The 65,455-nt window shown below is 61.3% G+C and overlaps 6 protein-coding genes across 8 annotated transcripts in view; 2 read left to right on the forward strand and 4 right to left on the reverse strand.

The window, feature by feature from the left end:
- Nucleotides 1-3,833, reverse strand: part of LOC104340655 (LIM homeobox transcription factor 1-alpha) — a 25,925-nt gene extending 22,092 nt beyond the window's left edge. The window contains exons 1-2 of the mRNA XM_086478889.1: nt 3,638-3,833; nt 3,119-3,196 (exon numbers count right to left, since the gene is read on the reverse strand). Coding sequence (XP_086335015.1) covers nt 3,119-3,196; nt 3,638-3,833 — 274 coding nt within the window. The remainder of the gene's footprint in view (nt 1-3,118; nt 3,197-3,637) is intronic.
- Nucleotides 3,834-5,741: 1,908 nt separating this feature from the next.
- Nucleotides 5,742-8,676, reverse strand: LOC104353873 (hepatic lectin-like). Its single transcript, XM_009960601.1, has 6 exons — nt 8,634-8,676; nt 7,591-7,698; nt 7,190-7,264; nt 6,662-6,813; nt 6,158-6,270; nt 5,742-5,877 (listed from the first exon to the last, which is right to left on the reverse strand). The coding sequence occupies exons 1-6, from the start codon at nt 8,674-8,676 to the stop codon at nt 5,742-5,744; spliced, it is 627 nt and encodes a 208-aa protein (XP_009958903.1).
- A 2,204-nt stretch (nt 8,677-10,880) lies between these two features.
- On the reverse strand, nt 10,881-13,596 carry FBXL12 (F-box and leucine rich repeat protein 12). The gene is made up of 3 exons (XM_086478892.1): nt 13,496-13,596; nt 13,323-13,395; nt 10,881-12,516 (listed from the first exon to the last, which is right to left on the reverse strand). Exons 1-3 carry the CDS (start codon nt 13,594-13,596, stop codon nt 11,740-11,742), a joined length of 951 nt encoding a protein of 316 aa, XP_086335018.1. The 3' UTR covers nt 10,881-11,739.
- A 70-nt stretch (nt 13,597-13,666) lies between these two features.
- Nucleotides 13,667-14,611, forward strand: UBL5 (ubiquitin like 5). Its single transcript, XM_086478899.1, has 5 exons — nt 13,667-13,724; nt 13,899-13,960; nt 14,055-14,138; nt 14,257-14,294; nt 14,400-14,611. The coding sequence occupies exons 2-5, from the start codon at nt 13,905-13,907 to the stop codon at nt 14,441-14,443; spliced, it is 222 nt and encodes a 73-aa protein (XP_086335025.1). The 5' UTR covers nt 13,667-13,724; nt 13,899-13,904; the 3' UTR covers nt 14,444-14,611.
- Nucleotides 14,612-14,952: 341 nt separating this feature from the next.
- PIN1 (peptidylprolyl cis/trans isomerase, NIMA-interacting 1) lies at nt 14,953-27,171 on the forward strand. The gene is made up of 4 exons (XM_086478898.1): nt 14,953-15,020; nt 16,695-16,895; nt 23,234-23,344; nt 26,541-27,171. Exons 1-4 carry the CDS (start codon nt 14,963-14,965, stop codon nt 26,648-26,650), a joined length of 480 nt encoding a protein of 159 aa, XP_086335024.1. The 5' UTR covers nt 14,953-14,962; the 3' UTR covers nt 26,651-27,171.
- A 27,218-nt stretch (nt 27,172-54,389) lies between these two features.
- Nucleotides 54,390-65,455, reverse strand: part of OLFM2 (olfactomedin 2) — an 11,429-nt gene continuing 363 nt past the window's right edge. The window contains exons 2-7 of one of the 3 annotated variants that reach the window (XM_086478885.1): nt 62,772-62,812; nt 60,599-60,736; nt 59,314-59,469; nt 57,156-57,375; nt 56,478-56,584; nt 54,390-55,067 (exon numbers count right to left, since the gene is read on the reverse strand). In XM_086478885.1, coding sequence (XP_086335011.1) covers nt 54,390-55,067; nt 56,478-56,584; nt 57,156-57,375; nt 59,314-59,469; nt 60,599-60,736; nt 62,772-62,812 — 1,340 coding nt within the window. Of the gene's footprint in view, nt 55,068-56,477; nt 56,585-57,155; nt 57,376-59,313; nt 59,470-60,598; nt 60,749-62,771; nt 62,813-65,455 lie in introns of all 3 variants that reach the window. The other 2 variants (XM_086478886.1, XM_086478884.1) reach the window with 2 other exon arrangements.

Here is a 65,455-nt window from a genome sequence, read left to right on the forward strand (position 1 = left end):
GCGAAGAGCTGCTTAAAAAGGCTTCAGAGCTTCGGGATTTTTTTTCCTCCCCAGTGTTATCAACAGGGAAATCTATGGCCGCTCTTCAAAGGCTTCGTCATGATAACTTCAAGGTAAAGGAGGGAGTAATAAATACACTATCTGGTGCGCCGGAGCTGGGCTGCCGGCTCAGCCAGGCAGCGGCACCCTCTCCCATGTCCACAGCCTCCACCCTGCCAAGCTCCTTGGCTTTTACGAGCGCTTCTCTCTGTCCTCCCCAGCTCCTCGATGCTTTTATCCTCCTGTAACCTTGTGGATCCCGGGCTGCCACCTGCCCAAGTCCCCTCGAAGGGTTTTGGGGGGTGATGGCGTCCCATGGATCAAGCTTGAGGCTGCCAAGGGCAACCAGGGTCTTCTGCTGCACCTCGGAGGAACGCGGGGTTGAGGGGGAACGCTAAGCCCAGCTCTAATTTGGGCGCTGACCCAGGGTGAGGAGTCAAAGCCAACCAGCAGCGGTGGCGAACGGCAGGAGACGCGTCCCGGTGGAGAGCCGTGCGCCTCTGTGCGAGGCCGGGAGACCCAGGGGAGCCCCCGACCCAGCAGCACCTCCAGCAAAAGGGGATCTTCTTCTCCAGGAGACCTTCCCAGCCCTGCAGATCGCCCATCCCAGGCTCTGGGAAGCCGCCCTTACGCCTGACCACACTCCTCTGCTGGTGAAGATCCTGGCCAGGAGCCTGAATCGGCCCATCAGCCACTCGCTTCCCAGCTCCTGGGACCCAGCAGGCTCAAACGGGCGGTGGGAGGACGGAGGAGTGGGGCGTGGAGCAGGCAGGACCCCCGCACTGGAGGCCAGACACAGGCAGCCAGAAAGTATCCGCGAGCAGGAGGCTTTTCTGAACACTTTTTCCAGCTGTTTTTTAGCTACAGGCGCTTTCCCGGAGTCCTGGAGTCACGTGCAGCCGCGGCGAACGCTCTCTGCCGGGAAGGGCGCTGCTGTCGTGGCACCGGCGCAGGGGGCGCTGCTTGCGGGGAGCGAACTGGGCTCGTTTGGGCTTTCTGTGCGCTCAGAAATGGGGGTGTCTGGTGCGAAGGCAGCTTCTGCCCCCGCTTCATGGCGGCGCTTGGGTTTGGGTCCTGCGCCTCCAGCATCCCAGACGGCGTCGCAGCCAGCGGACGCGTGCCGGGGCGATGCCGGCCGTCGCGGCGAGCCGAGGCCTTGGCGGCTCCCAGGCTCGGCGCAGCTCGTGAATTAAGCGTTGGGACCCAGAAACCGGGTGACAGCATCAGCTGGAGGGGGCCAGACCCTGCGAGCCCTCCCGCGGATCAGGCTCCTCCAGCGGATCAGGAGTGGAAATGAGGATTTTAGCCCAAGAAGAGGAGAAATAAAGGTCGGCCGTGCCGCTGGCGGTGCCGGAGCAGCAGCTCAAGAGCTGTAGCGGTGCAGCTCTGTGACGCCGGGAGGGCAGCGTGGCTGGCCAAGGCAACGAGCAGCCACGTCCCAGGGGCTGCGGGCACGTGCAGAAGGTTTCCGTGGATATTTATCCCACATCGAGCCTCCACTTGTCACTTTTTCCTCCGTTATTAACTCCTGGAGGCAAATGTTTTCACCCTTCTCGACTTTGACCCCACGGGCTGCGTGTCACCACAAGACCAGCCAAACCTCCAGTGGGTTGGAGGCACCTGGGGCTAAAAATCCCCACCTCCTCTTTAATTTAGGGGGAAAAAACCCAGGGAATAATCTATGAGGAAATTAGTCCGAGAGCAGTTAGTTAAATCACCAGGGAGCTCCGGGAATGTGGGATCAGTCTAAAAGGGAGAGACACAAAATTTCAGCACGGGATGTTTGTCCCTCCCTCTCGCTCAGCGAACAGGCAGGAGGATTCCAGGGATTCAGGGGAGGTGGGAGGCAGCAGAATCCTGCCTGCCCGTGCGGGGGCTTGGGATGGACGGGCAGGGCCTGGAGCAGAGGTTACTGCCCGGCAGTGTCACACCTGAGCCCTGCTCGGCACCAGGCCACGAAGACGGTGGTGCCGTAACACAACGGGGGGGGATGAGCGAGCGATGCCGAGCTCCAGGGGAAAGAGGGGATGCGAAAAATCCCGGGAAAAGCATCAGCTTGCCTGAATCCCCCCGCAGCCAGCCTGGGAGAGAGAGGCAAAACTGAAAGTAAAGGAGATTCTGCCTTACGCTGCCCTGAAGGCATCGGGTTCATGGAAACGCCACACTTCGGACCCGCAAATGCGTTAACGAAGCGCCATCCCACCCCACCGGCTCTCTGAGAAGGGGCAAAGGGACGACGAGGGGGACACGACACCCCCCCCCCCCCCCCCCCCCCGAGCCCGGTGGAGGGGAGGCAGCTCCCGGGTGCCTCATCCCGGTGTTATCCAAAATTAACCCCCCGCATCCAGGCCCTCCCACGGCACGGGAGCTCCCCACTGGGTCTCGGGGGCAGATACCCCTGCCGGAATTCCAAAATTTGGGTCGGCCAAGGCAGCTCTCGCCCGCGGCTGGGCTGGCTGAGCGCCCCGCAGCCGGGCCCTGCAGGGGATGCTCCCCACGAACCAGCGGAGGACCGGGATAAACGGAGGCTGCCAAGGGGCTTGATCCAGGAGGCCGGGGCAGAGGAGGGACGGATGCTGCGGCGTCCCTGTCCCTCCCGGGCTCGGTGCCTTGTGCCTCGCTACACGCCGGTGCTCTCCGCCGATGAGGACCCCCTCAGCCCACGGCGCCGCAGCGGCTTCGGGGTGGCGTGTCGCTGCGTGCCAACACCTCGCCGTGGCTTTCGCCGCTTCGACATCGGCAAACCCCAGAGCCAGGCTGAGCGAGGGGGGTGCTCCCTCTCCCCCGGTCACCCCAAGGATCCGGCCCGGGGGCAATCTCCTTCCCCAGCGCGGAATAAACAGCCGCAGAGGAGCCGGGAATGTCACCGGCGGCAGAGGGGATCGGGCGGTTGGGGGAAAACGGGCAGCAGCGCAGGCTGGGCCGCCTGGTCCCGCTCCAACTTACGGACAGCCCGAGACCCCCGGGGGAGGATGAGGATGGGGAAGGCAGCCACGGATGCTGCCTGAGCAGCCCGGGCTGGGGGTGCTGAGGGTCTCCCCGGTACGTAGCCCCCGCGCCCGGTCTCTCCGGTACTCACCGAAGCCCAGGACCGGCGTTGCCTGCTGCAGGCAGGACGGAGCCTCTTCCGTCTTCATGCCGGCGGCCAGCGCGGGGGCTGCGGGCGGAGAGGAGCGTTAAGGACCGGGACCGGTCGCCCCCGCGGTGGTTCGGGGCTGCCCGGTGTTTTTCCGCATCTCGGCGCTCCGGTTAACGAACGGCAACGAAATCGCGGCAGCGGCGGCTGCCACCCGTCCCGCTCGTCCCGCTCCCGTTGGGGGGAAGACCGACCTTGCCCCCGGCATCCCCGGAGCCCGCACCGGGGGCTGCCCCGGGGGATGCGGCCGCGGTGCTTCCACCCCCCCGCCCCGTCCCGTCCTGTCGGGACACGGTGGCCCGACGGGTCCCTCCGCTGCCGGTGCCGCTGCCGGTGTCGGTGGCGCTCACGGACGGGACGCACATCCCGTGTCGCCCCTCGCCCCCGCTGCCCGGGGCATCCTCGCCCTCTCGGTTACCGGTATCGCATCCCCGCCCGCCCCGTCCAAGCGCGGGCACTTACCGGGGCAACGATACCGGCAGCGGTACCGGCAGCGGTACCGGCAGGGAGGGGAAGGGAGAGGAGCGGAGCGGGGCGCGACCGTGCGCGGGGCAGAGCGCGCAGCCCCCGCCCGTGTCCGCGCCCGCGCCCGTGAGCGCCGCCGCCCCCCGCCTCCCCCGGGAGCGCGCCTGAGCCGGGAGCGCGCCGGGGGCCCCATCAAGGCGGGGGGACACCCCCCCCCCCACACACACACACCCCGGTCCGGACCCCCCGGGTCCCCACCCCCCCGGCAGAGCCCGGTGCGCCCAAGAGGCGATACCGACGGCGCCGCCCGGCAGCGGGTGTCGCGGCAGAGGCAGCGCTTGTCACGACAGGGGCTGTCGCAGGCGTGGGGGGAGGCTCCGCGGGGTCCGGACCGTGGAGGGGCGGGGGGTGGGGGGAGGCTCCGTGCCTCCGGTGCCGTTAATCCGCTCACCGCGGGGCCGCCGAGCTCTGTCACGACAGCCGTGTCGCCGACAGGGCCGGCGGAGGAACGTCCTCCCGCCGTCGGGGCCGCCGTGGGGCGGGGGTCGGCGGGGGGCCGGGGCTCCGCGGGGTCGATGTCCGTGACCCTCCTGCGGCTCCTCGAACGAATCCGCCGCGGGCATCGTCCAGGGAACCGGGGGGAACCGGGGCCGGGGCTGCCCGATGCCGACCGCGACGAGCGGCGGGGCCGGAGCTCCGGGCACCGGGCAGGACCTCGGGGCTGCAGCCGGGTGGGGGCCCCGGGGGGCGGCGGGTGCGCTGAGTCCTGCCCCCCGGCCCCGGCCCCGAGCTGCCGTCGGATGGGGGGGAACGGCCGGGCCCCCCCGGTACCGGGGGGCTGCGAGCGGCTCCCACCCGCTCCCTGCAGCGCACACGCACCTTCAGTGTGCAGGCACACGCGTGTGCACACCCGCTCCCTGCAGTGCTCACACACTCGCATGCATCACACGCACACCTTGCGGTGTGCCTGCACACACCTGTGCACACCCCCTCTCCCTGCAGCGCACACGCACCTTCAGTGTGCACGCACACGCGTGTGCACACCCGCTCCCTGCAGTGCTCACACACTCACATGCATCACACGCACACCTTGCGGTGTGCCTGCACACACCTGTGCACACCCCCTCTCCCTGCAGTGCACACGCACCTTCAGTGTGCACGCACATGCGAGTGCACACATGCGCCTTGCAGTGCACACATGCACCTTGCAGCGTGCAAGCACACGTGTGTGAACACCCACTCCCTGCAGTGCACACATGCACCTTCAGTGTGCACACACACGCGTGTGGGAGCTCCAGGTTCCCCGATCTGGCCCAAAATGAGCTTTTTTTTTTTTTGGTGGAAGGATGGAAAACGGGGGAGGGGGCCCGATCCCTGCAGGGTGCTGGAGCCCAAGGACCCTGTTGGTGACCAAAGTGACGCGGAGCTGAACCGTGATCGAGTTTTGTGATACAGCAAACGAGTACCAGGGAATTTTGTCACGTGGAATCCAAATTGAAATAACAAGAAAAAAGGGAAAAGTTAGGAAAATGACATTTTTTTCCCTCGGTAGAGAAGCCGAACCTCATTTCCGCCTCTGAAACCCCGTTCACTGGTGTCCCACAGCTGCCTGACTCGATCCAAACCCCTTCAGGGGCAGGGAGGCTCACAGCGGAGGCACCAAACCCTCTCGGTCGTGGCTCAGCTCCACTCCAGCCTCCCCTCCCCGATGCTACCGCAGGAGGTGCCGCCATCCCGCTCCCGGGATGCTGCGTCGGGCAGAAAATCCCACTTTCTGTCCCGTTCAGCCCCCGCCTGCTCCCGGCGGTGCTGCTGACCCGCACGACGTCCGTCTGCAGCCCCGGTTCACCCCCACCCCTTCACACCAGAGAAGCTTCGTTAACCAGAGCAATAACCGTCCTTTATTAGGTGAGCTCCCCATGGAGAGCCCGGATTCCTGCTTCTATTGCTTGGGACCATCAAGATCCGTCCCTGCTCTTCCTCGGGACAGCGCGGTGGAGAGGAAGAGGAGGGAGCGGGCGCTCGGACAGTATAAATTAAAAAGAAAAAGGAACGTTGGCGGTGCCGGAGCATCGGACGGTGCCTCCGCCCGTGGCTTTGCTCAGTTGGGCAGAGGCTTTTCGCAGACGTAGTAGCACTCGTAGGTGCAGTAGACGTCGTTCCACTTCCCAGAGATCCAGACGTGGGCACAGTCTTCGTTGCTGCCGCTGTTGTTGGGCTCTCCCTCCTTCCAAAATCTGGGCAGAGAAGGATCGAGCTGAGAGAAGGCAGCAGGGGCAGGAGCCGCTTTCCCCGGGGCTGGGAGCAGGGCAGGGATTAGCTAAACCTGTCTGGTTTCAGATGGGTTTGGATGCTAATTCTTGCCTCGGCTGCTGTGGTAGACCTCGTGCGAGGGTCCATCCCGGGGCAGGGGGAAGAAGGCCGGTTTGGTGGCCGAAACAGGGGTGCGCAGGCAGGGCGGCTGCCTGCCGGTTTGGGGTGACGGGCGCAAACGCCGCAGAGCGGGCCGGCACTCACGTGAAGGTGGTTTTATAGTCGGTGCCGTCGATCCATTCCCATTCCCCTTCCGAATTCTCGTCCGTGAGCCCGATCCAGAAACGCTCATTCCTTGTCCTGAACATGACAAAATTCTGCAGCGGGGAGAGGGATCAGGAGGGAAAAGCACCAGGAAACGGCTCCTCGGGCCGGCAAGCTCGGGGCAACCTCCGCGCCGCGGAGGAGCCGGCGAGCTTCGACTCCGCGCTTGGGTGCTTAGGAGCAGGATGGGTGCCGGCGCTGCGCCCAGGCACCCCGCACACACGCGAGGGAAGCCCTGGATCAGGCAGCGGGCGGGCAGAGCGGGTTCTGCCTGCTCTCTGCTGGCTGATGCAAAGGATAACAGCACCAGCTCTCGCCTGCCCGGAGAGGCTGGGGTGTGCAGGATGGCAGCAGGGAGGAACCCGGGCAGGGGGGTCCGGGGAAGGACGGGGCCACGGGCAGGATTTGGGCCAGGCTGGGCTTTCCTCGAGCTGGGGGCTTTACCTGCTTGGCGTAGCTGTTGATGACGGCCAACTGCGAGTGCATCTCTTCGCACTGAGCCTTCGCCTTGTACCAGCTCGTTCTCGTTAGGGAGAAGTAGTAACATTTTCCATCAAAGTATTCCCATTCCCTGGATCCCGGTCCGCAGGGAAACACTGTGAAAAGAAGGATGGCAGGGAAGTCCGGGCAGCCGAGCTGGTCCTCGCTGGGCTCATCCCAGCAAGAGAGTTTTCCCAGCAGCAAACTGGTACAGGCACCGTGGCACGGCCCCGAAGCTTGGGGTACGTCGGATTGCCGCGAAAGCAGCAACCGGCACCCGAAAAAGCCTCTACCATCAGGAAAAATTGTGGATTTTTTTTTTTCTACAATATAAAAAGCGTTTGCTGCTGGCAGAGCAGCAAAGCCAGAAGGGGAGGGATGCCCTGCGCCGCCTTAACGAAGCAATCCGGAGCAGGAACACTTCGGGGACAACGCAGGGAAAGTTCAGGAGGGAATAAAAGCTGGTGGGGTCGGGCAGCAGCCAGGACTTACAGAGAAAATCCCTGCCGGAGAAGTTCTGTTTCCTTTCCACGTGCACCTCGTTGAGTTTAGAAGAAATGGCTGAAACTATCGAGAGAGAGAGGGAGGGATGCTGCGTTACCAGCCGTGTTGCTACCCACGCGCCGACTGCCTGCAAGCACCTCACCCCGGCGCAGCGAAAGACGTGTTTTACTTTTCCAGCAGCCTACGGGGCAAAGAAATCCCAGGAAATTTAAAATACTGGCTTGGATCAGCCGGAGACGGTAGCGTGGACGGCAGCAGTTCCTACAGGGGACACTCTGCCCTGTGGAATTAGGACCTCCAGAGCCCTCCGGCACTCGAGTGTGCGCTTAGACCTCGTGTAGCTCTTGGTCCTACCAGCCTAATTAATTAGTCCAAAGCTGTCCCAGTACCTCTGGAGAGGGACACAGCAAACAGGGTGATGATCAGCAAGAAGGAGAGGGCCAGCAGCAAGTACACCGTGAAGAAGGATCTCAGCCTCTGCTGGAAGAAGTTTCTGTCTTTAAAACAAAACAAGAGAGATGTGAAAACATTCAGATCGCTGGGATTTTTTCGTGGCTCCTCCGGTTCCGTTTATAGAAGGGTTAATAAATAACCCGGAATAGTTAACTATTTGCTACAGAAGCCAAAATTTCGGTGATAATTCCTGTTCAGGCCCACCTGGGGGGCTGAAAATACCCCCAACCAGACGCTGGCACACGGGGCATTGCGTTAGCACTGGGGTGGCCTTGCTAAAGGAGAGGGCGGGTGGTCGCGGGCACCACGTAAGCACGATAAAAGAAGTGATGGGCTCGCACCATGTATTTTGGGCTACAACATGGGTTTACACCCTCCTGGCTGTCTAGTAACTCTTTTCAAAAGGGAAATCGTTCCCCAAGTGACAGCCCGCGGTCTGGAGGGCTCTTTGCTGTCCCCAGCTGGCACCGGGTGCCCTTCTCGGAGGGGCTGAACCTTGGAAACACCGTTGGCTTCCAAGGTTCAACCTCGGGAGGTTGGCGAGGGCGCTGGGCCGCTCGCTTTGGGGAGCTCGGCTCGGGGAAGCTCCAGGAAGAGCCTGGGATTGCTCTGGTCCGGGACACCTCCAAGGCCGAACGCTCCCAGGTGTCGCCGGTTGGGCACCAGCAGCTTCACCACCCCAACAGACCTTCACCGTGGTGACAGCCCGCACCTGCAGCAAAGCCCTTCTCCCCTCGCCTTCACCTGAGCCTCCACCCCAGGGCCAAGCTCTGGGTGGGGCTCCCCATCCCGACCGCTCGACCCCGTTAGAGCTGATGAGCCGAGCTGCCTGAGGAGAGGAGGAAGGAGAAGAGGGGCCTTCCTCCTCCTCAGAAACCCAGCATGTTGGTGGAGAAAGCCCGTGCCACAAGATACGGTCTCGTTACCCTCTTTGCTCCTCGAGGTGGTGGGTTGAAGGGCTGCCGTGGCTGGAGTTTACCTCTGAAAACGTGCAGGTCGTCGTGAAGACGTTCCTCATCCATCCTGGTGAGCTCTGGCTGGGAGCGGGGGGGGGGGGGATGAAGCTGAGGACCAAGTAAGCAGAAGCTTTTTCACCAGGATTTCTGGAAGAGGGAACTTGGGATACCTCTGGGGATGTTCAGCCCGAGGGTTATAATTTAACCAGCGCTTTTCGGGGCTGTGTCCTATTGGTTTGTCCTCTCAAAATAGCAGCTTGGATTGGGTCCACTTCCAATAACTCAGCTGTCCGGAGGTTTTTTTCCTCCAGCCCTTTCTATTCGTAACTCTCTCCATCCCTTTGGAGTTCAAAAAAAAAAGGGTAAATTCTCAAGTTTCTGAAGGTTTTTCCTCCAAGCGTAAGCGAAGGAGCAGGCTGCTTTGGGCACAGGCGGGTCTGGGAAACGGGAAACGGCCTTTGGTTTGGAAACCAAAGCTGGAGGCCCCAGCAGTGCCGCAGCACAGGCGCTCGCCCAAGAAAACAGATCAGATCTGGGTCTGATAAAGCCCCTGCGTGAGCACAGATCTACGTGCGACGGCGGCGTAGGAGCAGCTGATTAAGCGTCGATATCAATCGATAAACCCAGAAAGTTTAGGACCTCTCTGAGTTTTCTGTTCGCTTTGGTGGTTGTTGGGTTTTGCTCCTCTCAGCCCTGACGGGACACCGAGAGCTGCTGCGTGCCCGGGCTTTCCTGAGGGGTTCTTTTTATTCTGGATTGTTAAAAAGGTTGGGCTTTGGCATGATGTGCGTACAGACGGCTGGAAGGTGGGGTTGGGGGAAGAACCGTTCGAGGTAAAGGTTGAGGAAAGACGAAAAGGGAGATGAACGGAGTAGAACCCCCCTGATTTTGGGAATGAGAAGCGATAAGGGGCTACAACAGCCCTCCAAGAGCCTCAGTAGCCGTGAGAGGAGGGCGAGCGGCTGGTCTACCGGGGCAGAAACAGACCAGAGGATTCCCGAGGCCCTTTCAGTCCTTTCCTCCTACAATTCCCCCGTGGGCATCCGATGTTCACAGCCCCCCCTCCTGCTCCCGACCCTCTTCGCGCCACGCGAACTCGTAACTGCTGTTCCGCGTCTCGCAGTGACGCGCGCTGGGGAGGTGACGGGAAAACCGGCAAGTCGGGAAAACCGGCGGAGGTGGAATCGCGGTGTCGGGAGCGCCGGGCTCGCCCACACCGCGCTGCCAACACGGAGAGAACGTTCAGGCTCTCGGCCGCCTCGAGCTGCGCCGTGACTGACTTAACGGGGTTTTACTGGGTTTAATTTTCCCTTTGGCCGCTTTAACCTTCGCTCCCCGAGCCCAGAGAGCGCTTCCAGTTTCAATAACGCTAATTGCTCCGGCGTCAACCTCCGGGCCTGGGGCGGGCGCGTCGCGGCGGTTATCGCGCCGGCAGCCTTGGGCTGCTCTCCAGAGCCGAGCTTTGGGGCGTTCTGCCGTTGTTTATTTGCCCCGAAATGACACCGAAATTGTGCGGAGGAAGGGAAAGGAGGCCAGGGCACCGAGACCGGCTCCGAGCGAGGCGGGAGGATTTCGTCACGGGGGGGAGGGGGTCACTGCCCCCCGGGTCTGGCCGGGAGCGAGCGGCCGATGGCACAAGGCGAAGGGAGGGCAGGGGGTGCGCGGGGGGAAGCGGCCGTACCCCGCACCCCGCGGCAGAGCCCGGCAAAGGCGCAGCTGAGGCGTGAACCCTCCTGCTGTGCGGCCCAGGAGGATGCTTCTGGCCTAAGGGAGGGGGGGGAAAAACCCACCAGTGAGCAACTGGGGGAAGCACCGGTTCAGATCCCGGTGGGTGCGGGTCAGGGAGGACGTGAGCAAGGCAGGAGGATCCCTCGGGGAGGGGATGGGGGGGGGTAAGAGGATGCAGGACGTGGGGGCGTTTCGAGCCCTTGGTAATTCCACGGGTTTCCCTGCCCTGAGGGAAAAGCCTCGCTAGGAGCGAGGGGCTGATTAAATTGGGAGAGCAACCGAGGGGTCGCCCCGCGGGACGCCGGGGCCAGGCCCGGGCTGACCCGCTCGTCCCTTCACCCCAGAGCGGCTCCGCGGCTGCCAGCGCCCCAGGACGCCGCTCGGCGTCAACGCCTGCCCCGACTTCTTCATTCCAGCAAAGGCGGGAGCTCGGATCCGCCCCCGCGGCACAAGGAAACGTACAACAAAAGCGGGTTTATTCACCAAATACAGTATTTGATTTGAAAACATCTGGTTTTATTTACTAAATACAGTATCGACTCAGGGACCCAAGAGCAGCAACGGTGAGCGTCGGTCACCCGGCGTCACAGCGCGGCGGGAGGAGGGGGAGGGGGAGAACGTGGACAACAAAAGGCGACGCGGAAACGCGGCAGCTCCCAGCAAACCCCGGAGGTAACGGCAGCCCCTGGCAACGCCCGAGAGCGCGGGCCAGGCCTTTCGTCCTGGGGACCAGGCATTTGGGAAGCCCAAAACCTTCCTGAAGAGTCACCCGAGGAGCTGAACTGGGAGGAAAGCAGAAGCAAGGCGCCATCCCGGCCCCGCTGTCCGGGCGGGATCGCCTGAGCTCTTCCCACTGCAGCTCCGGTGCGTGTCGCTGAGCGACTTCTTCCCCGGCGGAGCTGGGAGGGCAGGGGCAGGGTTAAGCAATCCCAGTTAGACATTAACTGGAAGCCTGGGGTTTGGGCTGCCAAATTTATTTTTTTTTCCAGCAGCAGGAGGGGTTTGGGCTGCCGGGTCTTGGGTTTTCCAGCAGCAGGAGGGGTTTGGGGCTGCCGGGTCTTGGGTTTTCCAGCAGCAGGAGGGCGCCTCACTCCAGTTCCGCGCCCGCTAAGCTGCCCCTCGACGTGTCGCAGCAGAGGAGCAGGCGGAGGTTAAACTCGCGCCCTCAGCCAGTCGTGGGTCAACTCATCCCAAAAGCCGCGCGCTCCCCGGCCTTCCCACTCCCCTGATGCACTGAAAAGTGGGGGGATCCTACCAAAACCCACTCCAAGGTCCTGACAAACCATTTCACGCGACGACACACTTCTGAGATTCTGTCCCAAAAATACGTACAAGAAAAACAGGCTCTACCCAAAAAGAGGCACTTTGGGTGTGGTAACGATCGGCAACAGCCCGGCTGCCTCAGGCCGTGGGGGGAGGAGCGTGTGAAAAGCTACAGTGGGGCAAACTCGCCCGAATTTGATCTATTCCTTCGTCATCCAGGCGAGCCCCGCTCAGCCGGAGGTTCCTCAGCCGGGGCAGCGCCTGGCCCAAAGCCACAACGGCACCGGGGGAAACCGTCCCACCGAGATCGAGGCACAGCGTCTCCAGGCGCCGCAGGGCCGTGAGAGCCGCCAGCCCCGCGTCCGTCACGGCGGGAGCGTCGCCGAGCTCCAGGAACCGGAGCCGCTGGGCGTGGCGGCCGAGGCCGCCCAGGGCGGCGTCGCCGAGGGGGCAGCGGCAGAGCACGAGGCGCTCCAGGTGCCGCAGGTGCGGAGCCGCGCGCTGGAGCCCCGTGTCGGTGAGGCGGTAGGTGCCGGCGAGGCTCAGCGCCCGCAGGCGGCTCCGGGAGGAGACGCCGAGCAAGTGGCGGTCGGAAAAAGCCGGGACGTTGTGGAGGACGAGGTGCTGGAGCCCGGGCAGGGCGGCGCTGCCGAACCAGGCGGCGGGGATTTCGCAGTGGCTCAGCTCCAGCGCGGTGAGGGACGGGGGGAGGCTCTCGTAGGGGATGGGGCGGAGGTTCAGCTCGGCCAGGCAGAGGCGGCGGAGCTGGGGGCAGCGCTTCGCCAGGGCGGCCAGCAGCGGCGCGGAGAGGAGGGGCTGCTCGCGGCCGGAGAGGAGCGCGCCCCGCAGCCGCAGCGTCCGCAGGCTGCCGGGGAAACGCTGCCGCAGGAGGTGCCACAGGGTCCGCAGGGTGATCTGGGGGGGGGGACACAAAAGCAAAGGGCCTGTCCCCCGGGGGTACCCCTGCCTGCAGCGAGGGGATCCCCCACCTGCCTCTTCCAGCCTCCTGCCTGCCGTGGGGTGACCCCCAGTCTCTCCGCCGGGCCCCTGCCCGCGGTGGGATGATGCCCTCCCCCTCCCCTGATCCCCCTCCCACAGTGGGGGGACTCCTGCTTCCTCCCTCCCAGCCCCCTGTCCGCAGTGGGGTGATTTCCCCCCATCTCCCCCAGTCCCCCTCCCACACTGGGGTGATTTCCCCCCATCTCCCCCAGTCCCCCTCCCACACTGGGGCGATTTCCCCTCATGTCCCCCAGCCCCCTGCCTGCAGTGGGGTGATTTCCCCCCCCATCTCCCCCAATCTCCCTCCCACGGTGGAACGATTTCTGCCCCCCCCCCCCCCCCCCCCCATCTCCCCCTGCCTCCTGTAGGGTAACGGCCCCTCCCCCCCCAATTCCCTGCCCACAGTGGGGTGATTGCTGCTCCCTCCCCCCCTCCCCAGCCCCCTACCTGCAGTGGGGTGATTTCCCCCCCATCTCCCCCAGCCCTCTGTTCACTGTGGGGTAAAGCCCCCCCCCCCCCAATCCCCTGCCCACAGTGGGGGGACTCCTGATTCCTCCCTCCCAGCCCCCTGCCCGCAGTGGGGTGATTTCCCCCCCCCCCCCCATCTCCCCCAGATCCCTGTGGGGTGACGCTCCCCCCCCCCCCCAATCCCCTGCCCGCAGTGGGGTGACCCCCCCCCCGCCAGGCCGATCCCCTCCCCGCTCCCCCGGTGCGGCCCGTACCCGGTGCGGGCTCAGATCCACGTGTGTCCAGACCGCCCGGTCCAGCGCCAGCCGCTGCCACCGCCGGCAGACCCTGCGCGGAGGCGGGGGGCGGTCAGCGCCGGGGCCCGGGCGGGGAGGCGGGAGGCGGCCGGTGCCGAGGCCCATCCCGGTGCCGGTCCCGGGGGTCCCACCTGGCCGCCCGCAGCCGGTCCCGTAACGGCAGCAGCGCCAGGACCCGCAACAGCACCGAGTCGGGCAGCGCCGACACCTCCGGGCTCTTCCCCTCCGCCATCTTGGCCGCCTCACAACAACGAGGCGGGTGTCGCGCGCGCCTCACTTCCGCTTCCGCCCCCCCCCCCCAGCTCCCGGTACTTCCGGTTCCGGCGCGGGAGCGGCTGCGGCGGAGTGACGCAGAGCTCGGTGCGTACCGGGGGGCTCGGGGGGGGGGGGCTCCGGTGGGGTCGGGACCTCCCTATTTAACTCTCTTCCTCACCGCCACCCCCCCCCGGTGCCTCTTCGCTCCCTCCCCCTCCCGTAACGCCCGGTGCCCCGTCCCGTGTGTGTCCCCCGCCGTTAACCGGTCTCCCCCCTCAGGCAACGATGATCGAAGTCGTCTGCAACGACCGTCTGGGCAAGAAAGTGCGGGTAAAATGCAAGTATCCGCGGGAACCGGAGGGGGTGGGTGGCCCGGGAGGGGGTGGGGGGGAGTCCTCCCGGTTCCCCCCCCGTTTTCCTTAACGGCTCCGCTAGTACCGAGGATTCCATCCGCGACCTGAAGAAGCTGATCGCGGCGCAGACCGGGACTCGCTGGGATAAAATCGTGCTCAAGAAGTGGTGAGTGGAGCCGGGGGGTGGGAGCAGACCGGGAGGGGCCGTGGGAAACCCCCGCCGCCATCCCGGGGCGCTGGAGGCGGCACCGGACACCTGACAGTTGTGTTTTCCGTCCCCGCAGGTACACCATCTTCAAGGATCACGTCACGCTGGGCGACTGTATCCTCCTGCGGGCGGGTGTTTTACGGTGTTAACCGGGGGGGGGGGGGGGGTGGGCGGGCGGGGAAGCTGCGGATCGCTCCGTTCCTGAACTCCATCCTCCAGATGAGATCCATGATGGCATGAACCTGGAGCTCTACTACCAGTAGCGGCTGCCCTCCCGGTTCCTCCCGGTGCTCTCATCTCCATGGGACCCCTCCCAATCCCCGTTCCCGCCCCCCTCCCCGGTAGGGCCGAGCTGGAGCCATGTTGAGGCTCTGAACCTGCTGTAGTTGCCCCGGAGTGTTGAAGTGGTTTATAATAAACGTGTCTCTCGAGTTTCTGGTTGCTGTGTGGCTCTGGGTGGGGGCATACGGGGCACCGGGAGCCGCGGAACCGGGGAGAAACGCCGCGGGGTGGCGCTCCGACGTCTTTTGTCCATCCGCGGCCACCGTCTGCCCCTGCATTCCTGCCACCGCTTCCGGGTTCAATGCGGCCTCCCGCCCGCAAGCCAATCGGCGCCAGAAGGGCGGGCGCTTCCACCAATGGCAACGCGAGGTGGTGAAGCTGGCTTTTCCCTCGGGCCAATGGGGGTAGGGAAGGGGTGGGTTCGGCCCGCCCCTTCCCCGCGCCAAGGGGGCCGGGCCGGGCCGGGCGCTGGGCGGTGCGGGAGGCGCAGCCGAGGGAAGATGGCGGAGGAGGAGAAGCTGCCCGCGGGCTGGGAGAAGCGCATGAGCCGCAGCTCCGGTACGGGCAGCGGCGCCGGGAGCGAAGGGGCTGGGGGGTGCCCGCTCCCGGGGAGGCGCGTTGGGCCTCTCGGGCCACCGGGGACCCGGCTTAGGCCGCGGCGGGGGGGTGCGGCCCGGTGGGCCCTGCCTGAGCCTCGGCGGGGTCTGAGGAGCTGTGAGGGGGGCCCGGGGCATGGGGGCGGCGGGGAGTGGAGAGCTGGGCTTGGGGCGGGCCTGGGAGCCGGGGTGGGGGGGGTCTGCGGGGCGCCTGGCTCCGGGGCCGCCGTGCCCGAGGGGGCGTCGTGCGCCTTGGGGGGGAGGGGGTTGGCCTTGGCGGGGGGCGAAGCGGTTCCTGCGACCGCGGGTCGTGCGGAGGTACGGGGCCGGGGTCGCTCCGTCTGGGGTAAGCGGTGGAGGGAAGCGGGGCAGAGCCCGGCAGAAGCCCCTCGGTAAAAAGGGGCGGGTTCGAGCGCGGCGGGGCGCTTTGCCCTCGGTGGGGCTGCGGTGGCTCGGGGAGGGTCAGGACGGCGCTTGCGGCAGCGCTTTGTCCTTTGCGGCGGGAGCTTGTCCGCGCTTAGGGGCTCCAAATGAGCTTTCGAGCTCCGAATGCCTCCTAGGAGGTCGCGTTCTTCGGCTTGGCTGCTCAGCTCGTCCGTTCGAGGTGGAGGCGATGAGGCCGGGAGGGAAGAGGGGTCCGTGTGAACGCTTCTTTGCCAGAACTGCTGCGGTTGAAGCACCCCGGAGGGGAGGGCTGGCTGGAGTTCGCAGGTCGAGGCTGTTGGGTTGGGATTGCAGCCGGGAACTTGGCGCTTTTGCTCCTCGGTCGTGGCTTCCCGCCGTGCAGCTCTGCTGTGGCGTAGCCCTTGTCCTTGGGTTGCTGGGCTTTTTTCTCGAGTTTAGTGTGCTCTTCGCTTCAGTGGGGAGCTGCGGGATGAATGACTTGCTAGAAGAGGGCAGAAATCATCTGGGTCAGCGCTGTGAGTTATCGCAGGTAAACGCACGCGTGGCTCTGAGCGCTGGAGGGCCTTTGAGCGGCGGAATTACCTGGCTCGAATGCTGGATGTGTCAAGAGGTGACTTCACAGGAGCTTCATTTTTCCGCTACCTGGGGATATCTTGTGCAGGAAGGCCTTATTTTCTGGTGGAAAAAGGTGATTTTTCGGCAGGAAAAGTCTCTGCATTGGAAAGATGTGACCTTTGCTAGCAGTAACTCACCGGGTTTGCTGCGGGATGTGCCGAACAGAGAGGCTTTACCTGACCCCCGGGCCAGAAAGCCGCGCAGCCTGCCTTCCCCAGCAGCAGCACGGTGCTGCCGGGGGGTGTTTGTGGTTCTGACTGTCTCAGTGGGTGTTTTGTCGCTGATCTGAGGGAGGGTCGTGAATTGGGACGGCAGCCGGAGCCCGCTGGCGCTTCGGCTCAAGGGGCTTGTGTAGGAAATGACGTGGAGTTGTAAAATCTCGTTCCCTGCCTCGTGTCTTTGAGCTGATCGTGTGGCCGTGGGCGAGCCCTCGCAGAAACCCAGTCGTCTTTTTCCTGCGGGGTCAAGAAGCTGGTTCTTGGGGGTCGGGAACTGGTTCTTGGGGGTCGGGAACTGGTTCTTGGGGGTCGGGAACTGGTTCTTGGGGTCAAGAAGCTGCTGGTGGGGGGCTGCCGGGAGCTTGTTTTTTAACCCCAGCCCCCCTCTCTGCCCGCAGGCCGTGTTTATTACTTCAACCACATCACAAATGCCAGCCAGTGGGAACGGCCCAGCGGGAGCGGGAAGAACGGCCAGGGGGAGCCCAGCAAAGTGCGGTGTTCGCATCTCCTGGTGAAACACAACCAGTCCAGAAGACCCTCGTCGTGGAGGCAGGAAAAGATCACGCGGACCAAAGATGAGGCACTGGAGCTTATCAATGGCAAGTAAATGCAGGAGAGAGAGGGAGAATATGATGCTGTTGAAGGGGAAAAGTAATTTTGAGGCTAGAATCGGCCCCCGAGCCGAGTGCTTCGGGGTGTCGTGAACGTGCTAAAGCCAAGTTCTTTAAGCCAAGTGGTTTGAACATGGACTTGCGTGTGGCCCGGCCCCTCGGAGAACCAACCGTGCTGTGATCAAATGACGTGAAGCTAGGTCCCAGCCCCTCTGTCTTCCCCTTTGTGGGTTTGGGTTTTTTTTTTTTGTAATGTTATTTCAGAGGTTTGTTTGTATTTTCTTTGTAAATGTGTATTTTTCTATTAAAAAAATAAAATGATTTCAAGCTGAAACAAATGTTCTTTAAACATTTCTTTTTATTTAATGTCACTTGACTCCTTGCCCCCGTAGCAACTTAGAGTGAGTTCTGATTAACCTCTGCTTGAAATGGAGTGGCTTGTAGGGGGCCGTCGGCCTTGCAGGAGGCTGCACGGGGGGCCTGGTCGGCTCGGGCTTTTCCCCAAGTGTTCTGGCGTGTGGTCTGGCGTAGGAGCGAGGGCGCCGCGTGGCTCCCGCCGTGGGTGCCATGGAGCTTCTGGCAGGCGGGTTGACTCGATGTCGTGTTTCTGCAGCGGGTTGCTGAGCTTACGGGAGCGAGTGCAAAGCCCGGCTGTTAACACCGGCTTTTTCCACTTAGGAGCGGGAATGTGGGGGCTCGGGGTGAGGGGGAACTCGGTCCTGATGGTGAACCGGTGAAACCGAGGCCGTGGGCAGCTTGGTCTCTTCTGGCAGCGAGGTTGCGGAGCGGCGCTGGGCCTGGCTTATCTCTCAGGGCCGCCGCGGCGAGCGAGGGCGGGAGGGAGGGGGGGAAGGGGGGGAGGGTGTTTTGGCTCTTGCCTTCATCCCAACCAACCCCACATCGAAGGACTTTCTTGTTTGAAAGCTCCGGGAGGGGAAATTTCTTTGCTAAATAACGAGAAGCAGCGAGGCAGTGACCAGCAGGTGGTATCTGCTCCCCGCCTCGTGGAAGGGGAGGTGGAATTCACTGGCACAGATGGGGAGTGGTTTTTTTTAGGGAGCCGTCTGCTTCGGGGTAGGGCGGCTGAGAAAGTGTGACCGGGGGCGAGGAAGCGGGATGCGCGCCAGGCGAGGAGATCTGTGCCGAGGCGGTGGAGACTGGGGTAGGGATGAAAAGATGGAAGTATTTCAGCCGGGCTGCAAATGCTCTCTCTGTCTTCCCTTTCTTTTTTTTTTGTTTTTTTGATTTGAAGAATAAAACTATTCCAGAGCCATCTCGGGGAGTGACGTTCGTTAGAGGCCAGCGCGGCGCTTTCTGCCGACCGGGGGTTAAACGCTGCCCGATGCTGGCGGGTTTTAAGCAGCCGTGGGTGAACCCGGTCTTTGTGAGAGGGCACCACTTGCGTTCTTAGGAAGGAAAGGCTTGTCTCGGAAGAGGTGTTTGAGGGGCTTGTGGCCCAGCAGGTGTGTTGTTGCGTAGGCTGGTTGTCGTTGGGTCCTGAGGAACGTCACTTGGACTCCGCAGTTGTCGTCGCTCTTCCTCTGGGTGCTTTTCCGTGAGAGGCCACGGTTCGTTGCTGCCTGGTGAGGTGAGGGGAAGAAAGAGCTTGGGCTTCCCTGGGCTGAAAGAAGGAGGCTCAGCCTGGCGGCCCCAGAGCCTTCTCCCTCTCGAGTAGCGCTCGTTTTGCCATCTCTCTGTGGTGCCCGAAGAGGAAGGAGCCGTGATTAACCCTTAGGTCTCGCAGATGCCCTGCTTGTTCGTTAGGGAGTTCATTCCTGTGATGGGAGCGTCGTTGTCAGGAAAACCCCAACCCTCACCCACCTTCCTGCCCGCCTTGGTCCCCACTAGATGCTGTTCCTGGGAAGGTCGTAGGGGACATCAGCTGACGGTGAATTATTTGATGGTGGCTTCTTGCAGGTGGCTGGGGTTTACGTTCCTGGAACAGCTGAAACTCACGGGGAGGGTGGGCGGCTCGGCTCCGCCACGGCCCCCGGACGCCGGGCACCGGCCGACCCCTGACCAGACGTTCTGTGCCTGGCGGGGCGTCGCCTACCTGGGTCTCTGGGGAGGAATTTGGTTGACAGGCCCGGTACCGCACATTTTCGTGTGTTTTGTTTGGAGACGGGTCGTGCCTCAGGTCTCCCTCCGACCCCGGCTCTGGTGTCAGCGCGTTACGCAATAAAAATCCGAGAGCGAGATTTGATGAGGGAGCGCTCGGCCCCCGCGGGAGACGGGACGAGCCTGAAGGGAAGTGCTTTCCGTAGGCGAGCTTGACGGACGTCGGACCGCCCGTTTGGTGTCTGTTCCGCCGTAACAAGGGCGGAGAGCCAGAGCTGGAGGGGCGCGTCGTCCGCGGGTGGTGGTTGATCCGCGCAGGGCTGGTGGAGGCGTAGCTCCCCCCTCCCCCCCCGGAGGGCTTGGCTCGCCGGGCGCTTTCCCGATAGGTGCTGACACCGCAGGGCACGTGGGACTAGGGAGAAACTTCAGGCTTGAGCCTGACCCCGACATTAAAGGCAGGGAAACCTGTCGGTCCCCTCTGCCGGCTTTATCAAGCGCCGTTTAAGAGGCAGTTTGGGTCCTGGTGGAATTTGCTGGGAAGGTTATTTCAGACCATCTCTGCTCTGGTGTGTAGATCCCCAGTTTCCAGCTAAATGTGATCGGTTTCTATCCGGCGTTTCTTGCATTGGTGTTGTTTAATTACTTAATTAAATTTAATTTCTTCCTGCTGCTGACCTCTCAGTGGATTCAGCGAGCCCTGCTCTTCACCAGCCTGTTTTTGCGCGCTGAGCCAACCAGGCTTTTACTTTCTGGTAATGTAGGTCATCCCTTCTGCTGTTTCTACTCTTAGCCCTCCTTTGCACTTCAGTTTTGATTAATCTTTCTGGAGCGTGGGTTCATCGTGCTGCGCCATGTTCCAGGCTCGCTCTCGGCTGTGCCTTCTCCTGTGGCGTTTACCGCCGCCCTGCTCTCTGCTGAGGATACCGCCACTTTCGGCGCTGGGTTTCTCGCTTTTAAAGTCCCTTCTGCCCGTTTCGGAGCTCTTTGGGGTCCCGCGTTTGCCTCCCCCCTCTTCCCGGACGGAGCTCCCTGCAGGCCGCGGGGGTGTCTGGGGGTTTTGTGGCGCCCGTCAATGCGCCGGCGGGTTCGCTCGGGGTCGTTGGGGCGCGCTTGGTCGTTCAGGTCGCGTTTGATATTCGGGTCCTCCTTTCTGCTGACGGTGCTTCCCCACCCTCCGGCTTGTGGCTTGCAGGTTTCGGTAGCTCACCCCGGTTTCTCGTTGCAGAATCAGCTAGGATTCATCCCAAAGTTCACTCCCGGAAAGCTGCTTGTCCCCAGCGCTCTCCGTGTCGGCACCATCCATTGCTGCTCTCTCAAAAGAGCGAGGGTCTCGCTCTTTTTGCTCTAATCTCCCGTTATTCAACTTCACTTACGCCTGGAGGTTCTTAGGGGTAGTTTGTTAAAACCTGGACAGTACCTAATCTGCATAATTGGTTCCAAACGGCTGGGGCAAAGGCTCATTAATCCCCCTTCACAGAGGCAGAGTTTAGAGACGAGGTGCAGGTGCCTTGTTCTGGGAGAGGTGGCTCGAAACAACCGCCTCAGCCTTGGGCTTTCGCCAGGAACCCCCTCGCCTGATGAACGGGCAGCTTTAGCGCTCAGGCCGGTCGCTGGCGTGAAATGAGGAGGCTTTAATAACGAAATTCTGTTTCAGTGTGAAGTGGACTGGTTTGCCCCGCACGCTCCCGGAACGCCTTCCCGCTGGGAACCTGCCGGTGTCACCGGGGCGGGCGGTTTGGGATAGAACTGTAAACCCTCGGACCCTTAATTTGGGTGCTTTGTTACTTTAACATCAGCATAGACCTTAAAGCTGCGATTCCTGGCGCTTCTGGGTGTGAAGTGTGACGGGTGCTTGCTGGGGATTGGCAGCTCTGGGCAATCAGATCCGTTTTTATGGTGCAAATAGGTATTTTTAGGATAAACCCTGGTTTGTCAGCAAGTAGGCTGTGTATGCTCCAGCAGCTTAGTTTAATGGGATGAGCCAGTTTCTGCCCTATAACGCGGGTGCTGTGAGCGGTCTTCTCCCCGGATAAATAATCCTTTTTCTCTTTTTAATGCAGGATAAGTAGCTGTTGCCTTAAGTTTTGTGGGGTTTGAGGCTTTACAGTGGGCTCTCTCCACCTGTACGTGCGCGCCCCAGGGCTCAGCGTGCGTAGCCTCCCGGGGGGACCAAGCGCTGGCGTGTGCTGCTAAAGCAGTTACGCGCTCGAGGCGTTAAGAGAACCTTTGAACGCTGTTTGGGACATCTGTTGAACAAGAATGAAATCCTAAAAGCAGAGGAAATCCATCTCCTATTCCCGTATTTATTTATGTTTTGGGAGCTTTCCCTCCTGGTCCGTCGGCAGCCCCAGCTGTCCTGAGCGCCTTGCTGAACGCCGGGGATTTCGGGTGCTGATTTAAAGGGACGACTGAATCGGGGAGGGAAAACGGGCTGTGGGGTAGAAGACTGGTCTGAAGACTTAAAATCCCTTCGTGTCGGTCTTGCTAGCGTGAAAGTGCGGTAAAGGAGTTCGCTCAAAAATGGGTCGCCTGCTTTTTCGGTTGCTGCTGGATGTGTCAGCTCCTAAGGTGCAACCCCCGATCTCTCATTAAGGAGGGTTTTCTTACCTGCCCCAGCCCTCACAGGCACTTCCTCAGGTGTGGGCAAGTACAGAGCGTTAAACCGAGCTGGAAAATACCGATTTCCTCATCCTTTTGCACCAGAAACCGCCCTCTGCCTTTGGTGAGAGCATCCCGCCAACTAAGAAGCCTGGCTCTTGAATTACGCCCCTGATCCTTTTTCAGGGAGGGATCCTCCCACTGCTTGTGGCCAGAATAAACTCTGCTCAGCCCAATTTTATTTCATTTTGTTTTATTAGGGGTTTTTCTGGCAAAATGCAGACTCTTTGTACGTGCAGGCTGCGGGGCTTCCGTGGGAGTGACCTGAAATAGGAAGTTTAGTATCAAAACCAGGGGACTTCATAGCTTCGAGGGGGGGAAACGTTTCTTTTTCCTCTTGATTTTTCCCGTTGAAGAAATCAGCTGCTTCTCAGTATTTCTTTTTGAAGGCTGCTTGGGTCTGAAATGGAAGACAGTCGGGCTTTGCCGACTCCTTCAAACGCTGCTTCTGGAAAGAGGGGTTTAAAAATCGAGTGAATCTCTAGTGTGGACTAAGTTTGGCCGGATTTCACCCGGTACGGAGAGTCGCTTGGGGCTGGAAGCTGGAGCGGCAGTTTGGGGCTGTCCCTCTGCCCTGCAGGGCCTGTGTAGCTGGATCCCTCCGGGAGATGCTCCCCTGCGGAAAATACGCGGATGAACGGCTTTTGCGATGCAGTCGAGTCTTAACCGATGGCTTGCGCTCCCCGGCGCAGGGGGCTTTGGGAGGGGGGCAGGTTAACGGGCAGCCAGACCTACAGCAGGTGGAGCTTTCGCAGCCTTCGAGTCCAGCTTACCCCCCGGTCCTGCGCAGAAACCGGCCCTAAATTGCGTTTTGGGGAGGGGGAGGGGGGCTGCGCGTGGGACCAGGGATGGCGTGGGGTTTGGGTGAGCGGTTAGGCGCCTTTCCTGAGGGAGCCGAAGCCGCTTGGGTCGCGTGAAGCCGCGCGGGACTCTCGTCGCCTCGCAAGCCCGCGGCCGGCTGCCTGGCGCGGTGGTCGGGGCCGTGTCGGTGGCGCTTGTGCTTCGCTCGCTGCCAGGAGCGATCAGCCCCTGTAATTAGTGGCGCCACGATCACGTTATCAAGCTGTTGGCTGGAAGATCCGATCAGTCTCCTGGGTTTTCTCGTTCGGAGCTAACGGGGGGCTCTGGGCCGGGGAGATTCGGAGCAGCGGGGCCGGGCTCTCGGTTAAGACTACGAATATTTCGTAACTGACCTTTTAAAAAGCCGTCTTGACAAATAATTCACTCCTTGGGGATACTTCACGCTCGGTCTTCCCGCGAGGTGAGCCCTTCTGAAATCAAAAGCTCATCTATTTTCCAACCCAGTAATAAATTCCCGTGCTTCAGGGCAGGCGGAATCAACTTTTTTTTATTTAATAGAAGCTTAAATAGAAACGGACCGCGGCGCAAAGATGGAAACGTGCCTGGAAAACCGAAACAGCCTCGAGACAAGCGCTTTTGGGGTGTTGGGAGTGTTTAGTTCTGGCTCAGGAGGTTTGAAAGCCTCGCTTCGCGGGCGTGGCCGCGTGTGCCCTTCTCGCTGTGGGGTGTGAAGCTTGAGGTGAGGTTTTTGGGGTGGTGTTTTCGCCCGTTTTTCCTTCCCCTGACTGAATTCCTCTCTGCATTCACAGGCTACATCCAGAAGATAAAATCGGGAGAAGAGGATTTTGAATCTCTCGCTTCCCAGTTCAGCGACTGCAGCTCGGCGAAGGCGGGAGGCGACCTGGGCGCGTTTGGGAGAGGTGAGTCGAGCTCAGCCTGGCAGCGTGAGCGCCGGAGCGAGATTACAGGCTCGATGCTGATCTTCGTGGCGGGGGGTGGGGTTTAATCGCGCGCCCCGCTGCTGCGGGAGCGAACGTGAAAATGGATTGATGTGCGAGGCGGCCTGCTGGGCAGGAGATGTGGTTTGATGCCTGGAAGTTAAACCAGTTAGGAAGGCAGCCCTGACGTTAGGCTGGGCAGAGAGGAGATGATGCGCGAACGCCCGTCGTGAAATTGGCTTTTCCCTGTGGAAAAGGGTTTTCCAGCCACGCTGAGTGACAATCCAGTCGCGCGGCGTAATGAGCCGTGAGGGAGGAAGGAGTGGGTAAGCCTGGCAGATGAGCGAGTTGGCATCCGACGAGGGGGCTCTCAGCGAGTCGTGGAAATCAGAACAAGTCGCAGCCCACCGGGATAACGTGGTTGGTGGGAGATTTTTGTGGCAGGATTGTCGATCGGTGCCGGCAAAAAGCTCGTGGATGCTCCCTCGTTGATGAGATTCGCTGGTGTGGGAGGAAGGGTCTTTGGGCTGGGACGGTGCAGGGGTGAAACCTCCTTTGCTTTGTCTTACGAAAGCCTTTTGCGGTCGTTTCCACTAGGAGGGAAGTACAGGGCCACGGTGTCAGGAGCGCAGCTGCAGCGTTCGAAGGACAAACCGAAAGCTCCTTATAGCGAGGGCGTCCGTGCCTGCTCGGTTTGAAGAGGGTCGGGAAAGGGAGCGGGAGGGCCACGTGCGGAGGCGTGAGCTGCGCCCCAGAGCCGCAGGGACTTGCAGCGATCCCAGAGGAAGGTCTGTCCGAGCTGCCCACGGCGAGCGGCGCCCGGCCGCCTGTCCCTCGAACGGAGGTGGCTTTCCAGGGCTCGCGCACTGAAGCATCCGGAACGTGGTCTCGGGCTCGTACCCGGCAGCGAGGTTACAGATTTGGGGTGGGGTTTTTTCCCCCCAAAATACTGGGTTTAGTCACCATTCCTCTTTAGGGTGCAGCGTTGCAACAGTTCCTTCCTTTCACACAGGCTAGACAGCGATGTTTTATGGATTTGTATAGATGTATATCTGTATTCTGTTCTGGAGATAGATATCTATATTCTGACATTCTACACGAATTTTAGATATATCTGTACGAATTTTAGATATAGAATAGCTACAATTCGTACAGACATAGAGTAGCTACAATTCGTACAGACATAGAGTAGCTACAATTCGTACAGACATAGAGTAGCTACAATTCGTACAGACATAATGAAGCATTAATCCCAGGGCGCTGGGTCTGCTCTGGTGGGCTCAGTGGAAACTCAGCTCGTTGAGCTCTTTGGAGGGGTACAGAAGGAGATTCATTCGGGTGGGGTTTGGCTTTGTGTTTTTTTTTCTGGCTGCACCAAAACGTAAAGAGACGTTGCAGGAGGCAGTTTCCACTAGATGGCATTGGAACCATGCCTGGTGGCAAACCCCTGCGCTGTCGCTCCATCCCCCTCTCTGCCTCTGTTTCTCCTTTTTTTTTTTTTTTTTTTTTTTTCTTTTTTTACTGGGCTGAAAATGTAATTTGTTAGAACTTGGAGCGCTGGTTACTTCGGAGGTGAAGTTATTAAGACGTTCCCATTTGTCTTCCTGAAACCCTTCAAATAAGTCGTGTTTCTGCTCGAGGAAGGCCACTGTGGTGAGGCAGGGGGGCTGTTCCCTCATCTGAAGTAAAGATTTCAGGTCCTAGTGGAAAATAACCGAAAAAAATCCGGGTGACGAGGCAGGTCTGCCTGACAGTGAATGACACTGGCTTTGTAACTGGAGCTTGGGAGCCAGGCAAGCTGCTTCCCTCGCCAAGCAATGAATCTCAGTGCTGGAAGGAGAGAGGGGAAACTGGAAAGCCGCATGCGTCGGGTCGCTTCGGTAGTAAAACACTTGTTGGGAAGGGAAAATACCGAGCGGAAGCTGTTGCTAATCCCGAAAGGGAGGGATGGAGCATCTTCCGTGGCATCGGACTGCCTTTGCTAGAGAGAGGGGGCACGGGTGGATGGAGGTCCTGAAGTAAAACACAAATTCCGGAGCTGCCGCTGGGCTGGGCGCGACGCCCCGGGGCCTTGCGGTCTTCGAAGGTTTCGGGAAGCTTTCGTTTGCGAGGAGCTTAGCGCGTGGCTGCGGCGTGTGCTGATCGTCCCGCTGGCAGGCTGCCTGCCAGCTCCCTGCGGCCCTCTCCTGCCGCGCAGGCCGGAGCTCCAGCACCGCCTTGAAGCTTGGAGAGGAGGGTCAGGAACTTGCAGGAGACGGGTGTTGCGTTTTCGGCGGGGCGCTGGCCCGTACGGCTCCTCGAGCGACTCGAGGCAAGCGTGGTCAGCGCTGGGAGCAGAGAGGAGAGGTTCCCTCTGTGCCTGGGGGGCTGTCGCCTCCTGGCCTTCCCCCGCCGGCTTCTTGTCCTTCTGCCGAGCGCCCCGGTGAGGCTTTGGCCTGTTGGTGACGGTAAAACCTCGGTATTTCGGTGAGGGGGGGGGGGCGGTTTCTCCGCTCTGACTTCTGTCACAGGAAACTGCCCCAAAATGCTGTCCCCTCCGTTGCAGCAGGCTGGGGTCTCTCCGCTTGGCTTGAATGATTCTGGCCCAGCCCTTGCGCTGCTCGTCCCTTCTCCACCCCCCACCCCGCGGCGCTGCGGCGGGTCCGCTCGTGAGTCCCCGTGCGGGGTCGTTCCTCGGAGCACCTCTGGCTTTCCCGAGCCTGGCTTGCTGAATCCCGGGGAGCTGGAGCCTGCAGAGCCGTTCTTATCTAGGTCATGACATTATCCACGTGTGCCTTGTAAATTATTTAGCGCAGCTTGTCATGCACACCGCATCCCTTCCCCCTGCGTACCTGGAGGGCACACGGGCCTGGAAGTCGAACAGCGAGGCTGCAGAACAGATTTCCTCCGCCTTTGGGGCCCGCAGCTCTCCGAGCAGCTTTCCTTGCTGCAGTGCTGGCTGGAGGAGCTGAACAAACCCCCCTGTTTGAAAAAGAAAAAGTCTGTGTACATGGATGTGTGAATGAGTTGTTTTGAGTCATCTTCTGGGAGCAGATGAAAACAAACACCCCCTGCAAGTTATTAATTGGTGACTTTGTTGTTTGCCTGGAAGCTGTCTTCGTTTGAGGCTTGCTTGCTCAGAAAGATCTTCCATTCGTTGCTGAGCTTAATTGAACTTTCTGGTGTCTGCTCTCTGCAGGTCAGATGCAGAAACCTTTTGAAGATGCCTCATTTGCGCTGAGGGCTGGTGAGATGAGCGGACCAGTTTTCACAGAATCAGGGATCCACATCATCCTACGCACAGAGTGAAGTGCCTTGGTGACACGTAGAAAGGAAAGGGCGAGGGGAAGAAAGGAAAAAAACAAACAAACAAACAAACAAAACCTACTCCAACCCTGCACTCTCCCCAATGAACTTCATATCCAGTTGAAAACAAAACAAAACAAAAAAAACAACCAAAAAAAAAAAGCGCTCATTTCATATCTCAGTCTCTTCTGTGGCACCTGACACGATGTTTTTCACCTGCAGAGATGCATGGTTAGCCAAGGGTGAGAACACAGTCCCAGTAAGACAGTAGCATCTTTCATAAGCAGAGCGAATGTTAAACCCCAACATTTCTGGCATGCCACAGCTGCTTGAGTTCTGTCGACGTGGCTCCTGAGCCGAGGAGTTGTCCATGCTCACGGTCACACATCAGTGCTTCCCACCCCCACCCCGTTAGAGGCGCAGAGTATTTATTGCGGCGCTGCCGCCGGCGAAGCTGACTCGGGAACCCCGGTGCTGGGGCGGAACGGACTGGACTCCCCCACCCTCCGCGTGTTTGTCGAAGCCCCGCGGGGTCGGCCCGGGCGGCGCTGGCTCTGCAGCCCAGCCCGCGGGCCTGGAGAAGGGCTTTGCCAAAGCTGCTCCCGAATTCGCCGCGAGCCACCGAGCGCTGAGCCAGCTTAGCGGGGGGCGCCCGACCCCGGGGGTCCGTCCGTGGCGCCCCTTCACGCAGCTCTCGGCGGGGATCGCCCCCCCTCCCGTCCCGTCCCGTCCCGCGGTGGCGCCGGGAGCTCTCGCCGCTCCGGCCGTCGCTTTGGCTCTCAAACTTGAAGATGCCTCGTGGTTCTGAAGGCAAGCGAGGGGCGGGCGGGCAGGGGTTGCCCCGAGGGGACGGTCGGTGGCCCGGCGGGACGGTCGGTGGCCCGGCGGGACGGTCGGTGGCCCGGCGGGACGGTCGGTGGCCCGCCGGCGCTGCGGAGCGGTCCGTAGGGCACCGCGCGCCGCCCACGCCAGCCTGAAGCCGCTCCATTGCTCAGACGCGGCAGTGCCATGCGGTAGGGCGGGCTGGATTGTGCGTTTTCGGGTTTTAGCTAGAAGGCTGTTTATTTTTCTCGAGCTCCTCTCAATCCACTTGTGGTTTCAGCACTGTAAAGCCGTTGTTTTCCAGTTTCACTGCATTGCTTATGTTTAGCGAAATAAAAACGGGGGGAGGGGGGAAATACCCCAGCTTTGGTCCAATGCAAACCAGCTGTATAGTTCCAGTTCTCTTAAGCAGAAAATAAAGCCCTCTCCAATTAAACCTTTCAAGAGCTCTGGTATTGATTATTTCTCCTCCTTTTGCCTGTAGAGATCTCGTTGCTGCTATTAGAACAAACAAAAACCTCCGCAATATGTGCTGAGTTGGCTCTCGCTGTTGGTTTGGGATTTTTTTAATCCTAAAATGGAAACGTGGCTTGCATGGTACGAAGAAAAAACTTCTCCAGATTTGCCTGAAGTCCTGAGCTGATGTTCTTTCGTCTCTTTTTGTCGCTGGGTTCTCCTGCTTTGCGTCGAGCCGGTGTCTCGTTCCCTAAGAACTGTTTAAACCCTGGTACAAGGTGTTGCTTCGGATAAGGTGAAACCAGGGCTTCTGGTGCAAGGTAATAACCTTCCTCCCTCTCCTGCAGAGCTGTGGTACGACATCGGCGGTTCCCGAGAGCGGCTCCTCGGGGCGTTGGGTTGGTTTTTTGCTAAAAACGCCCATCTTGGAGCTGGGGAAAGGCGACATCTCCTACGTGCTCTCCCCAGTTACCGTGAGCACCAAACACCTGGGTGTCTCTTGCGGTTCTGCTTTTACCCTTGCTGGTTATGCTGGGGAGATGGAAGGCTCTTGCGGATGGGATAAAAGTTGGTTTCCATAGCTACGCATCGATTTAAAAAATAAATAAATAAATAAATAAAAATGCAGGCTAGCCAGCTGAGGGTGACAAGCAGGTGAGAACTTCAAAAAGGAAAAATGACCTCGGGTACCTGTGTGGTATCGTGACAGCAGGAGCGAAGGTAAACCGAGGCGAGCAGAGATGTCAGCTCCGTTGGGAAATGCGGGAATACAAGCGGAGCAGCGGCAGCCGAGTGTCCTTCTGCGGCTGCAGCTCTTTGGCTTTCCTGCTGCAGCCGGGTGGTCCCGGCGGCGGGTTCAGACCTTCGTCAGAAGGTGGGGAGCAGGGTGGGGGTCGCCTCTGACCCCAAGAGAGAAGGTGGGGAACTTTGGGGCGGGGGGGGGGGGGGGTTAAGATGTTCCCAGGGGTTTTGTGCTCCAGGCAGCGGGTTGGAAATGGGTGAAGGCCTCGCAGCGGCGAGCTGTGGGGCTGCGGGAGAGGGGGCCGCCTTCCCAAAAGCGCCTGCCGAGGGCTGGGGATGCTCTTGGGGAGGTTCGCGGCCGCTGAAAGCGCCGTGGAGCGCGGCGCTGGGGCTCGGTGCTGCCCGTTGGGGTCCAAGCAGCCGCGCAGGGACGGAGAAGCGCCCTCGGGCTGCGCTGCTGGGCTTGCTGGAGGTGGGAGCTGCGTGGCGAGCAGGCTTGGTGGCCCTCGGGTCTCGGCGTCGCTGTGGACCGGCCGTATCCAGCGCTGTGCCGTGCCGAGGGGAGCGGTTCCGTGGCGCTGGGCGGGGGCGTATCGTGCTGCTGCGGCCCTTCCATTTCCCAGCAGCGAGGCGCGGCCGAAACGCTCGGCAGCGCGAGGGTGGGAGCTTCTCCCGAGGCTCCGCTCGCAGCTTTGGGTGTCGGTCGCCGCAGGGTTTGGGTTCAGCTCTGCTCAGGACCCAGCACGTCGTCCTGGGCCCTGTTGATCTCTTCGCAGAGGCCGTGGCCTGTGAGCTGCTTTGGTCTCCTGCCCTTCCCGCGGGGATCAAGCGCCTCTCGCTGCCCTCAGCGAGCGGCTGCGATGTAGCAACCTGATGCGGCGTGCCGACGTGGCCTGGATTCGGGTCCCTTCCCGGTACCGTTCCCGGGTGAGTCACGGAGCAGCATGGCTCCGTCCAGCCCCGTTCCTGCGGGGGACCCTGGCTCGCTACGCCGGGCGAGTGTCAGCCCTTGGACTCGGTCGCTGGAGCGGTGACACTAACAGTAACCGCTTCTGACTGCGTCGTGTTTGAAGCCTTCACTTCTCCAGAAGGATCATTTAAGGGATTTCTTCTGGTTGCTCTCCAGGGCCTGAGGAAGAGGCTGTCGCATCCCAGGAGATGAGGAGCCCGGTTGGAGTCTGGCGCCGTGGCAGGAGGAGGATGCTTTTCTCCACCTCTCTCAGCCCGCGGTTGTGCGGTAGGGAGGGGGCCGAAGGCAAGAGGCGGGCAGGGAAGGGGTAGCCGCCCCCGCCCCCGCTCGTGCTCCTACCCCAAACCCAGGCTCAAGGCTTCTCTTCTGCCCTGCCAAATCCGCCGTGCGTTACGCCGCGCTGCGGGAGATTGCGTCCATCTCTGCCAAGCGCCGGTAGGAACGGAGGGCGGCCGGGCTCCGGGCTCCCGTCCTCGGGCTGGCGACGCAGCGGCTCCCCCACTTCCAGCCCTGGAGAGGAGCTTGGGGAGGGAACGGGAGCTGGGTCAGAGTCCCGTGAGAAATGCACCTCTCCCACCTGACGGAGGGGTATCTGCGGGGTGTAGGGGAGACGGGGAAGCTCAGCCCGCTCTTCAGCGGCTGCGGTGAAGGTGCCGGGCCCCGACGCGGAAAGACGAGCGGTTCTTGTGCTCGGAAGCACACGGAGGATGCTCACGGTTGGCTTTTCTGCCCCCAAAGAAATCACAAGATCTTTTATTTTTTTTTTTTAGCAGGGGAAGAAAAGCTTCCTGGGAGCGGTGAGTGATATTCCGGTGAACAGACCAAGGTCTTGATGGGATTGAATTGGTCAGGCTGGGACGAGGTTCTGGTGGTGGTCGCAGGAAGGGAGAGGAGGTTGAAGTAGCTCCCGTTGGATGTTGTTCCGCCCTGACCTGTCAGTTTTTTACAAAGCCTTTGCAGAAGTTGCGTTTTCTGGAGGATACAATAGGAATTATCCACAACCTGCTCAAGGAAGTGTCTTTACGAGGCCAGGGGGGGTGGGCAGGTGATCTCAGCGGGGAGACCAGGACTGAGGCCAAGAGGAGGGAACCATGAGCAGGGCTGAGCCGAGGCGGGGATGTGCTGCTGCTCCCCGCTCCGCTCTTCCCAGCTGCCTGTCCTCCATCCCCGCAAAGGCTCGGAGAAGCAGCAGTCGCGCGGCTGAGGGTCCGTCCCCCTTCCCGGGGGTCTCCGTGGGCCACAGCAGCAGGATCCCTGGGTCCCATCCGCGCCTCGGGAGCTTTGTGATGGTCTCTTTGGTCCGGATGGATCCCAGCCAGTCCCTCGCCCGTGGATGTGCTCTGGGGATTGCTTTGGTGTCTCCGTGCCAAAGAGCGGCCACCCCAGCACCGCCCTGGGAGCATCCGTGACTTTTCTCTTCCACGGCCGGGCTACGCTGCCGTTTGTTTGCGGGCACAGGCTCTCCACCTTCCACGGGATACGTGACAGTTCTCCAGGCGTCAGGAACTGGGATCCAGAAGGGCGCACGGACGCACCGGGGCGGGTTTGTTGAACGCTGCCGTTTCTACCTGTCAGAAAGCCGGGGAGCGCTCTCGGCTCTGCTGGCGAAGGCCATTATTTTTCTGGGCTCCACCTAATCCCCGTTACTGAGTTTCTTGATCCTTCAGATCCTTCTCCCCGGGGAAGTCACAAGCGCAGCAAAATCCCGTTGGCGCAGCCCTACCTTGGCACCGCGGAAGCCCGCTCCCCCCCCCGCCGTGTCGCTCTGCGTTCAATTAACATTCACGCGAAGTTTCCGAACTAATCCCTTCTTTTAAGAGCGCTGCTTGCTCTCTCCTGGCATCCAGCGCTTTTATCCCTTGCCCTGACGGAGGCGATGGCACAGGGGGACTTTTGGGGGAGGCAAAGGTTGGCTCGGAGAGCTGGAGCCTGCGCCGCCGGGGCCTGCTGGTGGGACGGACGCCTGCGTAAACGGGCGTCTCCGCGCTTTTCCGCGCGCCGTGGCTGTGGCAGGTGAAGGAACACGTTGCTCGGGTTGCCAGTATTCCAGGAAGGAGCGATATCCCTCGTGGAGACGTTTGCAGTCGTCGGCTTGGAGGGTGCCTGGACCTCTAGATGTAGCTCTTGAGCTGTTGTACGAAGATGGAACCAGACGCATCTCCCCAACCCCCCGCTCCGCGCTCCCTGCAGGGCCATTTTGTGCGAGCTGCCTCTCCGCATGGCATCTGCCCAGGGACTGTCTTTTGCGTCCAATAGTTCTGCAAACATAACCTTAATTGGATCATCAACTGGATCTAATTTGCTGAGTTTTCCCCCCTCCCCGTGTTTTCATTACGGGTCTGGGCAAGCGAGCGGCGTGCACGCCACTGCCAGCTGCGGGAGAGCTGCCGGCAGCTTCCAAGGACGACGCTGGAGCATTTAGCTCGGCTGTAATGAACTTTCCTGCTAATTATTTTTAGGCACTCCCAGCTTAAATAAGAGCCATCGTTCCCTGCCACGGCCTGGCTGGAAGGGGCCGGGCTGCTGCGTCTCTGCGGTGCAGGACCGAGCGTGCCTGGGTGCAGCCTGGAGGGTTTGGGAGGGAAGCGATGGTTCGTGCGAGGCTCTTCCTCGGAGAGGAGAGCGGGAAAACGAGGGCGGATTTCTTTATTTTCATGTTTTTTCCTCCTGTATTGTGGCACAAAGTGCTTTTACTGAGCCTGGATGGGCTTGGAGGGGGCCAGCCTGTTTGCAAACTCCTGCTGCAGGGCGAGGAGCTGTGCTGGCGAGGCAGAGGTGCCGCTGGGAAGCCCCCCGCGTGGCTGGGGCTGGTGGGCGTTTGTGAGCTGCTGGGTTTGCCTTGAACCCCCCCCCAGGCTCCCGGTGGGTGCTGCACCCCTGCGGGCACGAGCCCAGCAGCGCCTTACAGCTCCTGTGGGCTGCAGCGCCCACCGCGTGGCCGCCCCGGGAGGCGGTGGAGCGGTTTGCTTTGCTGAGATGGCTCTGCAATGCAGACCCTCGTGGCCACGGCCACGGAAGGTCCCTTCCCAGCTGGGCTCGTGGCTTTGCTCTTCTTTTCTTTTCCCCCAGTTCCGCCCCGCTTTCAGCGGGGTGCCTTAGCGAGCTGCCTCGTCGTGTCTCGGGGATGTTTGTCTCGATGCTGCAGCTTTACCCCCACCACAAATCACCCGCGGCGAGGGCTGTGCCGGGTGCTTTCCCTTCTTCTGCCACGGTGAATTATTGGAGAGCAAGCAGGTCGCAGGAGCTCCCGTGTGCCTGGAGACCAAAGCAGGGAAGAGGAATTTTGGCTTGGCAATACAGCCGGGGCCAAATTCCTCCCGGCATCGGCCACCTCTGACCTTTGCCCACCTGAGCAGCGGGGCCGGCACCTGAGCAGGGACCCTGGGGCGCTGCGTGCCTGCCGGCCGCTCTGTAATAGAGGGGGGAGCATGATTTATTCGTGTTCACCAGCACCGGCTGGTATTTAAGTCGTTATTTCCATGCAAGGTCTCAAAGAACGTTTAAGTGTGACACAGACTCTGGTGGCCTTCGCTTCGGCTGCGCGAGGTCTCCTTGTCCCCCTGTCGCTGCTCCTGCTTTTCCCTCTTCATCTGGAGACTCGGGCATGTCCAGCTCGTGGGTTGGCAGTCCTTGTCCTGCCAGCAGCCCCCACGGGTGATTAGAATAAAATGCCTTTTCTTCTTCCTGGGTCACAAAACTTGCCAACTTTGCCTTTAAATGTTGGGGTTTAGTATTATTATTTTAAAGCAGCTGCTTTTCAGTCCCGAATGCATCACAGCCGCCTTCTGCTTCCAATGGGACACGAGTCGGGAAATACCGATGAGTGCTCCTTACCCTGATTCTTCTGAGCCAGCCTCCTACCTCTGCTCCCAGTTGCTTTAATGGTGGAAGAAGGAAGGGCAGCGGGCGTACGGCTTCCGCGGGCTCTGTGCTGCTCCCAGCCAGGCTCGAATCTCGCCTGATGGGGACGGCTTCCATCTCCAGCCCTTCTCCTGCCATCAAGCCCCAACTCCACACCAGTGGGGGCTGTTGCCGAAGGGGAGAGATGCTGGGACGGGTCTGTCCGGCTGCCGGTGCTGGTAAATCCCGTGGCAGTGCCGACGTGAAGCCTGCTGCCGCTGGGCAGCTCTTGGTGCCCATCCGAGGGTTGGGGTTTTTTCCCTGGTGTTGGAAAATAGGCTCCCAGGTAGGGCGGGACCCAGTGCTTGTGCTGGGATGGAGCGGGATGGAGGGGGAAGGCAGTGGGATGGAGGAGAGAGGCGCTGGGGTGGAGGGGAGGTGCTGGGATGGAGGGGGGAGGCGCTGGGATGGAGGAGAGAGGTGCTGGGATGGAGGGGGAGGGCACTGGGATGGAGAGGAGGTGCTGGAATGGAGGAGAGAGGCGCTGGGATGGACGAGAGGCGCTGGGGTGGAGGGGAGAGGCGCTGGGGTGGAGGAGGAAGGTGCTGGGATGGAGGAGAGAGGCGCTGGGATGGAGGGGGAAGGTGCTGGGATGGAGGAGGGAGGCGCTGGGATGGAGGGGGAAGGCGCTGGGATGGAGGAGGGAGGCGCTGGGATGGAGGAGGAAGGCACTGGGATGGAGGAGAGAGGCGCTGGGATGGACGAGAGGCGCTGGGGTGGAGGGAGAAGGTGCTGGGGTGGAGGGGGAAGGCGCTGGGGTGGCGGAGAGGCCGGGAAAGCTGCTCACGTTGGTTCGGTGTAGAAGGGCAAGTGCCGCCTGGCTCCCACGCTGGGTTCCTCGGAGCAGACCCAGCGCGCCGGGCTGCTCGTGCCGGAGCGGAGGCAGGACTCGGGTACCTGAGTTCCACCTCCTCCTTTCAAAAGGTGGATGCTGTCCTGAAGGTTTGGCTTCCGTGCAGGCACAGGCACCAGCTGGGCTCTGCTGGTCCCTGTCCCTGGTGGGACCTGCTCCCAGTTCCCTCCTGGAAGCGAACCAGCCGTGGCAGGCGAAGCATCAGCGGGGAAGCAGCCCTCGGATGCAGGACCAGCTTGGAGGTGTCTGGGAAAGGAGCTGCCTGCTGCTCTTCTCCTCCGCAGCACGGAGCGATACGGAGTCATTCATGACGGATGACTTACAAATTTTTCCAGCTTCCAGCAGATTTTTCCTGGTGCGTTGTTTGCTTATTTTTCCTAACTCTTAAAGCACCGACTGTAATGATTAATTACCGCTTGCTCTGCACATTAACACTTCCTCATCAGCCCCAGCGAGTTGACAAGAGCGATGGGAGCTGCAGACCGTCCGGAGTCAGAGCTCAGCCCGTTTTGCTTTTCACTGAGCCAATTAGTGCCTGGTTTTATGGTTTTCAGTTGGCCCATTAAACCTGCTGCCTTCAAACAAATGTTTCAAAATCCACAGCAATGGAAAAACACACTGGGAAGGAACCTTCTCTTTTGGTTTTGGGGGGGGGGTGGGGGGGGGAGTTTGGAGACTTCTTCTGCCTGTCTGCCTGCTGTGGCAGCCTTCTGCGAGGGGTCCCCGCGTCTCTGAGTCCGGTAGAGAAAGGCCAGGGTGAGGTGCAAGGAGTGGAAGCTTAAGCAAGAGAAATGTGATGTAGAGAGGGTTTGCACGGGGTGCCGGACCAGTTAGTAAGGGGTGTGCCCCAGTCTGGCGTTAGACAAACTGGGACCAGAAGTAAGGGGTGAATATTTTTTTATTTTTAAATTATTTTTTTAACTCGTAGGAGTAACGAACCTTAGAACCAGCCGGCCGAAAGGCAAGGTGGGTTTTCCGTGCCTTAGCAGCGGTGTCTTTCCTCCTCCAACAGCCATCCTAGCCCAGCCGGTGGCTGTCGGTGAGGCTGGCTGGGTAATTGCGCTGGGGCTGGGCTGGAGCAGCGAGATGTGATGGCAACCGCCGGCTTTGAAGTCCGTGAAACCGCCCGGAGGCTTGTACCCCGCTGACCCTCCGGGAGATAAATGAGGAGCCGCTCTGCGAGGAGCCGTTTAAACCTTCTGCTTCTCATCCCTTAGAGATGAGCGGCGGGAGCTTTCCCGCAGCCGCTTGCGCTCCAGAAAACCCGGGCTGGTGGGCTGGGTTTTTCCTGGCGTGGATCAGCAGCGCCTGGATGAGGAACGGGGCCGTTGGAGCAGGGCTTTCTGCCTAGACGCGCTCCGTGGCTCTCATCCCGGGGGTGTTTGCATCCGCTGCTCCTTCGCTGGTTGGAAATCCATTGCTCCCCCGTTTTCCCCCCCAAAGTGACCTGCAAGTGATGCTTTAGACAGCTCAGAGTTGCGCCAGCGGGGTTGGGTTGGGTTGGGTTGGGTTGGGTTGGGTTGGGTTGACACGCTGGGCGGATCGGACACGTGGGAGGTGCTCGGCCGCTCGGGAGGTTTGGGTTGCGTTTGCGGTCCCCGGTGCCAGCCCCACGCCGCCCCGCGTCTCTCTGGGTGTTCAGCCCTGCCCTCCGGCTGCTCTCCCGGCTCCTTCCCTTCTGTCCTGACGGCAGAGCCGGCTTGCCGTAATTTACTTACGTGCTTTAGTCACCGAGCCCTCGCTCGCCTCGGCTCAGCCAGCAGAGCTTGAAAATCCTATTACTCCTCGCCGCGTGCCTGTGTCCCCGGGTCCTCCCCCCCTGCCCCGCTGGGGCTTTCTGCCCTGCAGGTGCCCTCCTGGGGCTCCCAATCCGGCCCGGTGCCGTCGTGGTGTCCTGGCGCAGCTTCCCAGGGAGGCGGAGAGGTCATTAATCTGCAAAATGAGCGTTTCAGCCCCCTTAACGAGCAAGGAGTGCGTAACCCCGGGGGGCGAGGAGGGGAATGGCTTTCCCCCAGCTGGCCGGGAGCGAAGGCGCCAGGCTCCCTCTTGAGCAGAGGGACGGAGCCCTCCGAGCCCCGGTATCGCCCAGGCCGGCCTGGCAGGGAGCTGCCTGCACCGTCGGGCCCTGTTGGAGCCCTCGCTGATGCTCAGCTGCATCCCAAGGCTCCCAGGTTTCCATGGCAACTCCCTGAGCATCCTTGCTCGGAGAGCTGTGGGGTCCTGAGCAGCCTCCTCTGCCTGCCCTGCCTGGGCTCCGGCTCAGCAGCTCATCAACATACCCAAACCTTTGGCTATGGGCTGTCTATCTGTCTTGATTTATTATTTATATTTTTTTTTTCATGTGTATTTTGATAGATATTATTTACATTTTCTGCGCAACACAGGAGAGCCCTCTAGGAAGGCGGACGGGGGGGGGGGATTTTGGTTGCGGGTGCTTGGGCGCCGCAAGGATGCGATGCTCACGGATATCCGGACGTCGGGGGAGCAGGGCTTCGCCGCGGCGGGGCGCCGTGCCTGCCGCGTCAGCCGGCCCAGGCACTCGAGGACGCCCGCGTGGCTCCACCGAACCGGGCGCGGGGCGATGCGGTGCACGTCTCGCTCCTCCCCGCACCTCCCACCTCTCCGCCCGCCGGTCGCCGTGAGGCGGCTTGGCCCACCTCCGCTTCCTTGCCAGCTCTTCTGCCCCTCGTCAGGGAAGGTAACGAAGGGAGAGCTGGCAGTCAGCTCGCGGCGAGCCCGCGGCGAGCTCCCCGAGCCCCGCGGGTCGGAGCTGCGCGCGCGGACGGGACTCGGTCTGGCGCAAAAACTCGAACCCGTCCACCTGGCTCCGCAGGCAGAGCCGAGCCCCTCTCCTGCTGAATGGCACTCGAAGGCAGATGATGACCATTATCCCCATCCACAGCGGCAAATGATGCATTTCCAGCCCTCCAAGTGCAGCCGCAATTAATCAGAGTCTATTTATGGCAGGCTATTCATCAAAAGGGAAGAAATCATCAACATTGTAATGGGAGGCTTTAATGTCCACGCATTCAGAAGCAAATCTCAGCAAGCTGCTTCCAATCTGCGCAAACATCTCGCTGCCGCCGTGGAGCAGGGAATACATTTCCATATTAATGACCTGAGGGGGTTTTATTACTTCCAGGGAATGTGCTGGTAATGCAGAACGAGTGCGCTCGTGCCGGCAGGATGAGGCCCTGGGTGGGCAAAGGCAGGGTGCTTTGGCATCGGGCAGGTGCCTTTGCCCGTCCCCTCGTCCCCTGGCCTTGCTGGGTGGAATGACATCCCAGCAGTGCCAGAGGCGTGTTCCCAGCTTGGGCCGTTGGTCTGGTTCGTGATGTGATGATACTGACGACCACGAGCGCGTAGATGGGGTAAAAAAAAAAAAAAGCCACGTTCTTCCTTCTCCGCTAATCCAGCGGCCGCCTCGGTTGAGTTGGCAGATGGATTTACCCGTTCGCAGGAGTAACGTCGCTTAGGAGGCGTCTGCTTCCTCGCAGCTCCTCTCGGGAGGGCGAGCTGTTGGGCGAGGGCGGGCAGGGGGGGGTTATCTTAGGACCGTCGGACAGTTTGGGTTGGAAGGACCTTTGAAGGTCGCCTCGTCCAGGGACGCCGTCCGCGAGGTCAGGTTGCTCGTGGCGCAGACGTTCGAGAGGCCGGGGTGGCGAGCTGGGTTGCTCTCGGAGGAGGAGGAGGAGGCGGCAGTTTGGTGATTGCCCAGGCTGTTTTGGGAGCAAGGATCCGCTCCTCCCTGCCCAGCGTCTCCAGTGGGTTGTCTGGGAGGGAATCCCCTTCCCTCCTTCTTGCTTTGTGCTGCTCAGCGGAGGCGTCCGAGCCTCAGTAGTTTTCGCCTGATTGAAGGGGGTGAAAATCCTTTGCTGCTTTCTGCTTATTTATTATGCAAAGTGCTGAAAGAGCCAGAGCAGAAGGAAGGGGCCCCTCGTGCACAGATAACCAAATTACCCAGACATCAAGGCTTCCCACCAGGAGCACTTGCCGGCAAAAAAGCTTTTTCTTTCTTTTTCTTTTTTTTTTTTGAATCCTTCTCCAGCAGTCGTAAGTTTGCAAAGCAGGAGCCAGGTTGTGGCCCTGGGGGAAATCTGAATTTGAACAAAGCAGCTCTGATGCTTTCTGGGGCTGGGCAGGGAAGCCTGGGAATGACTTGAGAGCTTCAGGGCCAGGTGGGGTTTGCGTCTTTCGTGACACACGAGGCTAAAAACGGGAGGAGGGGGTTGTCAGGCAGTGCCGGTGTCCTGATCGTTGGGATGAACTGGTTCCCTCCTCTTCCTCTCCAACTTCATCTCTTCTGGAGCATCCTTGCTGCCGGGAGGTGTTTCCTGGGACCGTGTCTGGCTGCTCTTGTTCCCTTTCATCTTTCACGGAAGCTTCTGCTCCCGTTTGCCCCGGGCTTGCTGCGGAGGAGAGCGCTTTCAGGCCGAGCAGCAGCATCTGCCATCGAGCGGGTCCTGCTCAACACCGTGGCTTTGCGTGTCCGGGGCGTGGGAGCAGGGGCTGCCCTCCGGCTGGGCGTTCTCCGGAGGCACCGGAGACCACGCGAGGAGCCCGCAGACCGGCTGGAGACGCGCTTCCAGCCGGGCTTTGCCTCTCCGTGCTGCGTTGGAGCCGGCTGTCCCAACCCCCTGTTCCTCAGGGGAGAGAAACCAGCACTTCCAGGTGATCCACCGAGCTTATTGAGTGTCTTCGAGAGGACCTGGGACCGTACTCCTTCCCCAGACAAGCCTGTGGTCTCCCTGTGGGTGGGCTGCACCTCGAGCGGGTCCTTCTGCAGGCCTGGAGTGCGAGGGCTTGACGGCCCTTGCTTCCAACCCGCCTCCCGCTCCTCGTTTCCACTCTCCTGCTGGGTTTGCTCCATGCCCCCATCCCGGGTTTGATGATAGCGCGGCGGCTTCGGCTTTGGCACGCTCTGGATCCTCTTTAATCGGCGGCAGTTTGCTGCCTGGGATCGCAGATTGAAACAGCAATTTTTTAAAATTATTTTTATTATTTTTCCTTTTTGGCCGCTGCCGCGCCGAGCAGCGGGAACGCAATTAGCGGCAGCGTTCACGGAGCAATTTGGAGCTGGGCCCCCCTCTGCTGTGGCTTTTTTTTTTCCTCACCTCTCTCTCATTTCTCTTTCGGCAGGAAAATCACCCAGTGAGTTGAGAGGGTGCATCCCCCCACCCCATCCCTCCCCCCATCACATCTCAAGCCTTTATTTGGAAAGGCAGCCTGCCGTTAATCATTAATAAATGAGCCGGAGACGACGCTGGGTTCCTAGAAGGTTTCTAGTCCTAACGAGCGTCGATTAGAAAAGTTCATCGTAGGAACCGCGAGGGACGGAGGGGACCGACAGCGCTTGGCCACCGTCTCTCTGCCGAGCGGTGGAGCTCGGCGGAGGCACCGAGATGCTTTCGGGGGAGCCGATACCTTCGGCCGGGTCTCTCGGGGCTGCTCTGGCCGCCGTTGGGGCTGCTCTGGCCGCCGTTAGCCCTGCTCCTCGCTGGGCGCTGGGAGCGTGGCGGGGTCCCGCTGGCACCTCTGGCCCCCCAGCGCTGCCCAGCCGGATGATTGAGTTTTAAAAATCCCCTGCGATGTGGCGGGGGGGGGGGGTGGTGGGGTGGGGGGTTAGTGGTTTATTCCCGTGATCTCTTTAAATATGTACCTTACCTCTGCCACGGGGAGAGGCAGGACAGCTCATTAGCTGCAAATCTGGGGCTAATTGCCTGATAGGGAAGGTGAGTCATTCCCAAGCTGTTCCTTACTCATTCCACCGGGGAACCAGCACCAGCCAAAACAAAATCCTGCCTCTGCAATGCCGCCGGCGTGCGGCTGCGGGGTGGGCGAGCCTGCGTAGGCGGGGGGTCCTGCGGGTGCGTGGGGGCGCGGGAGCGCGGGTGCTCGCTCCCCGCGTCCCTTCCCAGCCGCGATGCTCACCTGGCCGGACCCTCCTGGGGGGGGGGCTCTGGGGCACGGTGCCCCCAGACCCGCCTGGTCCTGGTGTGGGCTCAGACGGAGCAGCCTGGCTCCGAGTACCTGCTCTGCTGGAAAATATTCCCTCTCGTGGGTTATAAATAGTGTGAGATGTGACTGCGAGTGAAATCGCTTTTAATATCAAGTAATGAGAAGAGGAGGAATGCAGGCAGGAAATATCACTGCTGCCGGGTCAGCCTGGATTTAGCTCTGAAATTAAACAGCCTTGGGGGATCCCAGGGTAAATAAAGGTGAAGGAACGGCTCCGACGAGGAGATGGCATCGAGGCTGGGCCCGCAGAGCAGGACAGAGGTGCTCTGCTGAGTGCCTGCCCCTAAACAGGTTGAAATATTGAAATGTGCCTTTGTTAGCTGTGTCGTGCTGCGAGGTGGCCCGTGGGCTTGGCCTGCCTTGAGCAAGGTGACTTGTTGTTTTCCGTTTTGGGCTGTTTTAATGCGCTAACCGGGACCGCCCAAACGCCAGCTCTGGCAAAAAGGTGCAGAAAAAGCATCGCAAAGGCAGGGGAAGGGTTTTGGAGGGAGAGAGGTGGGACAAGAGCATCTCCCAAAGGACCTGATGCCAGGAAGCAGAGGGTTTGGGTGCCACCTCCATCACGTAGGATCCCAGCGACGGTCGTGAAGCCTCCAGCTGCAGGAGCGAAACCGGAATAAAAGGAAACGCCGGACACTTCATATGACGAGCCAGAAAATTTCGGATGGGAACCAAAAGCAGCCAGAGGAAGCGAGGGCTTCATCTCCTCAATCTGGAGATGGCTTCGTTATTATGGCTCTCGTGGAAAACATCTATTCAAGGGCTAGACAAAAGGAACTGAGTACAATCAGGAGCCAGTGTGTTGAGCAGCCGTTTCCCAGACAAACAGCATCTTCAGAGATGAAAGAACAATTTACAAAACAAAGGCACGGCACGTCTTCCAACTGATAAAGAGTCCAACAATAGATATTTACCCACTAACGAACACACCAAATGGCGGTGAGGGGAATGTAATGAGGAGCGAGGGGGTACAATCCTGTCCAGCAGCACTCGAAGTCTCGGTGCTCGGGCAGCAGCTGGAAGGAAGCCTGTCCTCTGCGCCTGCTGCGCGCTGGGCTGGTCCCCTCTGGTGCCTCTAGAGAGAAACGGAGCAACATTGCAGGGCCTGTTAAAGAAACGGGGGAGAAGCGCGCTCAGAATTGCAGCCGTCTCCTTTACACCCAAATATCGCGAGCCCCTGCTGAGAAAATTAGCTGCCGTATAATTAACTCGGAATTATATTGGCAATAAATATGTAATTATATTTGTACTAGTGCGGGCGGCTTGCGATTACAAATGGCGTTTAGCGAAATAAATGAAGCAGCAAAAAGTCCATCGGCATCCCGTGAAATGCTGGTTGGCGGTTTTTGAAAGCTGATTTACCGGAAGAAACGAAGCACGTGATGACCATCCTTCAGCCTCCCCGCGCCTGGCCGGGGCCGAGAGAGATCCTCGCGGTCTGCCGAGCCCGGGGAGGGGCTGCGAGGGCTTCTGCGGTCGGCCCTGTGCGCGGCGCCGTGCTTCGGAGCCCGGGCGTGATCCTCGCGGCCGTCGGGCAGCGGCAGAGCCCGTGCTGCCACGTGGACCAAGCTGCGGGGAGTTCCCGACCCGGAGGCCGAGGCGGGACCGCCGGCGGCTCTTTGCCAGGGAGGGATGCTCAGGGCAGCGGCCCCCCCGTCCTCCAGCGAGCCGCCCTGCTGTGCCCTGCCGGGCTGCAGCCGGAGCTCCTGACGGCACCCCCACCCCACGGGGCAGTGCGGGTGCCGGCTCTCACCGGCCCCAAAAGTACCTTTTTCCTAGAAAAACCTGCGCGGGGGAGAAGGGCTCAGGGAGCGTCCTTCCCCTCGGGGGGCATCCTTCCCCACGTGCCTCTGCGGGGGGATTCAGGGAGGGGAAGAGCCAACTCTCGGAGTCCCTAAGCTCGCTTCATCCCGCCGGGGAAGCCTTTTTTGCTTCTGCCCGGCTTTGCTGAAGGCTGAATTGGTTCAGGGACGGCTCTGGAAGGCAGCGGGGTCCCTCGGGGGCTTCGGCGAAGCCCCAGAGCTCCCCGAGGCTCTCCCTGGGCTTTGCAGATGCCCACCCTGGGTCCTTCGTCCCCCTAGACTGGGCTGGGCGATGGGAAACCCTCCAGCTTCGTGCTGGATTGCAGCCTTCCCCCTAGGATTCATCCTCGTGGAGGAAGCCCTGACATCTGCGAGGAAAGGGAACAGCTTCTTGGGCTTCCCCTCCCTCCCAACGATGAGGGACAACGGGAAAAGGGCAGGAGAGCTGATCAGGTATGAGAGAAAAGCTCTTTGCCACCAGAGATCGGGGCTTTCCTGGGCTGCACCCCCCTCCTTCTTTAACCCCCCTCTGCTCCAGGCCCCTTTGTTTCACGGGTTATTCCTCACCACCAGCTAATTAAGGAGTTGAACCTGCTCTGAACCCACAAGGTGCCTCATCTTAGAGCTCTGGGAGCCTTCAGCACTAATTCAACCTGTAATTGAGGGTTTTTTTTTCCTGGCAGGGCAAGCCACCCCATCCTTCTCCAGGTAGCACACGCCTGGTGTGGAGGCGATGCTCTGAGCGGTGAGAGCTTCCAGGGGGAGCACGGCTGCCAGCCTAATCAGGCTCTCCTTGCTTTCAACCCCTCCTTTTGATTGCAGAACCTTTCTGGGAAGCAATTCTGTGGCGCTAGTGGAAAAAAAAAAAAAAAAAATACACTTTCATCTCGCAAATGCCAGCCCCATCCATCCTGCTCTGACACGAGCTCGGGACAGGAGGGGCTGGATCGGGGGAGATCCGCCCCAGCCCCTTCCCTACGATGCACGTTGCTTCTGTTTCGCTCGTAGCCTGCGGGCTTCCAGTTTTCGGGTATCCGAGGGATGCTCGTGGAAAAAGAACGTGTGCACACGCGTGTGCATAGAGGCGATTCAGGGTGGAAGGGGGTGGAAGGTCCAGGCGGCTCAGAGCCAGCCCTGCGGACTGGGGGGGACCCTGAGGAAGACCCAGAGAGCCCCTGCCCCACATTGCTCAGGGTTTCCATTACAGGATTCCTAGAGGGAACGGGAGCGAGGAGGCTGCGGGGGGGTGGGGATGGGTGTGTGTGTGTGTGCAAACACAGTGAGCGTGCCAGCCCCTGCCCTGTTCAACAGCGGGGAGAGAAGAGTTCGGGTCTAAGCGGATCAGCTGCAGGCTGACAAGTTAAATACACGTTAAAAACCCCCGAGCAGGAACGTGCCTGTGCAGGGAGCGAGCGCTGCCTCCCGGCGTCAGCCTGGGAAGCTCCAGAGGTGGGTGCTGCGGTCGGGATAACAGACTGGGAACAGGCTCAGGGCGGTGGAGCCTGGGTGAAGGGCCCATGGGCCGAGACATCCGAGCGGACAGGCCTCACAGCTCAGCAATGCCGTAAATATTGGGGGGGTTTGGAGCTCCTTTCTTGGGGGAGATCAGGCCTGTGGCTCCTCTATACTCTGCCCCATCCCTGCTCTTTGCTTTAAGGGTTGCAGCTCCTCTTCCCAGCTGCATCCCGTGCTCCTGCCAGCAGCCCAGAAGCCACATCCATCCCCAGGAGCACCCCGAGATGCCAAACCAGGCTCCCCCACCCCTAGGGCTCACCCCTTACCTCCAGCGACCGGTTGGCAGAGGGCTGTCATCCCACCAAAAAAATACCTGTGGTGCCCCAGCTCAGCCTCGAGCCGGCCCGAAGCCTCTGGAGGAGACCCGCTGCTGCACCCTTCGGGGGGCTGCATCCAGCGGGGGGGCACGGGACAGACCCCAGCTCCCGCTCTCCATCCCTGGGGAGGAGGGGGGGGAACTCAACTCCCCCCAGCGCATCAGGGACTCGGCTCCTGCTGTCGTGGCAGCTAATTTTAGAGCTTATTTATTAACATTTTAAACACGAAACGTGCATGAAATATTCACCCGGTGTGACAATGCATTTTATGGCAAGGGAAGCCTTAAATATTTAAGAGGCGTTTTGCAGGATCAGTGGCAGGAAGCGTTTAGGTCTGACTCACAGCGGCTGGAGCTCAGCTGATCTCTGCTGCGGGTTACAGCCACGTACCCATCCTTGGGGTGCTGGGGGGAGGGGGGGTCTAAACCCCCCATTCTGCACACTGGGGGGCAGATGGGGAGCTGCGTTTCTGCGGGAGGGTCTCCCCCAGGCTGTTTTTGCAACGGTGGGAGCGAAGCCCTCTCTCCTCTCCGCTCTTCACCCCCCGCCGTAGCTCAGCGGCTGGCAGCGCGGCGAAGCCCGGGACAGAGCCCCCAGGTGAAAGGTGGCTCCACAGCCGAGGGACGAGCTGCGTTTAGGTGACCAGAGGCACCAGCCAGCTGCCCTTTATTCCACGACAAGAGCACGGCTGCTCTAGCGGCGGCTGGAAGGGACACGCAGCTTAACAAAAACCTGCACAAGCCATGAAACGCCCCGTGCCCGATCCCGTTAGGAGAGGCGTTTAGAAGGAGCCCAAGTTTGCCAGAGCAGGGATGACAGGCTGTGAAGCCCTTCCAAAGAGCCCGTTACAAGCAAAAAAAAACCTTCCCGTGCGTCAAGAGTGAACCAGCACCATCTCCCGCTGCGTGGGGAGAATAATTTGGGTCTAAAGGCACAAGATTAAGGTGTTGAGCGGAGTTTTTTGTAAGACCACTCCAAAGCTGAGCCTGTCAAACCGCAGCCAGAGAGAAGGTGAGGTTTGGCCCAGGCACAATTCGGGGCTCCCCACAGATTTTTAAGCCAAGCTTGGAGAGATGCGTCCCCGATCTCACCAGCATTGGAGTCCCGAGGTGAGCGGCCACGAGGACGCGGTGGTGGCGGGTGGCTTTGTGGTCAAGTAGCCGCTGGCTTGCAGGAGGAAGAGCTGCCGAACATCTCCTGGGAGGCGTAGGTGAGGTAGAGAAAGCCGTCCTCATCCTTGTTGTCCCGGTACAGCTCCTGCATGGTGATGGCCATGTTCGGCAGCCCCTTGTTGTTCACCAGCAGGTAGAAGGTCTGGGAGGAGGCCAGGCAGAGCCGCGTCCTGCCGAGAGGAAGGTGAAGACAGCGGGCGGGTGACACGGGAGGGACCCATCCATGGGGACATTGTGCCGGCTCAGGTGTTTAGTGGTTCCTCCCGAAGGGACCGAGCTTCAGCATCGCCTCCCTCCTGACACCGGCCACCCCGCAGCGCCCACGGGCCTGAGGGTGGGTGCTGGGGCGCGGCCAGCTGCTCCCCAGAACGCTGAAGATGTTGGTCCTCGGGGAGGAAGGGGGTGGGGGGAATTCCAGGCAGAGCCCCCAGAGCACAAAGGTTTCAAGCCAGCTGCCTTGGTGCTGCTGCTCGTTGGCAGGGCTGCTAATCACCTACCCCCAATTAGCGACTCGCCTGTGCTGCAGGTCCCCAGGAGACGAGCTAATTGTCACCTTCTACCCCAGCAAGGGCAGAGGAATTCTGCTGGAAGGCTCTCCAGGCATTGGCAAGCAAATGCTCTTGGCTAATTGCAAAGGCTAATTGCATCAGGCAGAGTCTAAACACTCGCCCACTAGACACTTGCCCAGTGGAGCAGCCAAAGTGGCTTCCAGGCCAAGCTGTTTCACAGGACCAGCTGCATCTAAACTGGGGTTTCGCACTGGTCTGGGGCTGTGGAGCCCCCCTTTGCCCCGAGCCAGCCTTGGCCCCGCTGTGTCCTTAACCACTTACCGCAGGGTGACAGCAAACTGGGACAGGGGCAGGTCCTGGGACACCAGAAACTTGGTCCTGCTCAAGGGGGGCAAGGTCTTCTCCTTCTGGTAGCGCTCCACAACCACCTGCAGCCAGGAGAAGATACTGGGAAGGGGAAGACAGGGACTGGGAGGCTTTGGGACCGCTCTTGCAGGGGTACCTAGAGAAGCAGAGCTGTGGTCTTCAGACTCGAGCCATAAAGTCTTGAGCAAAGACCCTCAGGGTTTGCCTTCCAGCATCGGCGACCACAACGAGAGCGGGGTGCCGCCCTTACCGGGATCTTGTTGGGATATTTGATCCGGATCTCCGTCACTTCGTGCATCCTGGTGGCTGGGGGAGAGAAAAGAAGGAGAAATAAGCGCAGCCCATCGCCGTATCTCTGCTCTGCTGCTCCCCTCGTCCCCAATAACCCACCGAGGCTTTTCCTCTGCTTGAACGGGCGAGAGCTGCTGTCGCCTGGCTGCATCTTCTGGCAGGAGGAGGAAGAAGAGGAGGAGGAGGCAGCAGCTCGAGGTGCAGGCAGGATCTGAGCCCTGCCATGGGCAGCAGCTGCTGGCAGAGCTCCTGATATAGGCTCGTCCTGCCCCACCTGGGCTGGGGGTGGGAGGAGCTGGGGTGCTCAGCAGGGTGCTGGGATGGATGGGTGGGTGGATGGATGGGTGGATGGATGGATGGATGGATGGGTGGATGGGTGGATGGGTGGATGGATGGATGGGTGGGTGGATGGATGGATGGGTGGATGGATGGATGGGTGGGTGGATAGAGAGGAGCTGAGCTGGGGGTTTACTCCTCCCAGAGGTTTTGGGGAGCAGCTGGCCGTGCCCTAGCACCCAGCCTCACGCCTGCGGGTGCCGTTGGGTGTCCGGCACCCGAGGGAGGTGACGCTGAAGGCTGGTCCCATCAGAAGGGACCCGTGATTGAAAGCCCTTCGTGCTCCCCCCGGAGCGGTGCTGCCCTTAACGAGCGGATTCACCTTCCCTGGGACAGGCCTCGGCGGGGAGCCCGGTGGAAGCGGCGCCGGCCCAGCGTCCCCCGGCAGCCTGCAAAGGCGCTTGGGTTTTCTCCGTGAGCTGGCTGGGCTGGTGTGCCGGGAACGAGGGCTTTGGTAAAGCCTCTTCCATCCCCTGCTCCACCCGGAGGGCCCTGACCCCGCGCAGAAGCCGGGGGAACGACTCCAGCGGTGAACGGGCGCCGGGCTCGGACCACAGCTGACGCTCCGAGGCGGCTTCTCGCCGCCGGCAGCAACTCTCCGCTCAGCGGGTGGCTGCTCGATGGATGAAGGGGGTCTGGGGTGGCGGCGTTTGCCCCCCTGCCCCATCCCAGCCCTGTCCCTCTCTGCCCTGGGAGGGCGGGAGAACACCCTGCCCCGGCACATCGATCCCAGCCGGAGCGGGACCCGGCGGATACCGGCGTGCGTTATCCCGACGGTTTAATTCCTGCGCTATCTCTGTTTTGATTTAACGAGGGGCTCGTGCCAGGCGGGACCCATAAAGCTGCCGAGAAGCCGCCTCGTTCCCGTGCTGCCGGTATTTTTCACCCGCTGCCAGTTCCCTGGGTCAGGAGAGAGGCGGCTTTTGAAAACAAATTAGACCCCGTTACGCCAATTAGACCCCATTTATCTTTTTAGATATATATTTATTCCCCCCCCATCATTTTTCTTCGTGAGCCGCCCCTGCGTGCTGCGTGCGCTGCCCCCCCTCTGCCAAGGGAGGAGGCAAAGGCAGCCCAGCTCGTTTAGACGTGCCCCAAACTTCGATTAGCCTCGTTTAAATACGCTTCTTTTGGCATCAACGGGTCCTTTTTGGGCTGCAGCTGCTGGAGGAAGGAGGTGGCTTCGGAGGAGCCGCTGCCTGCGGGAGGGGACGCACCTTGCTGAGCATCCCGGGCGCACCCCGGCCTTCGGCTGCCGGCGTCACCCTCGGAGCGAGGCGAGATCCCGGCTGGGTTTGTCCCCACCTTGCTCCGAGCGGCTCAGCCCCTGCCCTGGGCTGTGCCAGACCCATCGTTCTCCCCATTCCCCCCCCCTCCTGCTTTTTCATAGACATATTTAACACACTTTGCCGGTTTGCACTACATCAGGCTGTTATTTCTTTGCCATAAAAAAAAAAATAGATCTCTCAGACACGCTCATCACTGGTTTGGAAAATGACATTAGCAATATATATTCCGTCTGTGTGGCGCGCTAAGCCATTATAAATTTATACCCCTAATAAATTTAATTCTGGAAAGTTTGCTGGGCTTCAAAGTGGAGTTTTGCGGGGGGGGGGGGGTGGGGGGCAAGTTCCTCCCGGGTGATTTCTTAACAACAAACTGATAAATATTAAAGCACCTCTCAATTTGCTAATAAAAGGGATCGATTACTGTTCACTGACTTAATCCTGCTCCCAGGCACGTGCCAAGGGCTTTGCCGTGAGCAGAAAAAGTGGTGAATTTAAAAAAAAAAACCAACACCCGAAACCTCCATTTTAAATTAGTTCATTAACAGTGAGCATCTATTATTTATCGTTCAATTTGCAGCGCTGGGCTGGGCTCTGGAATCCCGGGTCGTCATGGCGATGCGATGCTTTCATTAGCGGGAGCTAATTAATTAAAGATGAAGGGAAATTGGTTTTCCTGATTTGGGGAGAGGGGGGAGGTTTTGTACAGCCGTGCTTTGTCCCTGGCACCATCCCCTCGGCTGAGACGGGCTTTGTGTTTGCCAAAGCTGAGCCAGGAGCCTCACGTGGAGCCCCAGCATCTGCGAGGAGCCCCCGAGATTCATTTCCTTGGAGAGTAAATATCGCTGGAATAATCCAAGTAATCCAAATAAGATAAAATTTAAACAAAAAAGAAGAAAATGCAGGCGCGGAGCTGGGATATGGGAGGTAAAATTTATACCTCCAGCTTCCCCGGCTGCCGGCTGCGCCTGCGGGAAGCGGGATCTCATCTGTATTCCTGCCGGCCGGCCCCGGGCCCTCGCGGAGCGAATTTCAGCTGAAACTCATAAATAAATCCTCTTCCGCACAAGTTAAGTTTTATTCATCGCTCGTTTTGTGATACCCTGGAATAAAATAAAATTTAAAAAAAATCAAAATATCCCCCTAGATTTATCTTTAATCTCCCATTAAATATTGAAGTGGGAATCTCAGCCCCAGCCCACGGCCAGGCTGCCCCAGGGCTGGGGGGAGCAGAGGAGCCCCAGCTCGGGGGGGGGACGGGACAGGAGGGGTTTGGGGGTCTGCTCAGCCATATCCCCAGCACCCCTCGAGCCTGCCCGGGGGTTTCAGCCCTTCCCCGGGTCTGTGTAGCTCTGAACTACGTAAGGCGACTCCCTGTGTTACGGATTTTAGATCTAACAGCTCAGATGTGTGTGTTACAGCTCCGAATTCTGGATGGACCAGCTGATGCGTATATATCACGGCTTTCTCTAGATAATAGCTAATATGCATACGTTATAGATAAGATTTCTCTGTAATATAGAGAATATGCATATATTATAGACAAGATGTCTCTATATTATAGCTAATAGGTGTATATCAGATAAGATTTCTCTGTGTTATAGCTAATATGCATGTTTTATAGACAAGATTTCTCTAGATTATAGCTAATATGTGCATATCAGATAAGGTTTCTCTATGTTATAGCTAGTATGTATATTTTATAGACAAGATTTCTCTAGATTATAGCTAATATGTATATATTAGATAAGATTTATTTGTATTATAGCTAGCATGTATATATTATAGATAAGATTTCTCTAGATCATAGCTAGTATATTTGTTATAGACAAGATTTCTCTAGATTGTAGCTAATATGCATATATCGTAGCTGTTTTCTCTCTGTCGTAGCTAATACAGACATATTACAGGTAATACGTATTACAGGTCATATTTCTGTCTACCGTGCAGATACCGAACTATTTTATAGAGCAGGTGCCTCTAAGCGGGGTCGTGCCCCGCGCCCGCCTGCTGCTCCTTCCCCCAGGGAGGACCCCGGGGTGCTCCGGGCAGCCCCCCAGCCCCGTTCCTCCCTCGGCAGCCCCGGGGAAGACCCCAACCCACGCATCCTCTCCGGCGAGGGGCCACGAATCCCACCCAGGGCAGCACCTCCTGCTGCCGGCGGGTCACGAAGCCCCCGCGCGGGCTGGGGAGCGGGCAGAGGGTCCCCAGGCCGGGGGGACGGGGGGTTGGAGCCCGGTTTTTTTCTTTTCCACGGCCTATTTTCGCGGTGACAGCTCCACTCTCCCGCTGCTCACCGCTTCCCTTCCATAAATAAGCCTCAATTATTGAGCTCCCGCTGCTTTTTCGTTAAGGGGAAAGTCCCCGGCGGGCCGTGACGGGCGCAGCGGCTGCGAGCACAACACTCCGGCTCTGCAGTAAACATGATTAGTGCCGTATCCCCGGCTCGGGCAGGCGCGGGGGTGGATTTGCTGACGCTTAATGACGAAGCGAGTTATTAACTGGTGTCTCGGCGAGCCAGCAGCCGGCTCCCCGGGCTCGGGCGGGTGTCCCACCAAGCCCACGCCGCTGGGGACCCGGCACAGGGTCCATCATAACCCCTTCGGGGTGATGTCTCAGGACCTCGGCACCCCAGGTACATCCGAAATATTTTGGAAATCCTTTTTTTTTTTTTTTAACACCAGCCAAAGGAGCCGCGGCCACCACCACCCTCCAGCTCGGGCGCCGCATGTCCTCCCCCACCCCTCCAGCTCCGTCCCCAGCCGGGATCGGCGCTGAATAACCAATTCACCTCCTGTTAGGGCTGAGCCTTCGCGAGAATTACAATAAGCTGGAAAAACCCAGCCTGCAGGATGAGTGATGTCGGGCAGGGAGACAGGCTCTTTTCCAGAAGAGTTTCTACATGTGTAAGGTTATTAAGTGCCCTGGGTTATATTTTTTCCCACCCCCCGCTTTCTTTTGCAGCCTAATAAATAGCAGCACAAAGGAAGAACACGCCGGGTTGGGGGTTTTTTTATTTTTTCTTCCCCAGCTGTAGGCACCGACCGAACGTGCCTCGACCAGCCGCTGCACTGCAGCACTCGCTGCGTCGCCTCGGCGGGGACGGGGGCTCCCGTCCCATCCCGGTCCCCACGCGGGGTCCCCTTCAAAGGGCACCCGAGGTTGAGGGATGCGGGGAAGGGGACCAAGGTCCCCGCGTGGCGTCACCCTTGTCCCGGTGCTCCCCTCCCCGCGAGCCTTTTCCCAAAGCTTTACCTCAGCCCCATCAATCTTCGTTACCGAGCCCAGTGGCTCGAGCGCCGCGGTGGCATTTTGGGAGATGAATCCAGCCTGGGTGTGAAGGTGGGGGACGATCGCGGCGCCAGGGGAGGGGGCGAAGTGGGAAGACAGGGACAGGGCTGGAGGTGGGGGCCGTGGGGCTGCCCCCACGGTGGGGGACGCAGCGCCTCCGGCACCGGGAACGACCAACCACGGCACGGGGCCGTCCTGCACGGAGCTGCCGAGGACACTGAGGTCCCGAGAGCCTCCGTGGGGCCCGTTCCTGTGCCCCCGGCACAGCTCCATGCCCCGGGCTCGCTGCACCGGTGGGACAGTTGTCTGGGATGGGATGGGGGTGGGAATGGGAATGGGGTTGTCTGGGATGGGGATGGGATGGGACGGGACAGGAATGGGATGGGGATGGGGATTGGGGATGGGGATAGAGATGAAGTTGGGGATTGGATGGAGTTTGGGATTGGGATGGGATGGGACAGGAATGGGGATGGGATGGGAATGGGATGGGGTTGGATTGGGATGGGGGTGGGAATGGGGATGGGGATGGGATGGGGCAGGGATGGGGTTGGATGGGGAAGGGAATGGAGGTGGGGATGGGATAGGATGGGGATGGGATAGGATGGGGATTGGATGGGATGGAGTCGGATGGGGATGGGGGTGAGAAGGCAGACATGCCCCCCCGCTCCCAGGCCCTTGCTCTTCCCTGCTCGCTTCGCACGGCAGCGGCCAGCGCCCCGCTGCGTCCCTCCTGCCCTCGTCACCTTCTGTCGGGGGGGGGATGGGGGGGGAAAAACCCCCAACGACCAGTTTTGACTTTGCTGGAAGCCACGGGGTGAGAAACTCGGGCTCCTCGCAGGCCAGCAGCAGCCGTGCTGCGGGCTGAGCCTGGATTAAACTCAGCCCACAGGTCGCTTGGACACAGCTTCTGCCGAGCTGGCGAGCCTTGCCCAGGCGCTAATTGCTGAATAATCACTGCAGGGGGGTTGCTGGCCGGTGGCCGGAGCCAGCTGCACCTTGCACACCCCTTGCACGGTGCAAAGCCCTCCATCCTCCTCCTCCTCCTCCCCTGGCTTTGCTCAATAACCACCCTCGCCGTGCCAAGCCGGGCGCCGGAGCCGTGCCTGCTCTTGGCCGCCGGCCCGTACGTGCTCCCGACGGCAAATTAAACTCCCTGCACGAGCGAGCCTCGAGCCACGGCGTGGGAAGTGCCCGGCGGGGACTTGGCCGAGCCACCCTTCGCTCTGCGCTGATGGCGCGGGGTTCATCGCCTTCCCGCGGGCGCAGCCCGGCTGGGATGTGGGAGCGAAGCTGGAAACCCAGAGATGCGCTTCGGCGGGCGCTGCCTGCGCAGGATGGGAGCCCAGCGCCCGAAGCCGGCAGCACCCCACCGTGCCCCCCACCACCCAGGGGCCAAGGGGCTTCCCCGAGGGCCTGGACAAAGCTCTGCAGAAGGGGCACACGAGGGGCTTCTCCTCCCCCAGGGCTGATTGATGCCCCCCCTCCCCTCAACGAGCCCATCAGCACAGCCAAGGGCGAGCTGAGCACCCCAGCACCCCGAGAAACGCCGCCACGGGGGGAGCTGCTGGGATCCAGCGCTGCCGCAGCCCGCCGAGCCCGCTCCTCTTGCACAGAAGCAGCTGATGGGATTAGCGGGGATTATCCTCTTGTTCCCCACTCCTCTCTCTCTCTCGGAGAATAAACATGACAAGACTCTTCCAGCTTCAATTTTATGCTCTCGACCCAGGTGCTGGCACCGTGATGCCATCCCCAGAGCAGGGATGGGGCTCCAGAGCTGCACCAGTTCTCCCCCCCCCCCGCCTTTCCCCTGCCCAAAGCCTGTGAAGGTCCCAGAGCTGCGATGGGGAATCAGAAGGGGGGACGTGACCCCTGCGGGCTCTAATGCACCCCGTCCCCATCCCTGTCCCCATCCTGCCAGCATCCCCGCGCAGCTCTCTGCCCGGGTTTGGGGTTAGGGGGGTGGCTCTGCTTGCAGGGTCCCCGTCCCCCCCCAGTTCACAAAGCATCTCGCAGGGTCCAGGCTGACCCACAGCCCTGGGAAGCCCAGCTCCACAACGCCGTTTTACAGGACCAGTTTAAGCTTTGTTACACCTGATCGTGCCCACGGGAGGGTTGCCGAGCCCCAGGCAGCGCTGGTCCCTCCGTCTCCTCCAGCCCTGTGTCCCTCCAGCGCTTTGTCCTCTCCCACCCCATCTCCTCCATCCCCTCCATCTCCTCCACATCTCCTCCATCCCCTCCACATCCCTTCCATCCCCTTCACCTCCTTCATCCCCTCCACATCCTTTCCGTCTCCTCCATCCTCTCCACATCTCTTCCATCCCTTCCATCCCCTCCACATGTCCTCCATCCCCTCCATCTCCTCCACATCCCTTCCATCCCCTCCACATCCCCTCCATCCCCCCTCTCATCCTCGGGCAGCAGGTTCCTGCTGCCTGTTCTCCCCCAAGGCCAGGATCCTGCTGCCCTGGCCTCACTGGGTGCTCGTTTTGGGGCGAGCCACCCACGTGGGCTCTGCTCCCCCCGCCTCCGCTCCCCGCTGGCCGCAGCTGCACGATCGCTTCCCTTCCCTTCCTCCTCGCCCGGCCCAGCGCTGCTGTAATTTCCCCAGCGCCGCACCCGCATGCATTAAACATGCCCATCAACAACATCGCTGCCTGCCGGCGCACATCTGGAGGAGAGGGCTGGCGATGACAGCCAGCTCCCGGCACCCGCCGGCAGAGGGGAGGCAGGAAAAGGGCGGAAACCAAGCCATCGAGTGACAAATAACAACCATTTTTTTAAAAAATTGGGGGGGGGGGGGGAAATAATATCAGCCCGAGCCCCATCAAATGTCAAAGAGACTGGTTTTATTTGCCGCCAAAATAAAAGATGTAAACTGGAAAATAAAAACCCAACAGAAAACCAACCGAGCTCAGCTCAAATGAAGGCAGAAGATATCCATGCGCCATGAACCGCGGGAAGAAACCAACGAAATATCAAAAAATAATCGAAGAGGAGAAGGAGGAGGAAGGCTCCGTCCCCTGGAGAGAATGGCCGAGGCTGAAGTGTAGAAAAACAAAGAGCTGGGGGAGGGAGAGCAGAGGAGTCCGGCGCGGGGTCACAGCTCGCCCGACGTCTTTATGACGTGAAAGAGCGTGACGTTGTAGATGACCTGGTGGCCGTTGTTCCAGGTGTAGAGCACCCTCTCCCGCGGGTTGTAGTCCAGCATGGATATGTGGGAGTACTGGTTGTGGAAGGGAATATCCGTGTATTCGTAGCTGGAAGTGTTTGTGTAGTAGGCAAAATAGATCTTGGCGCCGGCGAGGTGGGAGTTGGTGACGTAGAGCGTGCCGCAGATCATGAAGGACTCCCCGGCGCTTCGCTTGGGGTAACCCGTGTCCCAGCTCCGCAGGACCTCCAGCGTCTGGGGGTCCACCCGGCTCACCACGATGTTGCCGGCGTTTTGGTTGGTGGTGTAGACGGCCCAGAGCCCGCTCTCGTCCACCATGAAGTCGATGTCGGAGAAACCGCCCCAAGAATAAGGGAAGGTGTTGTTGTAGCCGGCGCCGGCGAGGCTGCGCTGCACCAGCACGCTGCGGGAGCGGAAGTGGTACTTCACCGCGATGTTGCTCTGGTATTTGTTGTAGTAGAGGGACCCGTTGAAGACCACGTGGCCGGTGCCGGCCCAGGGATGCGGCAGGAGGTGCTGCACGAAGTTCTGTCCCGTCACGAAGTCGTTCAAGGTCCGAAACTCCAAGACGCGGCGGCCCTTGTAGTAGCCGTCCATGTACCACACCTGCAGCGGGCTCTGGTTAGGGGTGCCCGGCCGAAACGCGGCTCCCCCCACCCCCCCACCTCACCGCGATGGGCGCCCAGGACAGACGGACACGACCCATGTCCTGCTGCCACGCAGCGGGACGCACGATTTTTCTGGCTTTCCCCCTTGAAACGTGTTTTCCGCTCTCTCTGCAGCTCCAACGCCTGCCTTAGCCCTCGGCAGGGCTCCGCAGAGGCAGCCCGTGCCCCACGTGCAACGGAGCGGAGGGTTTGCACCCCGGTGAGCGTGCACCCGGGCACGGGCACCCCAGGCAGGGTGTAGCCCAGGTGCACGGGCAGCGTGTGGCCCAGGGAGTGCTCGCCAAGGTGCATGGGCCCCAGGCAGCGTGCAAGGGCACTGTGCGACCCAGGGAGTGTGCACCAAGGTGCACGGACCCCAGGCAGCGTGCAAGGGCACTGTGCGACCCAGGGAGTGTGCACCAAGGTGCACGGGCCCCAGGCAGCGTGCACGGGTGTGTGCACCAAGGTGCACGGGCCCCAGGCAGCGTGCAAGGGCACTGTGCGACCCAGGGAGTGTGCACCAAGGTGCACAGGTCCCAGGCAGCGTGCAAGGGCAGCGTGCGACCCAGGGAGTGTGCACCAAGGTGCACGGACCCCAGGCAGCGTGCAAGGGCACTGTGCGACCCAGGGAGAGTGCACCAAGGTGCACGGACCCCAGGCAGCGTGCACGGGTGTGTGCACCAAGGTGCACGGGCCCCAGGCAGCGTGCAAGGGCACTGTGCGACCCAGGGAGTGTGCGCCAAGGTGCACGGGCCCCAGGCAGCGTGTACGGGCGGCGTGTGACCCAGGGAGTGTGCACCAAGGTGCACGGGCCCCAGGCAGCGTGCAAGGGCAACATGAGACCCAGGGAGTGTGCACCAAGGTGCACGGACCCCAGGCAGCGTGCAAGGGCACTGTGTGACCCAGGGAGTGTGCGCCAAGGTGCACGGGCCCCAGGCAGCGTGCACGGGTGTGTGCACCACGGTGCACGGGCCCCAGGCAGCGTGCAAGGGCAGCATGAGACCCAGGGAGTGTGCACCAAGGTGCACGGGCCCCAGGCAGCGTGCAAGGGCAGTGTGCACCACGGTGCACAGACCCCAGGCAGCGTGCACCCCAGGGACGTGCCCCCATGGAGGCAGAGCCAGGAGGGACATGTGCCAGGCAGGCTGCAGGGCACACGGTGCCCGAGGAGCGCTGGGATTTTGCACAAGCTCGGAGCCAGGCCCGCCCACAGAGGAGCTGCCACCCGCAGAGCTCACCTCTGCTGGGGCCCGGGGAGAGTTTTAGGGAAAGACACCCAGAAAAAAGCCACGCAGGAGCCCCGGGAAGCCCAGGCAGGGCTGTGGTCGCCCCCGCTCCCCCCATCCCCGCGGGTGCCCGTGCCACTCACCCGGCTGTCGGAGCTGGGTGTCATCGTGTCGGTCATCCACGACCCGAAGCGGGAGCCCGACGCGCGGATGGTGATGGGGTTACTGACGCCCGTCAGCTTCCCGCAGCCTGGCAGCAGGGAAAAGGGTTCGGGATTCAGGGTGGGCATGCGGGACCACGACGTTGCCCAGCTCCCTCCGGTCCCACGGGCATCACGCCCCGAGCGGGGAGGAAGCGGGGCTGCCCTTCACCCCAGGGACCCCCCCCCGCAGGATTCTCGGGGGACGGGGTAGCAGCATGGGGGACGCTTAAGGAAAAGGCACCGCTGGGCTCCGGCAGCTCTTCCTGAGCAAGGAAAGGCAGCTCCTGCACCAGCCCCACGGCCTGGCCACCCCAGCCAACACCCCGTCAGCACATACTGGAGGATGCTGGGCTGACGGTACCGTTATTATTATTATTCAGAAGGTATCAGCAGTGCAGCAAAGCGGGAGGCCCAGCGCGTGGGCAGAGGCACGGCAGCGGCGGCGGCGGCTGGGGTTCTCTGAAAGGGGATGTCGGCAGCGCGGGCTGCCTGCCCGGCGAGGGACCCCGGGGGGGCTTCCCCACGTGTGCAGGGACGCTGCTGCGAGCAGGGGGGGACCTGGTGCCCACCCACAGCGGAGCCGAGGTGGGGTGGGGGCGGGCGCGGGGGGGGTCGTACCCAGTTTTTGCATGCAGGCGTGCAGCCGCGCCTCCAGCATCAGCACCCGCTGCTGCAGCTCCTCGTAGTCGTAGGCACCCATCTCCTCCTGGATGGCCAGCAAGCTCCCGGAGAGGTTCCTCACCTCCTCCTTCAGGTGCACGATCAGCCTCGTGTCCGACTTGTACTGATCCAGGACGGGCATCAGAGGCAGCAGCTCCGTCATCTTGTCCTTGAGCTCCTGTTTAAGGGGTGCAAGGGGGGGGAGAAAAAGGAAATAACAACAACCCACCCCCTTAAATTAAGCCCCTGCTTGTTCCCGCGCCTGCTGTCCCTCCGTCCATCCCTCCGGGGGGAGCAAGGATCCCCCCAGCACCGAGAGCAGCCTCGGCAACACACCAGAGACGAGCCCTGGTCCCTGGGTCGGTGATTAATAACAATTACGAGGTTTTGCATCTTCCGAGCGCTTGGGGAGCAGTGGCTAATGAATCACCCGATGCTATCGCCTCGCTCTGCAGAGAGGGAACCGGGCAGGACCCGGCCCCACTGGGGGAGCACGGGGTGAAATCCCCCTCCCCAGGCAGGGAGCGACGCTCTACACCGGAGGGATGCGGGAAGGTGCAGCGACGGTGCCGGGGGAATGAGAGCAACAGGCAGAGTCTCAAAACCCACGCTAGGCCCAGGGTTTAAGAAAAATCTCCGCTTATTTCAGCCCAAGGAGAAGCTCTGGGATCACCACGGGGGTGCTGCTCAGCCCCGGGACCACCGCAGGGTCGCTCGGGCTCCGGGAGCCGTGCACGATCCTGCCAGGCTTGTGCCAGCCACCGCAGCGAGCTGGCCCTGGCTGCGCGCTGCTCCACCGAGTCTCCTTCGCTCAAGGACGCCGTAAATCCACAGCCGGCACCTCCGTCCTGCTCCACGGCCCCCGGCCCTGCTCGCCAGCCCGCGGCTCGGTGGGATTTCCCGGGAACAAACCCGGCTCGCCAGCACCTTTCCTCCCTCCTCGCCTTTCATTTCGGGGCGGCGTTACCGGGCTGCCCGCGTTCCCGTGTCTCTCCGGGATCGCATCCCGGTCGCGGGGGCTCAGCACCTCCTGCTGTGATTAAACCAGCCGAGACATTCGCTGCAGCTCAGATGTTTAATCAATGTCTCATCTCTGCAACTGTCAGCGCCCGGCGTCCACCCGAGCGTCCTCCAGCCCGTTTCAGTGCCAAGAACCAGCCGCTCCCGAGACAGAAACACTCTTTAGCTGTCAGGATGAAGCCTTGAGGTTCCCAAAAATAAACCAGTCCCCCAGCGGGGGCGGGTAATGGGATTTCTTGGGGGGGCCGCAGCGCAGGCAGCACTGGCTTGCAGGCTGCATCGACCAGCGCACGGCTGCCACCCCTCAGGTGGAAATCGTGGCTTTGCCGGGGAAGAGCCGTGGGGTTTTTAATTAAAGGTGCTGATTTGCAGCCAGATGGGCTGGGAATTGCCTGTCTCTGCTGTCCCGCCACCGGCACAGCTCCTCCCCCCCCACCCCGTGGCACTCAGGGAGGCGGTGGGATGTGGCCCCGGGGTCGGTTTGCCCTGCACCTTGTCTGTGGGCCCACTGCGGCTGGGGGGGACCCTGTCCCACTCCTGCACCGGGCACCCACCCTGCGTGCTCAGGCGCCACGGGGATGCTCAGCCCTGAGACCACCTCAGGGGTGCTCAGCCCTGGGACCACCCCAGGGATGCTCAGTCACCTGGACCACCCCCCCCGCCCCCCAGGATGCTCAGCCCTGGGACCACCTCCCCCCCCAGGGATGCTCAGCCCTGGGACCACCCCAGGGATGCTCAGCAGTCCAGACCACCCCAGGGATGCTCAGTCACCTGGACCACCCCCCACACACACCAAGGGATGCTCTGTTCTGGGACCACTCCAGGGATGCTCAGCCCTGGGACCACCCCAGAGATGCTCAGCCACCTGGACCACCCCCCCCCAGGGATGCTCAGCCCTGGGACCACCCCAGGGATGCTCAGCAGTCCAGACCACCCCAGGGATGCTCGGCCACCCGGACCACCAAAAGCAGGACCCTTCCCAGGTTGCCCACCCACATCGCAGCACCAGGCGGCACCGCGTGCTCGGGGAGGGCTGCCAAACCCGGCAGCCGGTCCCACGGGGGGCGAGAGGCATCGAGGGGGGGCGCAGGCTCACCTGGAAGCTCTTGGCGTTGAGGCTCTTCTGGCTCTCAGCAGCCACCTTCAGCCTGGAGTCCAAGCCCTTCATCAGGGACTCGGTGTTGCGCACGTACTGGAGGTCCCGGTAGGTCCGGAGGTCCAGCACCTCCATCGACTGGGAGATGTTCTGCACCTGCGTGGCGGGACAGAGGGGCTGATCAAGCCCTCGGTCTAATTAACACAGCCCCCTGCCGCTAACGAAGAGGCCTGAGCCGGGGAAATTCAGGCTGCAGAGGCAGAGAGGGGCTGGGGAAGGCAGAGCAGCCCCCGCGACCAGCCCGGGGTCACCGGGTGCTGGTGGGGGCAGGGCCCCAGGAGACCCCATCCCGGTGTCCCCATCCCCAGGGAGCCGGAGGATGAGCTGCTCCCCGCTCCACCGCGCCGGCGTTTATGGAAACGCTTGCGAGAAAACTCTTCCCCCTGCAGCTTTAATGTATAAAATAATGCGTTTTACTCATCCTGCTTCAGCTGTTATTTGTTTTTTTAAACCACCCGAGCGTACATTTCCCAGCCCGGTCTATGAGCTTTCATTCTTTAATTTCATCTGCCACAGCCGGCAAAGTTATTTTATTTCCGCGCTTTCAACTGCCGCGAACGTGACCGTGTTCCTCAAACGGTTATTTATTTATTAGCACCAGCCCCGCTGGTATTTACGGTGCTGCCGCCGCCGCGGAAGGGAGCTGCTTCAGAGGCGGTTTTGCAGCACGTTATAATAAAAGTTTAATCGGGTTTGCGGTGTGCCCGCCTGTGCGGACGTGTAAAAACCGGGGGGGAATTAAATGAGCTCTGCTCAGGCGCACGGCTCCGCGCCGCGGGGAGGGGGAGGCCAACGGCTCCTGCCAGCGGCGCTGCGGAGCCCTCGGGGAAGGGGCCGGGAGTGTGGAACCCCCCATGGGAAACAGCGCACGGGGAAACCCCCCGGGCTCCACCGAGCGTCGTTCGGCTCACGGCTGAAGCGCGCTTGGGGGTGATCCCGGGGCTGATTCCATCCCGGCGGCCGCGTGGCCGGCTGGGTCCGCGCGGCGAGGGCATCGCCACGTGCCGGCGGCACCGCGGTGACTCCTTTCCCGCAAACCCACCGGCCCCGCGGGGAGGAGGCGGCCGCTCCTCTTGGCAGCGGGACGCGGGAGCGTTAAGGGCGCTCGTGGCGGCGAACGGCGACGTCCCGCAGGGGGGGAGCAGCCGGGGTCCTCGCCGGGACGAGGCCACCGCGTGTCCCGAGGGAAGGGACGAGCCCGGCACCCCTCCCCCGCAGCGCTCACCTTCTCCATGAGCTGGCGGAGCTGGTGGCTGCGCAGGTCGCGGGAGCACGTGCCCTGGACGGGGATGACGGCCGTGCAGAGGCATTTGCCGTCGGGGGCTTGCGCCGAGGTGTAAACCTGCCAGCCCTCGTCGGGGCTCTGGAAAAGGGTCTGCGGGAGAGAGGAGGCGAGATGTCAGGGTGGCCGGAGGACGCCAGAGCCGCTCGCCCGGCCGCACCGGGCTCCCCACGCCTGCCTGGGCTTCCCCAGCGCCGCAGGGGCCGGGGCAGGGCTGGCGGCACGGCGGCGCCTCGGCAGGACGCCGGAGCATCCGTCCCTCGCGCTGTCACCCGGCTGGGGACAAGCCAGCGAGGGAGCAACGTCCCAGCCCCAGGCTGAGCCCACCAAATCCTCCCTCCACCGTCAGCGTTACCGGCCCCGCGCCGTGACGGCAAAGCCCGGTGCCGAGCGCGTCCCGCCCCGGCACAGCCCCGCGGTCCTGCCCTGCTCGCCGCCACCTCCCACGCAGCTCCTCCGTTCTCATCCCATCACGTTGGAGCCACTTTGCATTTTTCCCTCCTTTCGGGATTTTTATCCAGGTCATTTAATTTTTTTTTTTTTTTAATTTCCCCTCATTTCACCGCAGTGACCTGCTCCAAATACGGCGATTTCAGCTTCCCGGGCCAGAGGCGAAACGGCAGCGGGATGGGAGGGAACGATGAGGAAACGCTCTTCGTCGTCTCCCGCTGGCCAGCTCCGCGTTCCTCCTCTTCCTCCCGTGGGTCCAGCCCACTGTTATTTCCCACTAATAGAGTTGATGAGGCAGGAATTTCCTCCGCCGAGGCCGTCTCGCCCCCAGAGGGGAGCGGAGCTACAAGTACAAATCGCTAAATCCTTCCCCTTGAATTTTGGGGCCCTTCAACTGTGCTGGGGAAGTACGAGCACATCCCCCTGCCCGGGTGGGCGCCCAGGTGGGCACCCAAGTGGGTACCTGGGCATCCCCAGCCGGCCGAGCACCCCGCCAGCCCTGCTGCCCCTGGAAAAGCCAAAAAGCTGCAGCTTTTCCAGGTGGATCCAAGCTCTCAGGGTCTTGGGTTCAGCCTCCCACCACAGATGAGGATGGGGGTGGCCACTGCAGGCTCCCGCTGCCCTTCCGTTTTCGGCTGGGTCCCACCACGCTCGCCCCGAAAACCAAGCAGAGAAACATCCACCCCCACGCCCAGCTTCCTCCCCTTTGCCTGATTTATTCACGCCATAAGCCAGTGTTTTTGCGCTGGGCCATTTAGCATTTCATGGGTAATTCATAATTATTAATTATGAAAATCAAGAGCAAACTCATCGCTCTCCAAGCGCCTTCTGCACCGAGCCAGGCGAAGATAAATGACCCGTTCCCTGTAACAAGCCAGGGACGATACTTTACTTTACACGCGGCGGTTTTAACTTCATGTTTCACATCGGAAGGGATTTATTGGACACGACGGTGGCTAAACACCGTTCTCCAACCTCCAGCGCAACCAGAATAAATTAACTGGCGGCGGTGGAAAACTCGCCCTTAACCGAGTCAATTCCTGAGTTATCGCAGGGGGAGGTAAATAGAGGATTTATTCAGCCCAGCTCCGACGCGGCGGGGATGGAGCCTGGCTGGCGCGGGGGCCGGCAGCCCTCGGCAGCCCCAGCTGGTGACGAGCCACATCGTGGGATAACGAGCCCTTGGGAAGGCGCCGGCGGACGGCGTCGTGCCGGTCGCTCGCTGCTACAGCAGGCGAATCGATAGGACGCGCGATGATCAGCTAGACACGTTGGGAAGGACAGTGCGCTGCGCTGTGCGCTCCCACCCACCCAAAATTGGGGTCCCTGTGGCGGGAGGAGTGTCCCCCCCCCAGCCTCACCGGGCATGGCACAGGGCTGGCACCACCCCATCTCCCACCCCCAGGATCCTGGGAGCAGCCCGTGCACCAAAAAGCTTCATTTCTTCCCCTGCCTCCCCCCCCAAAAAAAAAGCTGCTGGAACGAAAGAGCCCAAAACAACGCCAGGAGCCACCCGGGCAGAGCATCCGCAGTCACCGAGGAACCGTTTCGCCGGGACCCCTCTGGCTGTGGCCGAGCGGCAGGCGGGCATCAATACTTCATGGAGGGCTAATGCATAATTAATGCCAGGCAGCAGCCTGGGGCGGGCAGGATGCGGGCAGGCAGCGCTCGGAGCCACCGATGTGGAGGCTGGCAGAGCTCCTCTGCCTGCCAGATTGGGCTTCACCCGCCGCGGATGCCCCGGGGGTCCATCCCGATGCGGGCGAGCATCCGTGGGCGAGCGCCAGCTCCCGGGAAGCTGCTCTCCCGCTGCGGCTCGGTGGCCGCATCCAGCCCCCGCCCTGCAGCGAGCTGGAACCCCCCAGGGATGGAGGTGGAGGGCAGCCCTTGCCCGCGCCTGCCCACTGCGGCTCGGGGGCCTGGCGGCGACGGCGGCTGCTGCCGGCGGGATCCTTCGGTTAAATGCAGCCTGTGCAATCTGTCACCGGGTTATTAATTAGAGCTCCCCGGGAAAGCTGCCTGCTCGCGGCTCGGGAGAGGAGAAACTGCTGACACCCTTGGCCGCGGCGCAGGCAGCTGCCGGGGAGCCGGTGCCCGGTGGGCGGGGGGCGCTGCCAGAGCACCCCAACCCCTCTCATGGCGGGGACGCGGGCGTCCCTCAGGCTCGGCAAAGCGGCCACGGCCGGCGGGCACAGGGGTCCGACCAAGTGCCCTTCGAAGCCAGGGCGCCCCGAGTCGGCGCCGGCGGTAGAGGCAAGAGCCGCTCGAGGTCTCTGCCCCCTCTTTCTGGAGAGGCACCACGCCAGGGCAGGCGGTGGGGCCGCTGCAGAGGACGCTCCGGTGTCTCCATCGCCAGCCGGAGCGCGGTGCTGGTCCTCCCTGGCGAGTCGAGAGCCATCGCCCGCTCCAGCACCGGGGTCCGCGGCGCCGGCATCCCCAGCAGCCAGCATCCCAGGGGGACGAGCTGATGGGAGCACCAAGGCCTGGGCTGGGTCAACCTGGCTTTGGACCTCAGAGCAGAAAAGGAACCGCTGGTTTCGGGCTTCCAGAGCCCCCGAACAACGGCAAAAGGCCGCGCCGGGCATCGTCGTGCCCGGAGCCGAAGCCGAGGAGGCAAACGCCAGGTTTTGGGTAAGCCCGGCTCATTTCAGCATCCAGGGGGAAAGAGGCGCCTTGCCAAACCCAGGTGGGAGATCAGCTCTGCCACCGGCGGGCCAGCCCCTTGCCACGGCTGCACCGGCGACTCCGTGCACCCCGCGGTCCGGCACGCCATCCCGGCGGCTCCCGTGGGCGGTTGCGCCGGCCCTTTGCAGCCGCATTAGCCGCGCTCCTTCCCGGTGATTAATGATTTTACAACGAACATGAAAGAGTGACTAATGATTAGCCAATTATTGTAGAGCGGCGCCTGCTTTACCCCGAGCGCCGCTAATTGCCCTGCAACATGATTGCCTATTTGGTGGCACCCGGTGAGACCCCACCGCCGCGCGCAGGGCTGCAGCGACGAAGGCCGCCGCGCTCACGCTCCGCAGAAGCCCGGTGGGGAATGGAACCCCAAAAAGGATCCCTAGGGATTCCAGGGATCCCTACGGAATCGAGGGCTTCAGGGAAAGACCCTCGCGGCTGGGACTGGCATTAGTGCGCCCCCAACACCTCCACCAGCGGCTCCGGGGGGCGGCTGGAGGTGGTCACTGCCAGGCATGGGGGGGTCACACAAAGCCGGTCGCCACATCTGCCAGCCCACGGTGGGCTCCAGAGGGGCTGTGCCATCTTCTTCCTCCCAACACCCCCAAAACAGATCAGCCTCCTGCCTCCCCCTGCCCCCCGCCAACCGCGATCGGCGCTGGCAACAGCACAAAGCACCCAGTTGGCTGGATGCCCCACCACAGCCCCCTAAATGGGGTGCCCGGTCCCACACGGGAAGATTCCAGCTACCAGAGGGGTTTTCTCATGATGAAGGACGTGGTCCCCATCATGGCCACCCCACCCCACCCCCCCCCCCGGCATCACTGGCTACGGCTGGGCACCAGCCAGGCCCTGTGGCACCGGCCGCACAGCCCAGCCTTCCCCGGGGGCTCGCTCCTGCCTGCGGCATCCCCCGGAGCCCAGCCCAGCCCTGTCGCTGCCATTGCAGCCCCCCAAAACTCCCAGGGGTTTGTGCCAAAGGGCTGGAGCCCAGAGAGCCCCAGGGGAAATTTGGGGTGCCCCTGCAGGTGTGTGTGGGGGGGAAGTGTCCAGCCTAGGGAGAGCCACGGGGATCCCAGGGTCCCGCAAACATGGGGGGGGGACACACTCACGTCCCCTGGCCAAGAGCCCCCTCGGAGTCCCCCCTGGCCGAGGGGAGCAGCAGGGCCCTGTGGGGGTCTGGTCCGTGTGTCCGTGTCCCCCCACCTCAGCCCCCGGGGACTGCCCAGCTTAGGTCTACCGGTGGAAAGAAGCAGGTCCGATGCCCCCCGACCCCCCCCACGGGGGTCTCCTCCATTGGACGACCACGGCCCCAGGGTCCTCGGGGAGAGAAGCCCCCATGGGGGGGTCCCCGGTGTGCCCTGCCTTGGGGGCGGGGGGTGTGTGTGTGGAAGGCAGAGAGGGGGGATCCCCATACCCCGGGGAGGGGTCCCGTGTGCCCTGCCCAGGGGAGGGGGTCCCCATGCCCAGGGAATCCCTGGCAGAGCAGGGGGGGGTTCCTGTGCCCAGGGGGAAAGTGGCGGGAGGGGGGGTGTCCTTTGACGGGGGGGGGGTCCCCAGTGCACCCTGCCCGGGAAGAACGGAGGATGGGGGGATGCCTATGAAGTGGGGGGAGGGTCCCTGTGCACCCTGCCCTGGAAGAAGGGAGGATAGGGGGGTGCCCAGGGG

The sequence above is a fragment of the Leptosomus discolor genome, chromosome 28 (genome assembly GCF_034619465.1).
Source record: "Leptosomus discolor isolate bLepDis1 chromosome 28, bLepDis1.hap2, whole genome shotgun sequence".
Lineage (NCBI taxonomy): Eukaryota > Metazoa > Chordata > Aves > Leptosomiformes > Leptosomidae > Leptosomus > Leptosomus discolor.

What these genes read in the sequence shown, in the direction of transcription:
- LOC104353873 (XM_009960601.1), bottom strand. Translation starts at nt 8,676, where the DNA reads ATGGATGAGGAACGTCTTCACGACGACCTGCACGTTTTCAGAG. An exon ending in CGACCTGCACGTTTTCAGAG is followed by an intron (nt 7,699 to 8,633) that starts GTAAACTCCAGC and finishes TTTGTTTTAAAG; the next exon opens with ACAGAAACTTCTTCCAGCAG. An exon ending in GACTATAAAACCACCTTCAC is followed by an intron (nt 5,878 to 6,157) that starts GTGAGTGCCGGC and finishes TTCTCTGCCCAG; the next exon opens with ATTTTGGAAGGAGGGAGAGC.
- FBXL12 (XM_086478892.1), bottom strand. Translation starts at nt 13,596, where the DNA reads ATGGCGGAGGGGAAGAGCCCGGAGGTGTCGGCGCTGCCCGACTCGGTG. An exon ending in GACCGGCTGCGGGCGGCCAG is followed by an intron (nt 13,396 to 13,495) that starts GTGGGACCCCCG and finishes GCCTCCGCGCAG; the next exon opens with GGTCTGCCGGCGGTGGCAGC. An exon ending in TGGATCTGAGCCCGCACCGG is followed by an intron (nt 12,517 to 13,322) that starts GTACGGGCCGCA and finishes CCCCCCCCCCAG; the next exon opens with ATCACCCTGCGGACCCTGTG.
- UBL5 (XM_086478899.1), top strand. Translation starts at nt 13,905, where the DNA reads ATGATCGAAGTCGTCTGCAACGACCGTCTGGGCAAGAAAGTGCGGGTA. An exon ending in AAAGTGCGGGTAAAATGCAA is followed by an intron (nt 13,961 to 14,054) that starts GTATCCGCGGGA and finishes CGGCTCCGCTAG; the next exon opens with TACCGAGGATTCCATCCGCG. An exon ending in AAAATCGTGCTCAAGAAGTG is followed by an intron (nt 14,139 to 14,256) that starts GTGAGTGGAGCC and finishes CCGTCCCCGCAG; the next exon opens with GTACACCATCTTCAAGGATC.
- PIN1 (XM_086478898.1), top strand. Translation starts at nt 14,963, where the DNA reads ATGGCGGAGGAGGAGAAGCTGCCCGCGGGCTGGGAGAAGCGCATGAGC. An exon ending in GGCACTGGAGCTTATCAATG is followed by an intron (nt 16,896 to 23,233) that starts GCAAGTAAATGC and finishes CTGCATTCACAG; the next exon opens with GCTACATCCAGAAGATAAAA. An exon ending in CCTGGGCGCGTTTGGGAGAG is followed by an intron (nt 23,345 to 26,540) that starts GTGAGTCGAGCT and finishes TGCTCTCTGCAG; the next exon opens with GTCAGATGCAGAAACCTTTT.